Source organism: Diceros bicornis, chromosome X (assembly GCF_020826845.1).
Source record: "Diceros bicornis minor isolate mBicDic1 chromosome X, mDicBic1.mat.cur, whole genome shotgun sequence".
In the NCBI taxonomy this organism is placed as follows: Eukaryota; Metazoa; Chordata; class Mammalia; order Perissodactyla; family Rhinocerotidae; genus Diceros; species Diceros bicornis.
Genome location: NC_080781.1, coordinates 95,287,513 through 95,359,601, shown reverse-complemented (window position 1 = coordinate 95,359,601; position 72,089 = coordinate 95,287,513). Strand labels below are relative to the sequence as shown.

At 40.7% G+C, this 72,089-nt stretch overlaps 2 protein-coding genes across 2 annotated transcripts; both read right to left on the bottom strand.

Moving 5' to 3' along the window:
* Positions 1–16,497: 16,497 nt before the first annotated feature.
* Positions 16,498–34,007, bottom strand: LOC131401257 (nuclear RNA export factor 2-like). The gene is made up of 20 exons (XM_058536391.1): positions 33,955–34,007; positions 33,575–33,728; positions 25,530–25,613; positions 25,316–25,420; positions 25,120–25,200; positions 24,930–24,999; positions 24,462–24,550; positions 24,235–24,342; positions 23,951–24,060; positions 22,081–22,117; positions 21,638–21,706; positions 21,497–21,552; positions 21,248–21,355; positions 21,069–21,127; positions 20,847–20,962; positions 20,710–20,752; positions 20,068–20,134; positions 19,349–19,531; positions 16,900–16,960; positions 16,498–16,763 (listed from the first exon to the last, which is right to left on the bottom strand). Exons 1-19 carry the CDS (start codon positions 33,993–33,995, stop codon positions 16,939–16,941), a joined length of 1,602 nt encoding a protein of 533 aa, XP_058392374.1. The 5' UTR covers positions 33,996–34,007; the 3' UTR covers positions 16,498–16,763; positions 16,900–16,938.
* Positions 34,008–61,273: 27,266 nt separating this feature from the next.
* LOC131400544 (melanoma antigen preferentially expressed in tumors-like) lies at positions 61,274–63,988 on the bottom strand. Its single transcript, XM_058535257.1, has 4 exons — positions 63,699–63,988; positions 62,637–63,239; positions 62,478–62,479; positions 61,274–61,785 (listed from the first exon to the last, which is right to left on the bottom strand). The coding sequence occupies exons 1-4, from the start codon at positions 63,986–63,988 to the stop codon at positions 61,274–61,276; spliced, it is 1,407 nt and encodes a 468-aa protein (XP_058391240.1).
* Positions 63,989–72,089: the final 8,101 nt, after the last annotated feature.

Below are 72,089 nucleotides of genomic sequence, written 5' to 3'. Positions count from 1 at the left end.
GAGAGGGAGAAAATAAAATAAGAAGTAACAGTAAGAAAATGGTATTGAGGCCTGGTCTGGTCATCTTGGGAAAGCTGTCTCCTTCAGATGCCGTCTGCTCCAAATCCTGGAAATCTTTAATTTCAGGTCACCAGAAAATGTGAAGGTCAAGTTGGAGTTAGGTGCCTTCTTTAGGTGTGACACATGAATCCAAGAGTCCACTCCCTGGAGCTTGGAGGCACAAAGGTTAGTCAACAGTACCTGATAGGGGCCCTTCCAGTGAAGCTGGAGAGAGTCCTTTTGGAGGTGTCTTTTCCAGTAGACAAAATCTCCAGGTTTCAGAGTATGGTCTTTGGGGGCTTTGTCTCCTGGGAGCATGCTGTGGAAAGATTGCTCTACTAAAGCACGGTTATTTTCAATAGAAGCAATTAGGCCTTTAAATATTGAAGTATGTCTCCCTTTATCAGCTGTGGATCAAAAGAAGCGGGAGCCAGGTGCATAGGATGTCCTGTAATTATCTCAAAAGGTGCGAGTTTATTAGTCCTGAAGGGGGTAGACTTAAGATTTAGAAGAACTAGTGGCAGTGCTTTTGGCCGGAGTATCTGGAGGGTTTCTACAAACTTTGCCAATTGAGTGTTAATAATGCCGTTAGTGCATTCGACCAGCCCAGAGGATTGAGAATGATAAGCACAATGAAAGTGCTGTAGAACAAGCCAAACAACACAGACCTGTTGCAACGCAGACTTGACAGATGAAATGAGTTCCCTAGTCACTATAAAGTTCAAGAGGGGTTCCCCAGCTAGGGATAATCTTTTCTAACAGAATTTTAGCCACAGAAGAAGCAGTGGGCTATTTACAAGGAAAACTTCAGTCCAGTGAAAAAACAGATCATGACCAAGACAAATTTATATCTATGAGATGAGGAAAGCTGTATGAAATCCATTTCCCAAATCTCAAATGGTTCATTGGACAATTTGAAGTGTCTGGGAGTGGTGTGAACAGGTTTTTCTGAAATGTATATTGGATAGGTGTGGCAAGCAAAATAGGCACTTTTGAGGCCTTATGAATATTTCCCCACCAGTATTGGTGCGTAAAGGTTACCATTGTATTGGAGGACTGATGATTCAAGGCATGTACGGTGGTTAGTAATGGGAACTGTAGAGTCTCTGGTAGAACTGGGTTGCTATTTGGCCCAAACCAGAGCTTTCTCTTTTTGTCAAACCAACAGTAGTTAAATTTCCAATCTTTTTTTGTGGTTTTACTTATTATTATTATTATTATTATTATTTTCATTATGTAAATTTCAGGTGTACATTATTATATTCCTATTTCTATGTAGACTACATCATGTTCACCACCCAAAGACTAATTACCATCTGTCATTGTACATATGTGCCCCTTTACTCCTTTCACCCTTCCCCTTCTCCCCTTCCCCTCTGGTAACCACAAATCTAATCTCTATATCTATGTGTTTGGTTGTTGTTGTTGTTTTCATCTTCCACATATGAGTGAAATCATATAGTATTTGACTCTCTCTCTCACTTATTTTGCTTAGCAAAATACCCCCAAGGTCCATCCATGTTTTCACAAATGGCAAGATTTCATCTTTTTGTGGCTGAGTAGTATTCCATTGTGCATATATACCACTTATTCTTTATCCATTAATCCACTGATGGATACTTAGGTTGTTTCCAAGTCTTTGCTATTGTGAATAATGCTGCAATGAATATAGGAGTGCAAATATACTTTTGATGTGAGTTTTCATGTTCTTTGGATAAATACCCAGAAGTGGAACAGCTGGATCATATGGTAGTTCTAGTCTTAATTTTTTGAGGACTCTCCATATTGTTTTCCATAGTGTCTTCACCAGTTTACATTTACACCAGCAGTGTAGGAGGGTTCCTTTTCTCCACATCCTCTCCACACTTGTTATTTCTTGTCTTGTTAATTATAGCCATTCTGACGGGTGTGAAGTGATATCTCATTGTAGTTTTGATTTGCATTTCCCTAATAATTAGTGATGCTGAACATCTTTCAATGTGCCTATTGGTCATCTGTATATATTCTTGGGAAAAATGTCTGTTTTAATCCTCTGCCCATATTTTGAATGGGTTGTTTGTTTTTTTTTGTTGTTGAATTGTATGAGTTTTATTTTGAATATCAACCCCTTATCAGATATATGATTTGCAAATATCTTCTCCCAATTGTTAGGTTGTCTTTTTGTTTTGTTGATGGTTTCCTTTGCTGTGCAGAAGCTTTTTAATTTGATTTAGTCCTATTTGTTTATTTTTTTCTTTTGTTTCCCTTGCTTGGTGAGACATGGTATTCAAAAAGATACTACTAAGACCAATGTCAAAGAGCATACTGCCTATGTTTTCTTTTAGGAGTTTCATGGATTCAGGTCTTATATTAAAGTCTATAATCCATTTCAAGTTAATTTCATGTATGGTATAAGATAATGGTCTCCTGTCATTCTTTTGTGTGTGGCTGATCCATTTTCCCAACACCATTTATTGAAGAGACTTTCTTTTCTCCATTTTATGTTCCTGGCTCCCTCGTCAAAAATTAGCTGTCCGTAGATGTGTGGGTTTATTTCTGTGTGTTCTGTTGATCTGTGTGTCTGTTTTTGTGCTGGTACTTTGCTGTTTTGATTACTATAGCTTTGTAGGGTATTTTGAAATCAGGGAGTGTGATACTTCTTTGTTCTTTTTTCTCAGGATTCCTTTGGGTACTGAGGGTCTTTTGTTTTTCCATATAGATTTTAGGATTCTTTGTTCTATTTTGCTGAAAAATGTCATTGGGGCTTTGATAGGGATTGCATTGAATTTGTAGACTGCTTTAGGAAGTATGGACATTTTAACTGTGTTAATTTTTCCAATCCATGAGCATGGAATACCTTTCAATTTCTTTGTGTCTTCAATTTCTTTCAAGAATGCTTTACAGTTTTCAGTGTACAGGTCTTTCAACCTCTTTGGTTAAGTTTATTCCTAGGTATTTTATTCTTTTTGTTGCAATTGCAAATGCGATTGTATTCTTAATTTCTTTTTCTGCTATTTCATTTGTTAGTGTATAGAAATATAACTGATTTTCGTATGTTGGTTTTGTACCCTGCAACTTTGCTATATTTGGTTATTATTTCTAATAGTTTTTTTTGGTGGATTCTTTAGGGTTTTCTATATGTAAAATCATGTTATCTGCAAATAGTGACAGTCTTACTTCTTCCTTTCCAATTTGGATCCCTTTTATTTCTTTTTCTTGCCTGATTGCTCTGGCTAGGACTTCCAATGCTATGTTAAATAAGAACTGCAAAAGTGGGCACCCTTGTCTTGTTCCTGTTCTTAAAGGGATAGCTTTCAGTATTTCACCATTGAGTATAATGTTGTCTGTGGGTTTCTCATATACGGACTTAATTATTTTGCGGTACTTTCCTTCTATACACATTTCATTCAGAATTATTATCATAAATGGATGCTGTACCTTGTTGAATGCTTTCTCTGCATCTATTGAAATGATCATGTGATTTTTATTCTTCATTTTGTTAATGTGATGTATCACGTTGATTGATTTGCAGATGTTGAACCATCCTTGCATCCCTGGAATGAATCCCACTTGGTCATGGTCTATGACCTTTTGAATGTATTGTTGTATTTGATTTGTTGGTATCTTGTTGAGAATTTTTGCATCTATGTTCATCAGTGATACAGTGATAATGGCCTGTAATTTTCTTTTTTTGTGTTCTCCTTGTCTGGTTTTGATATCAGGGTAATGTTGGCCCCATAGAATGAGTTAGGAAGCATCTTCTCCTCTTCAATTTTTTGAAAGAGTTTGAGAAGAATAGCCATTAACTGTTCTTTGAATGTTTGGTAGAATTCACCAGGGAGGCCTTCTGGTCCATGACTTTTGTTTTTTGGGAAATTTTTTATTACTGTTTTGATCTTCTCACTAGTGATTGGTCCATTCAGATTCTCTATTTCTTCTTGATTCAGTTTTGGGAGGTTGTATGATTCTAAGAATTTATCCATTTCTTCTAGGTAACCCAATTTTTTGGCATATAGCTTTTCATACTATTCTCTTATAATCCTTTGTATTTCTGTGGTGTCTGTGGTAATTTCTCCTCTTTTGTTTCTTATTTTATTTATTTGAGCCTTCTCTCGTTTCTTGGTGAGTCTAGCTAAAGGATTTTCAATTTTGTTTATCTTTTTAAAGAGCCAGCTCTTAGTTTCATTGATTTTTGTCGTTTTTTTCTTTTCTTTTTTTAGTGTCTATTTCATTTATTTCCACTCTGATTTTTATTATTTCCTTCCTTCTATTGATTTTGGGCTTCATCTGTTCTTCTTTTTCTAATTTATTTAGGTGTATTGTTAGGTTGTTTATATGCGATTTTTCTTGTTACTTGAGGTAGCCCTGTATTGCTATAAACTTTCCCCTTAGTACCACTTTTACTATATCCCATAAATTTTGATATGTTTTTTTTTCATTTTAATTTGTCTCCAGGTAGTTTTTGATATCTCCTTTGATTTCTTCTTTGACCCAAGAGTTGTTCAGTAGCATTTTGTTTAATCTCCACATGTTTGTGGCTTTTCCAGTTTTCTTCTTCTAATTGATTTCTAGTTTCATAATATTGTGGTCAGAAAAGATACTTGGTATTATTTCAATCTTCTTAAATTTATTGCCACTTGTTTTATGGCCTAATAGGTGATGTATGCTGGAGAATGTTCCATGTGCATTCAAAAAGAATGTGTATTCTGCAGGTTTTGGATGGAATGTTCTATATATATATCTACTAAGTCCATCTATTTTAATGTGTCACTTAAAGCCAATGTTCCCTTATTGATCTTCTGTTTGGATGATCTATCCATTAATGTAAGTGGAGTGTTCAAGTCCTCTGCTATTGTGTTACTGTCAATTTCTCCTTTTATGTCTGTTAATATTTGCTTTATGTATTTAGGTGCTCCTATGTTGGGCACGTAGATATTTACAAGTGTTATATCCTCTTGTTGGATTGTTCTCTTTATCATTATGTAACGCACTTCTTTGTCTCTTGTTACAGTTTTGGTTTAAAGCCTATTTTGTCTGATATAAGTATTGCTACCTCAGCATTCTTTTCATTTACATTTGTGTGGAATATCTTTTCTCATTCCTTTACTTTCAGTCTGTGAGTGTCTTTAAGTCTGAAGTGTGTCTCTTATATGCACCATATATATGGGTCTTGTTTTTTTTAATCCAATCAGCCACCCTATGTCTTTTGATTGGAGTATTTAGTCCATTTGCATTTAAAGTAGCTATTGATAAGTATGTACTTATTGCCATTTTGTTACTTTTTCTCTAGGTGTTTTTGTAGTTTTTCTCTTTTCCTTCTCTTGCTCTCTTGCCTTGTGATTTCATGGCTTTCTTTAGTATTATGTTTGGGTTCCTTTATCTTTATTTTTTGTGTGTTTATTATAAGTTTTTGGTTACCATGTGATTACCACGATTACCATGAGGTTCATATATAATAACCTATGTAAATAACAATCTATATTAAGTTGATAGTCTCTTAAGTTTGACCTCTTACAAAAAGCCCTACACTTTTATTCCACCCCACACACATTTTATGTTTTAGGTATCATATTTTACCTCTTTTTTTGGTATACCTTAACCTCTTATTGTGGAAATAGATATTTTTAGTACTTTTGTCTTTTGACCTTCACACTAGCTTTATAGGTAGTTGATACATTACTTTTACTGTATATTTACCTTTACTGTATATTTGCCTTTACCATTGATATTTTTTCTTTGATAATTTTCTTATTCCTATTTGTGGTCTTTTCTTTTCCACTTAAATAAGTACCTTTAACATTTCTTGTACGGCCAGTTTAGTGTTGACAAACTCCTGTAGTTTTTGCTTGTCTGGGAAACTCTTTTTCTATCCGTCCATCTGAATAATAACCTGGCTGGGTAGAGTATTCTTGCCTATAGGTTTTTTCCTTTCAGCACTTTGAATATATCATGCCACACCCTTCTAGCCTGTGAGGTTTCTGCTGAGAAGTCAGCTGATAGCCTTGTGGGGTTTCCTTTGTATGTAACTTGTTGCTTTTCTCTTGCAGGGTTTAGGATTCTCTATCTTTAATTCTGGACATTTTAATTATGATGTGTCTTGGTGTGGGCCTCTTTAGGTTTATTTCGTTTGGTGCTCTCTGTGCTTCCTGTACCCTGATGTCTGTTTCCTTCCTCAGGTTTGGGAATTTTTGAGCTATTATTTCTTCAAATAGATTCTACGCCCCTTTGTCTCTCTCTTCTCCTTCTGGGACACCTATAATACAGATGTTAGTGTGCTTCGTGTTGTCCCAGATGTCCCTTAGACTGTCCTTATTCTTTTTAACTCCTTTTTCTTGATTCTGTTCATCTTGGGTGATTTCCTCTACTCTTTCATCCAGATCACTGATTCATTCTTCTGCGTCATCTACTCTGCTATTGATTCCCTCTAGTGAATTTTTTATTTCCATCATTGTATTCCTCAGTTATGATTGTTTCTTTTTTATATTTTCTAGTTTTTTATTGAAGTTATCACTGTGTTCATCTATTCTTCTCCCAAGATCAGTGAGCATCCTTATGACTATTAGTTTGTACTCCTTATCAGGTAGATTATCTATCTCTGTTTTGTTTAGTTCTTTTTCTGAAGATCTTCTTTTTACTTTCCTAAGCCCAATTTTGGGGCTTCTCTAGCCAGTTTTTCTAAGCTATCATTTGGGGAAATATCTATTGGACCATGATAGAGATTTAGCTGCTGTTGATTCCTTTAAGAGCAGCATTCCTCGCAGCAGTGTCAGCAAGGTGATTTCTTTTAGCTTCCAGAGAGTCAAGCTTCGACTCTCCCAGGATCTTAATAGCTAAAGCAGTTGGTAAACATATAGCATCCAATAATTCTCAAACATAAGGGCCATTTTTACTTTTGTTTCTGCTGGAAGTAAGGAAACCACGTTGCTTCTTCAATATTCCAAAATCATGAGCTACTCTGAAAGTGTATCTACTATCAGTATAAATGCTGGCAATTTTGCCTTTGGCTAGGGTGCAGGCCCGTGTGAGTATGTATAATTCAGCTTGTTGGGCCATAGTAGCCAAAGGCAAAAGTACTGCTTCAATTACATCAAAAGATGTCAACAAAACATACCCAACTCAGTATTTGCCATTGTCACCTTTTAAATAAGAACCATCAGTGAACCATGGGAAGTCTGCGTTACTCAAAGGAGTTTCTTGCAAATCATCATGAAGGGTCAGGAGGTGATCTGTCAGTGGTAAGCAGTCAGGAGGGACCTCGTCAGTAATGGAAGGGAGAAGGGTAGCAGGGTTAGGGTTATTGCAGCAAGAAAGAGTTATATGAGGAGCAGTTAGTAAGAGGATCTCGTAAGAGATGAGACAGCTGTCTGAAAGATGTTGAGCATGGTGAGAATTTAGGAGGGCTTCCACTGCATTGGGTACAAGGATGGTTAAAGGGGATTCCACAACTATTTCCTCAGTGGCCTTAACCAAAAGGGCAGTGGCAAGGATGGCTCTAAGGCAAGGGGTGTATCCTCATGCCACGGGGTCCAGTTGCTGGCTATGATACACTATGGGTCGATGGTGGTCCTTGTGTTTTTGGGTGAGCACCCCAGGGGCCTTCCCTTCCTCTTTGTATACAAAAAGGAGAAAGGGAAGCTGATAATTGGGATGCCCAAGGGCAGAAGGGTTCACTAAACTCTCCTTTAAGGCTTTAAAGGCTGTGTCATCCTGTTCTTCTCATAAAATTGGATTGGCGTTGTTGTTCTCTAGTAAAACATGCAGAGAGTTGGCACAAAGGGAGAAATTTGGAAGCCAATTTCAACAATAACCAACTAGCCTGAGAAAACTTCACAGTTGGCATTTAGTTTTGGGTTCTGGGAAACTCAGGACACCATGAAGCCTGTGTGGATCTAGGTGTAGTCCTTGTTTTGATATCAAATGCCCTAAATACCAAACCTGGGTTTGGACAAACTGCAATTTTTCCTTGTTGACCTTGCATCCCTTTAAGGCTAAAAGCTTTACCAAGTGGATGCTGTCTTCCTGTGAAGAGGCTTGGAAGGGACAGCAAAGAAGCAAATTGTCTACATATTGCAACAAAGTAGAGCCTCTAGGAAACTTTATAATATCCAGATCAGCCTTCAGGATTTGTGAGAAATAAGGACTTTCAGTAAAGCCCTGAGGTATTACTGTCCAGGTGAATTGTTTTTCTTCCCAAGTGAAGGCAAAAAGGTATTGGCTCGGGGCCGACCTGGTGGCATAATGGTTAAGTTCATGCACCCTGCTTCGGTGGCCCTGGGTTCATGGGTTCGGATCCTGGGTGCGGACCTACACACTGCATATCAAGCCATGCCATGGAGGCTTCCCACATAAAAAATAGAGGGAGATTGACACAGATGTTAGCTCAGTGACAATCTTCCTCAAGTAAAAAGGGGAAGATTGGCAACAGATGTTAGCTCAGGGCCAATCTTCCTCACCAAAGAAAAGAAAAAAAAGGTATTGGCTAGCTTCATCAACTAGTATACTAAATAATGTTCTGCATAAATCAATTACAGTAAAGAATTTGACTTCAGTTAGGATGGACGTCAGCAGCATATTAGGGCTAGGAGCAAGTTGGTGCCAAGGGGTGACAATGTTATTTATTGCTCGGAGGTCCTGGGCAAACCTCCATCCTTGGCCATTAGGTTTTCTCACACGCTAAATAAGAATGTTACAGGGATTAGTGCAGGGGACAGTAAGGCCTTAGGCCTTATAGTCCTCTTTTTATCAGCTTAATGCCCTGGAGGACCTCTATTTATAGGTTATTGATTAATTCTGGGAAGAGGCTTTGAGGGATCTATCTGGATCTTAATAGGAGGTGCACTGTGGATTCTGCCAATATTGCTTGTGGATTGTGCCCATAAAGTAGGGGTGGTAGCTGATCTAATAGGGACAAATGACTAATGTCTTTGGAATTAGCTTTAATGTCATCAGAGATGGAGCAAGTAAAAGATGTTGAATGGCCATTTAATTCACCTAGTTGAATTTTGGTTGTTGCTGTCAAATTCTAGAATTATTTCCTCCTTTCAGGAGAAAGAAATTCCAGCATGGCATTCTTCTAAGAAATCTCAGCTCAGTAAATGAACAGGAGCAGAGGAACTAAGGAGAAAAAGGTGGGTATCTCCCTAAACACAAGGGAATGGGTTTAGAGACAGGGACCTTTTGAGGTTTGTTTGAGACTCCTACTATCTGAACTGTTTTACTACTCTGAGGCAGGGGCTGTTTAATAACAGTGGGGTTCAGTACCAAGAGTGTGGCTCAAGTGTCAATAAGTAGAGGGAAAAATTCATTCCCGATCTGGAGAGTGGTTTCCCCAAGTTGATTAAGGGGAAGGATTAGGAAAGGCCCTGTGTTTCTTCAGAGCCTCATCATTGGGGATCAAGAAGGCATTGGAAAGGGTGGTTAGAGGGCTGAAAAACCCTGGAGGGCTTATGCTTGAGGCAATCTCTCTTCAAATGCTCTGGCTTTTTACAATAATAGAAGAGACTGGAAAATTTCTGGTTCTGTCTAGGGGCCTCTATTTGTTGAAATTGAAAACTAAGGATTTTTGTGGTCTTCCTTTTAGATGAATCATCTAGGATGTGAGTGAGCTGATTTGCTGGATTGACCAAATCTGGAGTGGACATAGTCTCCCACTTCAGTCTAGTCCTTTTGAGAAGAAGGGAAACGTGCTGGTTCATCCCATTAATAAAGATAGAATTAAAGGCTACCAGAGTGGACTCAACATCCATGGGAAGGCCAGAATTTTTTTTTAAAGCAATCCGAAGCCAATTATAATAGTTATGAACAGGTTCATCAGGTTTTGTGTGCAAGTTTGCACTTTGTTTCAATCAACAGGCTTAGGAAAAGCTACTGTAATTGTTCAGTGAAGCTCTTCAGCGAGTGTTTGAGTATCTTCCTAAAAGTTAGGCGTCTGTTTTTCTAAATCCCTTTCAGGGTTTTTCTGTCGGGCAAATTTCATCCAATGTTGGGCCTGACCTTCACCAAGAGGCTTGTGGACTAATTGATATAAATCTGAGAAGCTGTGTTGATAAGTTTGAATGACTATGTTAAATTTTTCAGCAAACCTATGAGTGTCCTCAGTTACTTTGGGAAACTCTTTAACTATGGCTTGCAATTCAGCTTTAGTCCAGGGAACGTAAGAAATTTAGAGTTTATTTGGATCCTCAGAAGACTTAACTTTAAAGGGGCAGGTACTGATAGGTTCAGAGGAGGAGGGAGCAGGGAGAGGTTCAGAGAAGGGAAGTTTGGCAAGAGAATTAAAATGGGGAAGCAGAGGTGAGGGCGGTGCAGAAGGGAAAGATGACGAAGATGGCATCAGAGGTGGAGCCTGAAACAAAGAAGCCAGGGGAGGGGAACACAAGTCTTCAGAAGCCATTTTGTTCTCTTTTAGTTGTTGGTTGTCTCAGTTAATTTAGATCTGGTGTTTTGCAGAGAGGCGTTTTTAGAGTCCTGAATATGTTTGGAGGCCTCAAGGTACCAATTAAAATAGGCATCCTATTCAGTCTGTTGAATTTTAGCACCACAGCTTTCTAATTTAGTTCTCAGAAAAGCAAGTTTGTGGAGATCAAAAATCATCCAAAATGGCCACTGGTGTTCTAAATCATTTTTGGCTAAATTGGTCCATTTAGTTAAAAATGCTCATGAGGATGGACCATAGTTTTTAAACGTAAAACCACCAGGATCCCTGAAGGAGGACTGCCCTTATAGCATTTAGATGACTGGGATCCCATTTCTCAATTTTTTCCAAGAACAAGAAAATTCCTAGCTAGCTTGACTCCAAAAGGAAACTTACCAAAGTTTCAGTGCACTTCTGAAAGTAAAATAACTGAGTACTCACCAAGGATGAAGCTTTGATACCAAGAACAAAGCTTTGAACCAGAAAGGACAAAGCCTTTAATGATCCTGAAAAAAGTCAGAGAGGTCAAAACGCAAAGAGAGAAGAGCTCGGAATCTGAGAGGAGACTTAGCAAACCAAAAGTAGGCAGTGACTCATGGAAGTGATGAGCACAAGAGGCTCAATGTGGGTACCTCGCTTGATTCCAGGAGTCACCATCACTTGGGGGTCACTTTACTTGGATCTCACTTTCTGACACCATTTAATGTCAACCTTAAAATAAAATAGCCATTTACCTTACCAACAAAATAAGTGTATTTGGGAATATCCAGAGGAATGGCAATTCAGGAAATGCAAGTTATAGCAGACCATAGGCAAATCCAGAGAGCAAAAGAGGGGAGCTTGCTTTTATAGAAAAAAGGGAGAAGTTGGGAGGGGCTGTTCTAAATGAAAATTCATTGGAGGAAAGTAAGAGTTCAAGGTAGCAATGGCTTCTCATTGGCTGAACTGAGGTGCTTCTCATTGGCTGGGCTGTTGCTGGGCAAAGAGAAAACATTCCTTCCTCCTGCTGGAGTGCTAAAGTAGTTGCACTTCCTGCCCAAAATTGTAAAGTAAGCTTTGGTGGAAGGTGTGGGTGTGAGAGCTCCCCCTACAGGGTTTCCCAACTCCATTTTATTTTTTTTTAATTTTATTTTTGTGTGTGTGAGGAAAATCAGCCCTGAGCTAACATCTGATGCCAATCCTCCTCTTTTTGCTGAGGAAGATTGGCCCTGAGCTAATATCCGTGCCCACCTTCCTCTACGTTATATGGGATGCTGCCATAGCATGGCTTGACAAGCATTGTGTCGGTGCATGCCCAGGATCTGAACTGGTGAACCCCGGGCTGCTGCAGCAGAACGCGTGCACTTAACTGCTTGCACCACCAGGCCGGCCCCCTCCCAACTCCATTTTAAATGAGGTTTCCCTTTATTGATTTTCACACTATCCTTCAAAAATGAAGGAGAAATTAAGACATTCCCCAGATAAATAAAAGCTGATGGAGTTTGTTGTTTGTATCTCAGCCCTACAAATAACACTAAAGGGAGTCCTTCACACAGAAATGAAAGGACATTAGACAGTAACTTGAAGCCATGTGAAGAAACAAAGAACTTTAGTAAAAGCAACTACACAGGTAAATAGAAAATCAAGTATTATTGACTTTTGGCTTTGTAACCCCTGCTTTGTTTCCTATATGATTGGAAAGGAATTCCATAAATCAATAATTATAAATCTATGTTAAGGGTCACACACAAAGTATCAAGAAGTAATCTGTGGGAATAACAACATAAAGGGAGGGGCATGTGTCTATACAGAAACAGACTTTGGTATGCTGTTGAAGTTAAGTTGGTGTCAATTCAAAGGAGATTGTTTAAAATTTAGGAAGGTTAATATAATACCCATGGTAACCACTAAGTAAATTACACACACACATACGTGACAAGTCAATCAAAAAGACAGGCTACAAAAAATCAATCAACCACAAAATAAGCCACTTTAGTAGGAACTGAGGAACAAAAAAGATATAAGAAATATAAAAAACTGATAGCAAAAGGGCAGAATATTCCTTCATTATCACTAATCACTTTAAACATAGTGGCGTTAACCTACCAATTAAAAGACAGAAACTGGCACAATAGATTAAAAAAAATTATACTGCTACATGCTGTCTACAAGTGACTGTCTTTAGATCCCCCCCCCCCAAAAAAGAAATAGGTTGAAATTGAAAGAATGGAAAAAGGTATTCCATCCAAAGAGTAAGAACAAGAGAGCTGAGGTGGCTGTACCAAAATCAGACAAAATAGACTCTAGGTAAAAAATTGTTACTAGAGACAGAGAAGATCATTAGATATTGATAAAGGCATAAATTAATCAAGAAGATATAATAATTATAAACATATATGCATCAAACAACAGAGACCCAATATATATGGAGCACACATTGACAGAATTGAAGGGACAAATAGATGTTCCACAAGATAGTTGATGAATTCAATATCCCACTTTCAATAATGGATAAAACATCTAGACAGAAGATCAATAGGGAAATAGAGGATTTGAACAACACTATAAACCTACTGTAACTAATAGAGATGTATAGAACACTTCACCCAACAACACTGGAATACACATTTTTCTCAAGGGTACATGGAACATTCTCCATGAAAACCATACGTTAGGCCACAAAAGTCACTCTCAAATTTTAAAAGATTGAAATCATACAAAGTATCTTCTCTGACCACAATGAAATGAAGCTAGAAATTCATAACAGAAGGAAAACTAGAGAATGAACGAATACGTGAAAAGTGAACAGCACACAGTTAAACAACCTATTGGTCAAAGAATAAATCATGAGGGAAATTTAAAATACCTTTAGACAATTGAAAACAGAAACACAGCATACCAAAACTTGTGGGATGCAGCAAAAAGCAGTGCTTGGAGGAAAATTTATTAATTGTTAGGTAAATGCAAATCATAACCACAATGAGTTGCCACTTCACATCAACTACAATGGCTATAATTTTTTAAAAAGGAATGTAAGAAGTGTTGATGAGGATGTAGAGAAATTGGGACTCCTGTACATTGCTGGTGGGAATGTAAAATGGTTCTGCTGCTGTGGAGAATGGTTTGGTGGTTCCTCACAAAATTAAAGACAGAAGTACCATATGACCCAGCTACTACTAGGTGTATACTCAAAAGAATTGAAAAGAGGTGCTCAGATTCTTGTGCACAAATACTCACAGCAGTATTATTCACAATATTTAAAAGGTTGAAACAACTCGTAGGTCCATGAGTTGTCATCAAGGGATGAATGGATAAACAAATTGTGGTATATACATACATTGGAATATTATTCATCCAGAAAAGGGAATGAAGTACTGATATATGCTTCAGTGTGAATGAACTTCAAAAACATTATGCTAAGTGAAAGAAGCCAGACACAAAATCTCACATATTGTATGATTCCATTTATGTGAAATTTCCAGAAGAGACAAATACATAGACAGAGAAAGCGATTGTTTGCCAGGGGAGGCAGGAGAGGGGGAAATGGCAGTAACCACTTAAAGTATATGGGGTTTTATTTTGAGGTGATGAAAATGTTTTGGAGCTGGATAGAGGTGGTCATTCCACAACATTTTAAATGTACCAAACACCAATATATTGCTCACTTTAAAATGGTTAATTTGGGGGCCGTCCCGGTGGCATAGCAGTTAAGGTCACGTGCTCTGCTTTGGTGGCATGGGGTTCACAGGTTTGGATCCCGGGTGCAGACCAACGCACCCCTTACCAAGCCATGCTATGGCGGCGTCCCATAGAAAGTAGAGGAAGATTGGCATGGATGTTAGCCCAGGGCCAATCTTCCTCAGCAAAAAGAGGAGGATTGGCAACATATGTGAGCTCAGGGTTAATCTTCCTCACACACAAACACACACACACACCAAATGGTTAATTTTATGTTATGTGAATTTCACCTCACTTTTTAAAAACCCCACTATAAATCCCACAAAATCTATTTTTTTTAATTTTTTGTTTACTGCAGTAACATTGGTTTATAACATTGTAAAAATTTCAGGTGTACATCATTGTACTTCTATTTCTGCATAGATTACATCATGTTCACCACCAAAATACTAATTACAAAGGACAACAATAAGTGAGTATTATAAACAAATTCATGTCAATAAATTTGACAGCTTAAATGAAATGCATACAAAATGTATCTGCATTATAATTCTCTTTATATAAAAATGCGTGTACATATGTGTGTGTGTGCATTTATGACTAAATTGTTCCAAATCATACGAAAGAATGGCTATGCCAATTTACATGCTCAGATACAATGTATAAGAGTAACTGTTGCCCCCCAACTTCAGAAATAATCTTACAAAGCACACATTTTGCCTCAGCATTTATAGTTCCAAAAACATGTCCTGTGGGACAGTTTGCACAGAGACCTGTGTATGAGGAGGAAGACAGCAGGGTTAGCATTTGCCCAGGTCATGGGACCAAGGGAATTGAGGGAATGGCAGGACAATGAGTGACTGGAAGACCATGGCATCTGAGCTGGCTAGGGAAGGAGTCCAAGGATGTGGAAGCCTGATGACGTACAGAGAGGAAGTAGAGGGGCCATGTGATGGATTCCATGGTCCCTGCCAACGAGGGAACTCAGACAGCTCAGAGAGCCTGAGTTGAGCCAGACACTGCGACTGTTTGCTAATGTGTGAGACTGCCTTTATTCCTCACAGTGCAGCTGAGAGGTGTGCACTGTGCTCTCTGTTCTCTAGGTGAGAAGGCTGAGACTAGTCTTTGATCATTGAGGCACTACGTGGAATAACATGGGATTATTCCTTACATAATGGCAATTATCCCTTAGTTCATATTTTTAAGACATGCACACACCAATATATGGATCCCTCATGTAAATATACATAAAGAAAAGAAAAGTGGTGGGCCGGCCCCATGGCTTAGCGGTTGAGTGCATGCGCTCCACTCCTGGCGGCCTGGGTTCGGATCCCGGGTGCGCTGACGCACCGCTTCTCCAGCCATGCTGGGGCCGCGTCCCACATGCAGCAACTAGAAGGATGTGCAACTATGACATACAACTATCTACTGGGGCTTTGGGGGAAAAAAAATAAATAAATTGTTTGAAAAGAAAAGTGGCAAGTGGTAGAAAATAACATATACAAGACCCCAAAATAGAGGCATAATTTGTAAACAGGTGGTACCTCACCTATGTCATCATTTATAATATTGTAAGTTGAAATTTGGTACTACTATTGTTTTAATTTCAAAAATTATGCCTGCTTGTTATCGCAAGTGCAAACATCACAGAAGTGTGGAAAATAAATTGTGCAGGTGTCCGTTTCAACTCTTGCCTGCAATTCTGAACTACCAATTGCCAGTTAATGAGAAAGGTCCCACAGAACTGATCATCAGAATGTGAGATCAGGTGCTGCTGTGGTTTGTGTGGAAGTGAAAATAAGGGACTGCATCCCCTCCAGCACATGGACATGGAGCACCCTGTGTCAGCTCTCTGAGAAAGGCACTGGGCAGACAGGCTGGCTCGCCCTCCCTCTCAGGCACTAAAGCGAGATCCCTCCCACAAGGCACCTTAAGAAAGGAGGAGGAGGCAGCACAGTGGATGGATGAGAAGACAGATGGAAGCATGGTGAGAGCTGTGCAAATCATAAAATTGTTCACGGTGTGGTCTTTGAAAACATTCAAATGACTGGGAATAAGAAGTGAAATATGTGAGTCCTCACCTTCTTTCCTTCCACAGCCCTCACGAGCCAGTAGGCATCCCTTGCAAAGCCCCTTTGTGCCAGGTCACATGCCTGCTTCTGGGGGCCTCCAGGTAGAGCATCAGGCTGAGTCACACTGTCTCCAGAGGCCAATCGCTGGAAGCAGCACATGTCCCTTCTCATAGGATTTACTGACAAACTACCTATGGAGCCAAGCCTGATGTATCTGCTAGGGACTGTCAGGGTGAATGGAGGGCGAGAGGAGAGGCCAGGGCCTTTCAGTCCTGGACCCATTGGCTCATGGTTGGAGCAGGGGAGGAGTGATCCAGGACACACAACATACAACGTGCAACATCACTCTTTATTATGAAAATAAACAGCCATCATGAGTGGGGAAAATACACAGAACAACTGTCCCTTCAGGTTGTTATGTTACCTGGTCTAAAAGTTAACTTTGGGTTCTTGGTCAGCCAGGCCTCCAACCCCAGTCATGGGCATGGCCTTAGGCTGGAGAAAAGAGAAACAAGGATGATGTGGATGAAGACAAAGACAACATCCAACAGCTCCTTTTAGGGGATTTCTTTGAAGGCCTCCTCTGGGATCTTGCCCTCAGTCTGGAGGGAAGGAATCAGGATGTCAGAAGAGCCGGCTCCCTGAGTTTCATTCCCAGGCCACCTGCCTCCACCTTCCTGGCCTTCCTGAAAGGCCCAGAAATGTCCTTCTTTAACCCACTCGATTCTCAGAACTCACCTTGAGCATAGTTAAGACCTGACCAGCTCTGGTCTAGTTCTACTCATCATCCTGAAGGCGCCTGGAGTGGGAGAAGAACAGGTGATCTCCATTAGTACCGCAGTACAGACATGCTGACCATGCAATGCCACCATTAAATCTATGCCACATATTTGCTGGGACACATGTACCAGAATGATCACTATGTGTAATGACAAAGAAAGACCTAGTGAAAACCACAATGTCTATCACTAGCATTCATGCCCACCAGAATGCAAAACCGAAAAATAGAGCTGTTCAAAAGAATAAGGGAGCTTAATATATATTGATAAAGATGTTCAAGAAACTAACAAATGAAAATTTTAAAAATACAAGCTTCCAATCATTGTTTATTGAGATATAATGCACATACCATCTTAAAGTGTACAATTCAGTGCTTTTTTAGTATATTCACAAGATTGTGCAACCATCACAACTATCTAATTCCAAAATAATTTTATCACCTCAAAAAGAAACTCCTTAACCATTCGAGCTCATTCACTATCCTTCCCCTTACCCCAGAAACTGGTAACCACTCATCTGCTTTGTTCTCTGTGGATTTGCCTATTTTAGAAATTTCATATAAATGGAATCAAATAAATGGAACCACACAATATGCAAACTTTTGTGACTGGCTCCTTTCACTTAGCATGATTTCAAGGTTCATCCATGTCATGGTATATATGAGAACTGTATTCTTTTTTATGACTGAATAATATTTTACTATATGGTCATACAAGATTTATTTGTCTGTTCATCAGCTAAAGGACATTTGGGCTGTTTCCACTTTGTGGCCATTATGAATAATGCTGCTATGAACATTCCTGTACAAGTTTTAGAGTGAATATATGTGTTAATTTCTCCTGGTAGATACTTAGGAGTAGGATTACTGGGTCATATGGTAACTCCATGTTTAACCCTTTGACGAACTGCCAAAATGTTTCCGCAACCACTGCTCTATTTTATATTCCCACCAGTGATACATGAGAATTCCAATTTCTCCACATCCTCACCAATGCTTGTTCTCATTCATTTTATTTTTTAAAGCCATCCCAGTGGGTGTGAAGTGGTAAATCATTGTGGTTTTAATTTCTATTTCCTTAATGACTAATGATGTTAAGAAGTTTTTCATGTGCCCATTGGCCATTTGTATACCTTTTTGGAGAAAGGTCTATTCAGATCCTTTCTCCATTTTTTTAAATTGGGTTGTTTGTCTTTTTATTGTTGAGTTGCAAGCGTTCTTCATATATTTCCAGATATGTGATTTGCAAATATTTTCTGCCATTCTGTTCATGGGGTTTTCTTTTTTGATAGTGTCCATTGATGCATAAAAGCTTTTAATTTTGATGAAGTCCCATTTATCTTTTTTTCTTGGTTGCTTGTGCTTTTGGTGTCATACATAAGAAATGGTTGCCTAATTCATGAAGACTTACACCTATGTTTTCTTCCAATAATTTGATAGTTTTAGCTCTTACTTAAATCTTTGATCCATTTTCAGTCTATGTTTGCATAGGGTGTGAGTCAGGGGTCAAAATTAATTGTTTTGCATATAGATATCCAGTTGTCCCAGCACCATTTGTTGAAAAGGCTACTTTTTTCTCCATCGGAGTTTTTCAGCATTCTGGTTGATAATCAATCGACCATAAATGTGAGGGTTTATTTGTAAACTCTCAATTCCGTTCTGTTGATGTATATACTGTCCGGATGTCAGTACCACACAGTCTTGATTATGGTAGCTTTGTAGCAAGTTATGAAATTGGGAAGTGTGAGTCCCCTAACTTTGTTCTTCTCTCCCAAGATCATTTTGGTGAACTTCCATATGACATTCAGGATAGGCTTGTCAATGTGTGCATGGACAGATTTTTGATAAGGATTGCATGATTCTGTAGATTGCTTTGGGTAGTACTGACATCTTAAAAATATTAAGCCTTCCAACCCATGAAAATGGAGTGTCTTTCCATTTATTTATGACATTTAATTTTTTCCAACAGTTTTACAGATTTCAGAGTATAAGATTTGCACTTCTTTTGTTGCATTTGTTTCTATGTACTTTGTTATTTTGATGCTATTGTAAATTGGCTTGTTTTCTTAATTTAACTTTTGGATCGTTCATTGCAAGTACATAGAAATACAAATGAGTTTTGTTATGTTGATCTTGTTTGTATCCTGTAACCTTGCTGAACTTGCTTATTAGTTCTAGTAGTTTTTTGGTGGATTCTTTCAGATTTTGCATATACAAGATGTCACTGAGCATTGTACTATTTTTAGAATCCTTTACATATATAATAGTATGATACCTTTTTCACGGGCCCAATTTTTTTTTGGAAGCAAAATATCCAAAAAGTTATTTTTCCAAATTGCCTGTGAGTTACACTGATTCACTCCCCAGCTGTCCCAAATCGCCCTATCCCCATGCACACCCAGTACTCACTTCTGAGACCACTGTAGGTTCATCCCAGACTGGGTGGAGAAAGCTTGCACTATTTCTTGCTGCTCCTGGGAAAGGGTGGGCATGGAGCTGGAGGTGGGTGTGGGAACTGGGATGAAGAATGTACTCTGAGTTTCGTTGTGGGTGGTGTCCCTCACAAACAGCTGGTCATTCACGATGCATAGACTGGAGGAAAAATGGGCCCCCAGACAACTGATGGATGGACTACCCCACACCCCCAACAACGATCCTCCTCCCACCACCACTAAGCAACCAGATTCCTTCCATATTCTACTGTGCCTGCCCCCCAGATTCCGTGGCTGGTACCTCTTCCCCTCTCACAGAGCCCATCTTTGGAGAGACTGTCTACCAGCTTCACTGGATTTGTACTTTACCTGCAATTCAGGGACAATTTTACACACGTATTTACCCTGTACAACAGCCCAAGGAATGGACAGTCTAATCTCCATGTTCAGAGGAAGACACTGAGTCACAGAGAGGTCATGTGACTTGACCAAGGTCACACAGCTAGTGAGTGCTGGGGCCAGGAAGAGAACCCAGTGTTGTGACTCCAGAGCCCATGCTCTTACACACCAGGCTAAACCACACCTTGGATCTACCTGTTGGCTTTCCACAGTTTTGAGAAAACCCTGCACCACCACATTCCCACACCCCTGAGTCCAGGCTGGGTTGGGTGTTCCCACTCATAACACAGTACTCACCTGGAATTGCTGGCAGGGATAGTGATGAAGGTCCGTGTGAAGGCATGGACAGAACTCTGAGACTCTCCTACCACATCAAAACCAAACAACAAACAACAATACCTCCTTAGAGTCGCACGTGCTTTACACGCTCACACAGTGTTGCCCAGTCAGGGTCTGATTTGACACTCATGCTGAAGGGGATAGTTGTTCACTGGGAGTCAGGGTGTTGGGAATGGGGAGGGCAACAATAGGAACGATCTGCTCTCAGTGACAAGGGCCCTACTATGCGGCGGGTTCTGTGACAAGCACTTTACACTATCATTCGATTCATTTTTCACAGCTACCCAAGAGGTGGGCATTATTAGCCCCATTTTGCAAATGAGAGGTTAAGTAACTAGCCCAAGTTCACAGAGTACAGATCCGGGATGACAGCCATCAAACTCCACAGCCTGTCTCCCTAATGCCTGAGCTGTGAGGGGTAGACAGGCATGGAGGCAGGTCAGACCACGATGGTTTGGAGGCAGAGTGGGGACTGAAGAACACAGAGGGAATAGGAAGAGAGGGGAAGAGATCAGGGAAGCTGGGAGAGTTCTGAGAGGGAGCCCAGACGGGGGGAGGGAGAAGTGGGGCATCTGGGGTGGGGACTCCACACACACTCACCTTCCTTGAACACCCCATTGACAGAGAAGCAGAGCATCCTTTCCTGAAAGGAAAGAGCCCAGGTGCTCAGTCACCACCTAAACCCCTTCCCACCTGTGGCTTTCCGGGCCTGCCTGAGGGAGGAAGCAGGTGCTCACCGTCTGGAACCAAGTTTCCACCGAGAAGGAGCTAAAGTCATGCTGAGTTTTGGGCAACACACAGAGGGAGCGCACGACGTCAACTTTTGTGTGTTTCAGCAGCTGAACCCGCAGGTCTGTGGGGGGAGGAGAGCGAAGGTCAGGGGCTACCACACCCTGTGTCCTATGATTGACCCCTCCACGCCCCCTTTCCCTGCCCAATCGTCCCCATCACACACGCACAGGGGTCCTTGAGCTTCTTTATATTCCTGTTATCCTTGAAGTACTTGCACAAGCTGCTTCTAGGAGAGAAAGAGGAACAGGAGGTGGTGGTCTGTCCAGTGTGGGTATTTCCAGGAGCTGGCCTGTGTCTGCTGGGGAGCCACAGAGCCCAGGAGCAGAGTCTGAGCTGTGATACTCACGGGGCTGCATCCTCGGGGTTGAAGGGAATGGTCAGGGAGAAGCAGGCCTCGTCGTGGTAAGCACCGACAAGACCCTGTCTGTCTCCAGAGTCATAGATCAAATAATACCTGTGGGGGAGCAATGAAGACAGTCTATCTCTGTGGTCTGGACCTCAAATGAGACTTGAAAATTTCCACAAGAAGACCTGTGCACGGGTGGCCCAGCCTGTCCCAGTCTTCCCCATTCCTTGTGGTCCCAGGAGTACTTACTCCTGCAAGAATTGCAGGACTAGATTCTTCAGGGTCTCACATCGTTTATAGCTTTCCTAGAATCAAAAGACATTTGAGACCATGTGGCTGATAAAGCCTCCCTTGTAATACCTCACATGTTGTTTGATCCTTCTTCCTCACCTTGCAGGGCTTTATTAAGTAGGGGGTGTCAATGTCAACCATAATTGGTTGGAGTAACTCCTGGCCATCCTGGAGAAGGGAAGAGGAAGTCAGCAGTGCAGACCAGCGAGGTGGCCCTGGATGATCAGGCAAAAGCATGGGCCCAGGAGAGGGTGAGGGTCAGAGGTCATGTGTGAAAGGGCCCTGGAAATTCCATGGGCAAGATTACAGTGGGCGTCTTCATCATGAGGTCCTGGAAGTCTCTACTATTATATGCAACGTGTGTCTGTTTGTATGGACATTTTTCCAGAGAGTATATTCACATCTTTTTCAGGAGTCCATGTCCCCTAAAGTGGAAAAGGGTCTGATGCAAACATATAATCTAGGCGAGACCTAAAGGGCTTGAGGGCAGGTGTGGAGGTCATCAATGTGAGTAAGAGACGATGATGAACATAGGCACTTACCAGGCGTAACAAGTCGGGGAAATATTCCCTGATGGCACTGTCCAAAACCAAAAATAGAAAGAAGTGGTTGATAGTTTGGGGCTGCAACGCTCCCTTTGATTTAAAACACTGGCACCATAAACAGAGCCCAGTGTCTTCTGCCCATGCAGAAGCCCCCTTTGTCCCCCTCAGCCTCTGATTTCAAGGGTCCACTTCCCTGCTGAGAACTGAGCATCTGCCATATGGTCTGTCTGAAAGGTATAGTCTCTTTATCTCTCTCCAAAGCTTCACATTCTTAATCCCTTCCTCCCTCCCCTTTGTCCCTCCCTCCCTGCCTCCCTCTCCTTTCTCCTTGGTAGCTCTCACCTAGAATGCTCTGACTCCTTTCCAATGCACAACATAGAATTTGGAGCTCAGGCTCCAGGGCTTCCTTCTCCTCCTTGCCTCCCTTCTTTCCTCCAAGTCCCGACTGAAAGCTCCAGAGAGAAGAGGGAATGGGGTGGGAGCCCAGGGCTCTGCTACCTCAGTGGGGGTCCAGCATTATGCCAGGACCAATACAGCCCCAATAAATGGCCCAGCATGTTTGGGCAGGGAGTTGAGTGAGGCTGGGCACAGGAGACAGGGAAGGAAAAGGAGGGGATATGGACAGAGAAGGAATGAAGGTAGGAGGAGAGAGATGAGAAAGACACAGGGGAGTAGAGATAGGGAGAGAGAAAAAGTAAAGGAGAGAGAAAGAAGCTCTGCCATGGTGGTGGAAGTCAGGGAAGAAGAGAGAAGAAAGGGGTAATGACTTCCCTGCTGCAGCCCTTTCCTTCATCTGCCCTGGCTGGCCCTGGACTCAAGACAGAAATGGAAAACACGCACTTGTTAGGCTGGGGGCCTATTGGATATTGGTTGACACTTTTTCACCTGTGTGAACTCAGTCTGAGCTGGGAATGGAAAATGGAGCAGCCCTGGGGGCAGGAGACCTTCCCCAGAAGGAGTCAGGGTCAGGCCCCAGCTCAGCATGGGGCTGCCGGTGGGTGGCCCCTCTTATGATCACTGCCTTCTATCCAGATGGCCCCTGTGCACCTGTGCCTGTCTTAGTTGATTCCTTGTCTGAAAAATCACACCCATCTTGGGTGACCCAGGGCTCCTGTGAAGGACCAGGCAGGATGACATGATGTGTGGATGGAGGGAGGGGCAGTGCCCCTGAGAGGCATATTCTTCTGTCTCCTCAACCACTTCTGCTCTATGGCCCTCCAATCCTGCCTCAGGAAGCCCTCTCACTGGCAGTGGCCCACTTCTGGCCCCTTGACTCAGGAAACCCGGGTTTCTACCAAGGAGTACGCAGCTCCTGGCCTTGTGCCAGAGGAACGGATGTCATGACAGAAGCCAGCTGGGAACTCGGACCTCAGCATGGTGCAGGGAAAACCCCATGGCAGCCTGGGATTGGAGGACAGACCCTTTTGGAATAAGGGAAAGAGGACCCCTCTCAGGGCAGGGGAGGCAAAATCCATATTGGCTCAGAAGCAGGAAGGCATGTGTCAGCACGAGACCTTGGTCTGGAGGACCTTCTCAGTCCAGGGCACCAGCATCTGGCTCAAGGCTGGTCACTGCTGGTCCTGGTGAGTAGAGGGAGCCACGCTTCCTGGAGCATGCTCTTGGGAGAGCATGCTAGAGAAAGCTAGGTGCAGAGTCGGGAAACAGTCCCCAGAGCACCTGAAGAGGTGAGCTGGTCAGAAGAAGGAAAGTAGCCCTCTAAGCACAGATGAGGGACACAGAAAAGAGAAGGCCTGTGGTCCTCCCAGAGGACCAAGGCTGCCTCCTCCTATGGAGGGACGTTATCAGGGGTTGTTCAGGCTCCTATGGGTGACAGTCCCCAGGAAGTGTGACAGGGGTTCACACTGACCTTATGTAGGTGGACTGGTCTTGAAAGGTGTAACACAAGGGGTTCCCTTCCAGCCACAGCTCTTCAAGTCTCAGTCCTCTCATCTTGTCCAACTCCCTGGCTGACTTCAGCTGAGAAATATGGGGAGGAAATGAGAAAATGTGTCCCAGGGAAAGAGAGATACCTGGGCCCCTGTACCCCCAGCCCTGACTCTCCCCACAGGTAACTTCACCTGCCTCCTGTCATCACTCTGATGAGCACCACCACCCACTCTCAACCAACTTTGATTGGCTCCCTCTTCCCACCTCATTTTTGGAGAGGTTCAGGATCTTGACTGTGGGCGCCTTCTGCGTAATATCAGACAGGCCATCCAGCCGGTACACTTTGTTGTCGCACAAGTTTAAAGACAATAGCTTGTGGGGATGAAGAGTTAGAGTGATGGTTACTATCTAGGGCCTGGGAGACAAATCTGCCCTGCATCCCATCTGTTCCATCCCCTACCATAATATCAGCACTAGGCCTAAGGCCTCACCTTGGGGAAATTCTTCTCGATGATCTGCAGGGTGGCAGCCATGCAGTTTCTTCGATTCAGGATTATATCAATATCATGGTCCACTAAGTCTTCAGAAAGACAAGAAGAGAGAATCAGAAGGCTGAGAGCGGGGGCCGGCCCCGTGGCTTTGTGGTTGGGTGCGCGCGCTCCTCTGCTGGCGGCCTGGGTTCGGATCCCGGGCGTGCACTGGACCCACTGCTTCTCCGGCCATGCTGAGGCCGCATCCCACATACAGCAACTAGAGGATGTGCAACTATGACATACAGCTATCTACTGGGGCTTTGAAGGGAAAAATAAATAAATAAAATCTTTAAAAAAAACAAAAATGAAGGCTGAGAGGGGTCCAGGGCCAGCACCAACCCCTCCCCACTTTACCAGCCCTAAATCTCCCTCCCAGGCAGATCTCTCTGCCCTCACCTACCCTAGAATTACTGCTGTCAGCAATACCTGGGTCAAAGCGAATCCTCTGGAGGTCAAGAGCTTGCTGGGAGACATCATATCGTTTGTTCATGGTCAGCTGCAGAGAGAGATGGAGAGAGCCGCTCTGAGACTGTGGTGGTGATAGGGAAATCAGGGGCTGGGGGAAGAAGAAGTGGGTCTGGTTGTGAGCTCAGAGTGTACCTTGAGTCTACATTACCTTTAGCTGCTCCATTTCTTTGGGCTCCAACTTATACTGCACAGAGTACGGCTCAGCAGAGGGACTGACCAAGATAGATATCTGCAGGAAGGAGAGGTGGAGTAAGCACCAGGAACTCTAATTCCAAAGACGACAATGGGCCCCTGGCTGTCCTCCTCCCTTGAGACTGGGTACAGGTAATTCCCTCAACAGACACCTTTCGGTTCTCATGGTCACAAATCTTGTAGCTGACTTCCATTAATGCAGAGGCAACGCCAGCATCTTGGACAAAGAACCGAGCCCAGTTTTTCACGTAGTGGAACTAAGGGGATTAAAGGCAACAGCAACAGTCAGAGGCCAATGGCCCCTGCTGAGCCAGGTCTCTCCCCCTTCCCTGTGCCCACTCATCTGCCTTCACCATCTTCTCTTACATCCACTGGAGTGAAGGGGACACTGCAATGGCTCTGGACTGAATCCATTAGCCACGTCTTGTCATACTTTCGCCCATAGGGAATCTAAGGGTGAAAAGGAGGGACGGGAGAGAAGAGAGACAACATGGAATTAAGCCTGGAGAACAGATCCAACGGTATTCTTTTACAACCTTCTATTGAGCTTTAAAGGATTTGAAAAGAAGGGACTACTGACATGATTTTTTATGTTTGTGCCAAATATGGGTTTCCTAAATTCCTTTTCTCTCCATCCAAATATCTCCTCCAAATAATCAACTTAAGGTGTTAGGCATGATCTTCCTTTTATAAAGTTCCAGGTGATTCTACCTAGTGCAGACCCTGCTTGCACCTCAGACTGGGTCTCCAGAGACTCAACACCCCATCCTCCACACTCAGCTTGAGCCAAACTGAGACATCCCTTGTGGAGCTGCTCCATCTTCTTGGCCGTAGTTTCCATCTTTGCCTGTAAGCAGTCTCCTCTGTTCTCCCTACAGTCAGCCTGTTTCCTTTATATGGCTTCTCTGAATTTGCCCTTAGATGAACAAGAATGTTAACTCCTTGTAATAAAAAGGACAGTTGACAGGGGAGTGACAACAGCATCATGGCGGATTGAGCTTCCCCCATTCAACTTTCCCCCTCTAAGACACAACAAAAAGTACATTCATATTCTAACAGAAATTATTCACACAACACAGGGGATGTCTGAGGCACCCAGGGAGCCATACACCCAAGGGCTGAGGTGCTGGAATCCCCAGAGGAAGTGGAAGGAGTTAAGAGGAGCTCCCTTCCTTCTCCAAGGTCTACGACGCTGAGACTGAGACCACACGGCTCTCGGGGGGGGGGGGGGCAGCCCTCCATGGGAAAACTGGTGCTCTCCAAGACCCCTCACAGCCAGTGTGGAATCCCCCTCTCGAGGGAGCAGAACTGTTGTGAGGGTACTTTCAACAAGCTAGCCCTTCAGGAGAGCACAGAGAGACAGGGAAGCGAGAAACCTCTGGGATCAGGGAGATGAAAGTAAGTGCCCCTGCCCCCACTTTTCCACCTGGAGCTTCAGCACAGTGGCCCTACAGCATTAGCTCAGCGGCACTGCAGCCCGGCCCCAGACCCAGAGCCAGCGGTGGAAATGCACCCATGCCCTGCCCCCAGCAGCAGTTTCCCAGAGCCCTGGCACCAGCGGCAGTCCCCCCAGCACCCCAGCCCCACCAGCGGCGGTGGCACGCCTGTGCCCCGATACCAGGCAGCAGCTCCCCAGAGACCCACCCCCAGCAGCAGCAGCCCCCTGGAGCCCTGGCACCAGCTGTAGCAGCGCGCCCACACCCCAGCACCAGCGGCAGTGGTGCACTTCCACTCTGGCCCCAGAGGTGGCAACCCCTGGCACCCAGGGAAACAGCGGCAGCAGCGCACCCACACCCAGGCCCCAGTGGCAGTGACCCCTAGAGCCCTGGTCCCACCAGAGGCAGTGGCCCCCCTGAAGGCCTCGCACCAGTGGCAGTGGCACACCTGCACCCCGGCACTAGTGGCTCAGTTCCAACTGCACCCAAGCCCCAGCTGCTCCCTGCTTGACCGCGCCACAGCCCCAGCTGCATTGGCTCAACCGTGCCACGGCCCACAGCTGCATTGGCTTGACTGTGGCCCACCCCTAGCTCCATCAGCTCAACCGCCCCATGGCTCCAGTTGCTTGGGCTCAGCTGCGCTCAGGCTCCAGCTGACTTGGCACAAGCTACTTCAGCCCAGCCATGCTGCAGTTCCTGCTTCTTTGGTCCAGTGGCACTCCAGCTCCAGCTCCTGCTTCTTCAGCCCACCCACACTTCAGCTACAGTTGCTTCAACCCAACCACACTCCAGCTCCAGCTGTGTCCACCCAGCTGTGCCCCAGCCCCAGCTGTTCCCATGCTCCAGCTCCAGCTGCTTCTGCTCAGCTGCACTGAAGCTCAGCCATGCTTCAGCTCTGGCTTCCTTGGCCCACCCACACCCAGGCCCCAGCTTCTTTGGCCTAGCTGCGTTCCAGTCCCAGCTGTTCCCACACTCCAGCTCCAGCTGTTCCCGTGCTCCACTCCCAGCAGCCTCCACTCAGCCGCACTTCACTTCAGGTGGGCTTCAGCTCAGCCACGCCTCAGCTCAGCTGCAGGCTGACCAGAGCACCCGCTGATTGGGGCGGGCACAGAATACACAGCTCTTGACGCCCACCCAGTGGCAGCAAGAGGGACTTCGACTAGATATTTTCACTATGAGGAAAAATAAGCCAACACTGACAGGCACTTGTAAAGATACATTAAATCTCCAGACCAAAAGGAAAATGACAAGCACCCAGAAATCAACCCTGAAAGCACAGAAATGTATAACGTTAATGACAGAGAATTCAAAAGAGCTATCATAAAAAAGCTCAATGAAATACAAGGAAACACAGATAGACAATTCAATGAAATCAGGAATTTCTTCACAAAAGAGATTGAAACTATAAAGAAAAACCAATTATAAATCTTAGAGATGAAAAACAAAATAGAAGAGATAAAGACAAATCTGGAAACCTTAAGCATCAGAATTGACAATATGGAGGAAAGAATTAGCAATATTGAGGACAGTAATGCAGATATGCTCAAGATGAAAGAAGAAGGAGAACTAAGACTAAAAAGAAATGAAGAAACTCTCTGAGAAATATCCAACTCAATTAGGATATCCAACATAAGGATTATAGGTATGCCAGAGCGAGAAGAGAGGGAAAAAGGAGCAGAGAATTTGTTCAATGAAATAATAGCTGAGAACTTCCCAAACCTGGGGAAGGAGCTGGAAATACGAGCGAATGAAATCAATAGATCTACTAAATATATCAACACAAAAAGACCCACTCAAAGGCATATAGTAGTAAAGCTTGCAAAAGTTAATGACAAAGAAACAACACTAAGGGCAGCTAGACAAAAAAAAAAAACAACGTACAAAGGAATTCCTATCAGGCTCTCAGCCGATTTCTCGGCAGAAACTTTACAGGCTAAGAGAGAGTGGAATGACAGATTCAAAATTCTGAAATACAAAAACTTCGCCAAGAATACTCTATCCAGCAAAAATATCCTTCAAATATGACGGAGAAATAATAACTATCCCAGATAAACAAATACTAAGGGAGTTCATTGCTACAAGACACCCAATATAAGAAGTGCTCAAGCAGGCCCTCATGCCTGAGAAAAAAAAGAGAAAGGGGGTACAGAGTTTTGAACAAGGAAGAAAATAGGTTGACAAAACCAGAAAAATTGCAGCTCTCTATCAGAATAGATTAGCAAACACTTAATTATAAAACCAAAGATCAAGGGAAGGAAAACACCAAAAATAAATATAATCTCATCACTTTAAACACAAACTCACAATATAAGATGGAATAAGTTGTGACAACAATAACTTAGAAGGGGAACAGGAAAGGGATCAAACTGACTTAGTCTAAAGGAATAAGAGGCAGACAAAAAATGGACTATCACATCTGTGATATTTTTATAAATACCTGATGGTAACCACTAACCAAATAACCCAAACAGAGTCACACACGATAAATAAAAAAATAAAACTAAGAGAACCTCCATATAGAACTACAAAACTGAATTGGTAGTCCAAAACACATGGGATGAGAAACAAAAGAAATACAAAACAACTGGAAAATGAGAGATAAAATAGCAACAATAAGCCCTCATATATCAATAATTACCCTAAATGTAAATGGATTGAACTCTCCAATCAAAAGACACAGAGTGGTGGTATGAATTAAAAAACAAGACCCAACAGGGGCTGGCCCAGTGGCACAAGCAGTTAAGCACATACGCTCCACTGCGGTGCCCCACGGTTCGCCGGTTCAGATCCCAGGTGCAGCACTGACACACCACTTGTCGGGCGATGCTGTGGTGGCGTCCCACATAAAGTGGAGGAAGATGGGCATGGATGTTAGCCCAGGGCCAGTCTTCCTCAGAAAAAAGAGGAAGATTGGCAGATGTTAGCTCAGGGTTGATCTTCCTCACAAAAAAAAAAAAAAAAAAACAAGACCCAACAGTATGCTGCCTCTAGGAAACATCTCAGCTCGAAAGACAAACACAGGCTCAGAGTGAAAGGATAGAAGACAATAATCCAAGCTAATGGCAAACAAAAGAAAGCAGGTGTTACCATACTTGTATCACACAAAGTTGACTTCAAGATAAAACAGGCAATGAGAGACAAAGAGGGGCAAAATATAACGATAAAAGGGACACTCCACCAAGAAAACATATCACTTATAAATATATATGCACCCAACACAGGAGCACCCAAGTACATAAAGCAACTATTAACAAACCTAAAAGGAGATATTAACAACAACACAATAATAGTAGGGGATCTTAACACCCCACTTACATCAATGGATAGATCATCCAGACAGAAAGTCAATAAGGAAATAACAGACTTAAATGAAAAACTTGACGAGATGGACTTAATAGATATATATAGAGCTCTCCATCAAAACACAGCAGATTACACCTTTTTCTCAAGCATGCATGGAACATTCTCAAGAATAGACCATAAGTTGGGAAACAAAGCATGCCTCTATAAATTTAAGAAGATTGAAATCATAACAAGCATCTTTTCCAACCATAACGCCATGAAGCTAGAAATCAACTACAAGAAAAAGCTAGAAAAGTGACAAAGACGTGGACACCAAACAACATGCTATTGAACAACCAATGGATCATTGACGAAATTAAAGGAGAAATCAAAACATATCTGGAGACAAATGAAAACGAAAATATACCATACCAACTCGTAGGGGACACAGCAAAAGCGTTCCTGAGAGGGAAACTCATAGCAATAAAGGCCCACCTTAACAAACAAGAAAAGCCCAAATAAGCAACCTCAAACTATGCCGAACAGATTTAGAAAAAGCAGAACAAACAAAGCCTAAAGTCAGCAGAAGGAGGGAAATAATAAAACTCAGAGCAGAAATAAATGAAATCAAAGCAAAAAACAAAACAAAACAGTAGAAAGGATCAATGAAACAAAGAGCTGGTTCTTTGAGCAGATAAACAAAATTGACAAACCCTTAGCCAGACTGACCAAGAAAAAAAGAGAGAAGGCTCAGATAAATAAAGTCAGAAAGGAAAAAGGAGAAATTACAAGGGCTATCACAGAAATACAAAAGATTATAAGAGAATACGATGAAAAACTATATGCCAACAAATTGGACAATGTAGAAGCAATAAATAAATTCTTAGACTCATACAACCTCCCAAAACTGAATCAAGAAGAAATGGAGAACCTGAATAGCCCAATCACAAGCAAAGAGATTGAAACAGTAATCAAAAACCTCCCAAAAAACAAAAGTCCAGGACCAGATGGCTTCTCCAGAGAATTTTACCAAACATTCAAATAAGATATAACATCTATCCTTCTCAAAATATCCCAAAAAGTAGAGGAAGATGGAACACTTCCCAACACATACTATGAGGCCAACATCACCCTTATACCAAAGCCAGACAAAGACAATACTAAGAAGGAAAACTACAGACCAATATCGCTGATGAACATAGATGCAAAAATCCTCAACAAAATATTGGCAAAACCAGTACAGCAATACGTTAAAAAAATAATACACCATGATCAAGTGGGATTTATTCCAGGGACACAGGGATGGTTCAACATCCACAAATCAATGTGATACACCACATTAACAGAACAAGGAATAAAAACCACATGATCACCTCAATAGCCGCAGAGAAGGCATTTGACAAGATACAACATCCATTTATGATAAAAACTCTCAAAAATGGGTATAGAAAGAAAGAACCTCAACATGGTAAAGGCCATATGTGACAAACCCACAGCCAACATCATCTTCAATGGGGAAAAACTGAAAGCCATTCCTCTGAAAACAGGAACAAGACAAGGGTCGCCACTCTTATTCAACATAGTACTGGAGGTTCTGGCCAGAGCAATTAGGCAAGAAAGAGGAATAAAAGGAATACAAATAGGCAACGAAGAAGTGAAACTCCCGCTGTTTGCAGATGACATGATCTTATATATAGAAAACTATAAGGAATCCATTGGAAAAATATTAGAAATAATCAACAACCACAGCAAAGTTGCAGGATTCCACATCGATTTACAGAAATCAGTTGCATTTCTATACGTCAACAATGAACTGACAGAAAGAGAACTCAAGAAAATCCCATTTACAATTGCAACAAAAAGAATAAAATATATAGGAATAAATTTAACCAATGAAGTGAAAGACCTATACAATGAAAACTATAAGACATTATTGAGTGAAATCAATGATGACATAATGAAATGGAAAAATATTCCATGCACATAGATTGGAAGAATAAACATAGTTAAAATGTCCATACTACCTAAAGCAATCTACAGATTCAATGCAATCCCAATCAGAATCCTAAGGACATTCTTCACGGAAATATAACAAAGAATACTAAAATTCATATGGGGCAACAAAAGACCCCGAACAGCTAAAGCGATCCTGAGAAAAAAGAACAAAGCAGGAGGCATCACAATCCCTGACTTCAAAATACACTACAAAGCGATAATAATCAAAACAGCATGGTACTGGTACAAAAACAGACACACAGATCAATGGAACAGAACTGAAAGTCCAGAAATAAAACCTCACATCTATGGGCGGCTAATCTTCGATAAAGGAGCAAAGATCATACAATGGAGAAAGGAAAGTCTCTTCAATAAATGGTGCCAGGAAAACTTGGCAGCCACTTGCAAAAGAATGAATGTAGACCACCTGCTTTCACCATACAGAAAAATTAACTCAAAATGCATCAAAGACCTGAAGGTGAGACTTGAAACTACAAAACTCCTGGAAGAAAATATAGGCAGCACACTATTCGTCATTGGTCATAAAGGGATCTTCTCGAATTCCATGTCTACTCGGAAAAGGGAAACAAAAGAAAAAATAAACAAGTGGGACTTCATCAGATTAAAGAGCTTCTACAAGGCAAACGAAACAGGATCAATATGAATAGGCAACCCACCAGCTGGGAAAAAATATCTGCAAACCATATATCTGACAAGGGTTTAATCTCCATAATATATAAAGAACTCACACACCTGAATAACAAAAAAAAAAAAAACCCATCAAAAAATGGGCAGAGGAAATGAACAGACACTTCTCCAAAGAAGATATACAGATGGCCCACAGGCACATGAAAAGATGTTCAACATCACTAATCATCAGGGAAATGCAAATCAAAACTACACTAAGATATCATCTTACACCCATTAGAATGGCTATAATCACTGAGACAAAAAACAACAAATGTTGGAGAGACTGTGGAGAAACAGGAACCCTAATTCACTGCTGGTGGGAATGCAAACTGCCACAGCCTCTATAGAAAACAGTATGGATATTTCTCAAAAAATTAAAAAACAGAAATACCTTATGATCCAGCTATCCTACTACTGGGTATCTACCCAACGAACCTGAAATCAGCAATCCAAAGAGGCTTATGCACCCCTATGTTCATTGCAGCATTATTCATTATAGCCAAGACATGGACGCAACTCAAGCATCCCTCGACTGATGAGTGGATAAAGAACATGTAGTACATATACAGAATGGAATACTACTCAGCCATAAAAATGACAAAATCACCCCATTTGCAACAACGTGGATAGACCTGGATGGTATTATGTTAAGCGAAACAAGACAGAAATAGAAAGACAAACCCCACACTATTTCACTCATAAGTGGAAGATAAACCAACACATAGACAGAGAAAACTGTCTGGGGTTACCAGGGGCAAGAGGGATGAGGGGCGGGTACAAGGAAGGGAAGGGATACATTTATATGGTGACTGACAAAAAATAATGTACAACAAAAATTTCACAATAAAGAAAAAATAAATAAATAAAACGATAAAACAACAACAACAACAACAAAAGAACAGATTACAAACTGTCCCCAGTAAAGTACCTGGCATCTCTACATGAGACCAACACACTCCCCTGACCTTTCTCTCCTGCACATTCCATACATTTTTTTAGGACACTCACTGTGATCTTGAACCAGCTCCCTGGGGTTCCATCTCTTGTGTTCCCTCCCACTTCTCTCTCCAGAGGTTTTCTGTTTCTCCACACAGCCATATGGATATGGTCTTCATTACGCCATATCACTCTTCTGTTTTTGCGTCGAATGGTATAGGGAGTGCTGAAGGGGGGAAGTGGAAAGAAAGTGGGTGGCCATAAATGCTAAGAAAGTCTTCTATACACCTTTGCCTCTTTGACAGCAGGACTACAATTAGGATTGCTCAACCATTATTCCACTTCCAGTACTCTTCAGTTTTCCAGTGACAGAAGAAAAAGACCATGGAGAGTGAAAGAGCTGCATAGTCCCAGGGGCTGCTACATGCAAACCAGGATGCCTGGTCACTTACTGTCTTACTTGGGGGTCCTCCTGGACATCCCTCATCACCATGTTTCCATCATCCTCCCGGCGATGTGAAGGCCAAGGCTCATATCCACCATGTTCATAACGAGGGTTCCTTTTGCCAAAATTACCTCGGAAAGAACTCCAATTTTGATTTCTTCCTTGAGGTGAGCTACCACCATCATTGTATTCTGAGAAGGGGAACAAAAACACACGTTTGAAGACACATCAGTGGTCCACTTACCATGTACTACGTCTTAGGCTAACACCATGGGAGGGCAAACAAAGTGCCAATCTTCCCTAAGGGACCAATCCCGCAAACCCCAGAAAGGAAACTCCTCTGCCTGTCCAGATAGGACAGCATTATCTGACAGATGGCACTCGCAGGGAAGGAATCTTAGAGGAGGAGGAGGAGGGGGAGAGAGAAACTGTGTTGAAAAAATGGAGCAAGATTTATAAAGAACAGAGGTGCGTGCGTCCCTGGGTTAGACTGGACACCAGCCATACACTGAGAAAGCATGTGAATCTTGCCTTCTCTCAGGCCAATAACAACCACACCAGTACCTGGGAGGGAACCCAGCTTCCCAGATCCAATCAGCCACCAAACTGATTCCACTAACAATCAGCAAGCTGTTCTTCCTTTGCCGGCGTAGGACAAGCTTTAACGTCAGGTGGGACTGATGTAACAGCCTCCAGCGTTGCTCTCAACAATATTCTGTTTGAAATATCCAGAGTGAGCTTTCCTTTGCCCAGCCTGACATGCCTTTCAGATCAGGAGACAACTCTTTTTAACTTCAGCTCTTCTAGAAGGGTCTGAATGACCAACTGGAATGATGTATCAACTACCTTATCCAATTGTTCAGGGATTCTTCTTTTTTCTTTCTATTATTGGTTTCTAATTTGATTCCATTATGGTCAGAAAACATACTCTGTGTGCTTTCAATTCTTTTTAAATTTGTTGAGATTTGTTTGATGGCCCAGGAGAGGGTCTATCTTGGTAAATGTTACATAGACACTTGAAAAAAAAATTGTACTCTGCTGTCGTTGGGTGGAGTGTTCTATTTACATCATGTAGATCCTCAGTTTATTGTGTTCTTCAGACCTTTTATATCCTTGCTGGTTTTGTCTCTAGTAATTCCATCAATTTCTCAGAGGCGGGCTGTTGAAGCCCCCAACTGTAAGTATGGACATGGCTATTTCTCCTTTCAGCTCCATCAGATTTTGCTTTGTGTACTTTGAGGCTCTGTTTTCTGGTGCATACACATTTAGGACCGTTATGTCTCCCTGGTGGATTGATCCTTTTATCATTATGTAATGCCTCTCTTTGTCTCTTATTAATTGTCTTTGCTCTGATGTCTACTTTATTGGATACTGTAGCCACAGGTATGTTTGTAGAGTGTCTTGGTTGTATTTCACCCTGTATTCACTCCTAGGATTTGTGTTGCTGTTCACTGCACCCCCCCACAACACTCCCCACCAACATTTGTAACTCACCATATGGAGAGATTTGGAAGTTTTTTTGGCGTCTACAGAAATAAGATAGTCTCAGTTCTGTCTCCCATGGGTGGATTCACTAAGGGTGTTTTATTTTTACCACATTCAAGTGAAACAGTGTACTAGTAGATAATAATCCTAGTGGTCTGGGGGAAGGAAGGATTACTCAGGTAATAAGGCTGTTAGAAACCAGCTTCCTTTTGGGTTCTAATATTTAAGGTTCTCTAGGTTTGTGTGTTGTGCATTTTGTACATTAATTACTCCATGTTGTCTGAGGATACACTTATGAGCAAAAGTCCGTTCACGGCTGATCACTCCATGATGTAGTCATTATGACCAGACCTCAGATGAACTCCTCTGAGAAGTCATTGCTTTCACTGTGTGGCCCGCTGTCAGGGCAATCCTGCTGCTCACAACATTTGGGACCTTCCTTGTGTGGCACTGGAAGTGAAATTAGACACGGATCGAGCATTTGACCCAGGAATGCCACTTGCTCAGTCCCCAGAACTTGGAGGCAGCCTGGAGTGTTCTCTTTCTCTCACACTCCGCATCCAATTGATCAGGAAATGCTCTGGGCCCCTTTCTCAAAGGATATCCAGAATCTAGCTGCTTCTCACCACCTCCATTACTACCGCCCTAGCCAAGATATCTATGTCCTGGATTAGACCACCTTCCAACTGGTCCCTCTGCTTTCATCCTTGCTCCCTCACCATCTGTTTTCAACCTGGCAGCAGACCATGAGTCAAATCATTTCACTCCTCTGCTCAAAACCATATAACAATGGTTTGAAGCCCATCACCATGTTAAAAAGCCATGACTTCATAAAGACACTAAACAGCAAAGAGGACCCTTATTGCTGACCACTGGAGAATGCCAGGCAACCAACTCATTTTCCTGACAATCCATCAATGAAAGTAAAGAATCAAATATTAAAGGGAGGAGTAAGGTCACGCGGTCAACACACGGCATATAGGAAGAGTCAGAGTCATTTTCCAGAACTAACATTACTTCAGAAATACCGTCGCTGAGGGGAAGTGTCCAAGTGAGCCAGCTGATGGCTACAGCAATCCCCAGACTGACCGAGTAAGTTGGGTGCCTGAACAGGTCCAGAGCCCTCCCTCATCAAGGTGATTCAGACACGAGCCATCTCAGGCATGGCCTTGTTTTGGGAATCTCACAGGAGAGTGGGCATGTGATAAAAAGCCACAGGGGCACCAGAGACCCCACATCCACGCACAGACATATATCCACTTACTGTGCGTTTGCATCTCCGCACAATCTCTGTCTCACATTTCTTCTTCCAGAATCAAAGGTGATAACAGGAGTATTATAAAGCAGCTAGTGCCTATCATCCAGGCTGCCTGGGTTCCCCCTCAGGTTCCACCATACACTAGCTGATGCTCCCACAAAGAATTAGTCATGAGTATCCTTTATGATATCACGTGTGTTCATATGGCTACTTCCTGTGTCATTCTGGAATTCTACCTACATCATTGCTATGCCACTGAGTACATGGCAACAGCATCCCTGCTATGGTAGGAAAAGAATGGGGTGACAAGTAAACAAGCACTTGCTCAGCGGCAACCAACAGTTGCTCAGTGTTGGGCAGACTCACTAGATTTCTTATATGGAAATTCTTATTTCATACTTTCAGCATGGCTACATATTTATTGTTATTGGAATATTATATGCATTTATATTAGAATATTATTATTCTAAAACCAGAATTGTAAGATTTTAAAATTAAATATTGTAAATACTTGCACTCTCATCATTTAAATTGTTCAGGTAGTTCAACCTTGTTTACACACTAGACCACTTGTGGAGATTGAGGAAATCACTAGCACCAGTCTACATCCAGAACAATTAGAGCAGAATTGGAGGCAGACCCAGGCAACCACATTTTTAAACTCTTCATGTGATTGCAGTGTGCAAGCACGTTTGAAAACCACTCTGTTAAAAAGCATCAGCTTTTGGTTTCTGCTTACCAGAAGACCCTAGGAATGGCTGCCACCTCATTTTGCTGACTTGCCACTCTGTGCTGTTTTGGGCACCTCATGATTCTGTTAGCTTAGAGCAGGGACTGAGAAACTGTGGCCCATGGGCCAAACTTGGCCTGCAGCCTGTTTTTGGATGTCCTGCAAGCTAAGAACGGTTTTTACATATTTGAATGCTTGAAAAAAATCAAAACAAGAATATTATTTCTGACACCTTAAAATTATTTGAAATTCACATGTCCGTGTCCATACATCAAGTGTTATTGAAACATAGCCATGCTGCGTCTATGGCAGCTTTTGCTCTACAACAGCAGATTTGAATAGCTCCATCAGAGACCAAAAGGCCTGCAAAGCCTCAAATATTTATGATCTGGCCCTTTCCAAGAAGTTTGTTGAGCTCTGGCTTAGACCAAGTGTCCTAAACCAAGTACACAGTATCTGTGGTAAATGGCTGGAGATCCCATTGGCTAAGCCCAGGAAGAAGATTTACTGCAGTTACTTGTGACTTGATTGTAGGGTCTTTCTTCAGTAGTCCATTCGTTCACCGTGTTGTGGGTCAGGTGTGGGAATTGAGTAAGGGACCAACATTTGCCATCAAGATGGCTCAAGTTGCCAGATCTAGTTTTATTTATTTATATTTTGTGTTCTTATAATTTATTATAAATAAATATTCATTTATATTTTATTTATTTTTACACTGATTAAATGCAACTTTAGAGAATGTTCAGGTATTTCAAGATCCAAGGGATGTGTTGATCAGTTAGCCACCTTCAAATGTTACTGGAGGTCAAACCAATGTGACTGCCCTCCCATCATTGCTGCCTATTAAGGTAAACAGCACTCACCCTGACCCGGGAGGTTAAGTGCTTCTACTTGGCCTGTGACTCCAGGATCCCAACATCCCCACTGAAATGAGGGAGACCATGTCAATGGCAGGATCTCCCATCTCATCTGTGGCCTGCACAAGTCAGCCACATCAGAACACTTCAGAGGTGAAGATGCTCTCCTCACCAATACGTGTCTCAACACCGTGGGAGAGGAGTGTCCTCTGAGTCCCTAACAGCAGCTGCTTGGTCCACTGACACATTGACTTCAAAAGCATTTCAATTCAAGTGACCACAGGTGATAAATTTTGCAACTCTTTCACCATTGTGTGCCACGGAATACCAATATTTCATCCTCTCATGTCAACTGGATCCTTAGTATCTTCAGATCCACATAGATCACACAACCTATCCCAGATCCCCATTTCCTTCAGGGCCCTATGCTTGCAATCAATTTTGGTGTCAAGCACTCTATTAATCAAGGTTTCCACTTGCCTGTGACAGAATTCATTCTTTCTTTTTTAGAAAAATAAGATATTTTAATAAAATATATTACATAGCTTAAAAAACTCTGTGAGGGCCAGAAAAGCAGGCTTGTATGTTGCACAGCCAGGGGAAGCTCACTCTCACTGTGGGACTGTTACAGCTGAAACACCACTGCTGTCTGCCCGCTACTTGACATGAACGACAGAGACTGAATCCCAGGTGTCCTCTATGGCTGCCCCACAAAACCCAGAGACCTCTCCCATCACACATCACTGACCATGTCATGGAGCCATATGTGCCTCCCATGTCATGCAGTTACACCTCCAAGTCTCAGGTTGGTGCCTATGCTTGATACAACCGAGATCCCATTTGGGACCCTAGCTGCAAGGGGCTCTGGTTAATGTGTGTATCACACAAACACACACGCGCACACACATGCACACACCCTAGTTTCCTTTCATGTTTTAAGCTTTCTAGTCTCTATAGAACAGGAAAGCATATAAGAGTGTTTACGAACGTTGGAATAGTTGTTAAGGGAGCCGATTCACAGTTTATTTCACAGAATGTTATCATTTCTGGTTTTGTAAATGATATGTTCAGAATGAAAATGGTACTTTCTAGTTGTTACAATTGTTTTGTGTGTATTGGTCTTACACCCAACAAACTTATTATTCTCTATTTTTAATTTAAATTTTCTGTAGCTTCTCTTGAATTTATATGAAGATAACCATATCGTATTGACAGCTTTGTTTATTGTAACTTGTATACACTTATTTCTTGATGTAGTATATATGCATGTATGTATTTTGGCTTACTGTACTGCTTAGGAGACGCAGTATGATGCTGAAGGGAAGTGGTCGTATATGAGTCATCTTTGTCTCTTTTCTGATTTTAAAGGGAATGCTTTTAATGTTTCATTATTAAGTGTGATGTTTGATGTAGTTTGTTCTTTTTTAACACTTGTTTTCAGTTTAAAGAAATATCTTTCATTCATTAATTGCTGAGAGCTATTATTGTTGTTGCTTAATCCTGATTGGTTGTTTGATTTTTTGTATATCATTTTTTACTGGATATTATGTGATAATCGTCCTTTCCTTCTTCCTTTATTCCACTATGTGTTAAATTGTGTTATGGATCTCCTAATGTTAAACCAACATTGCATGCTTGGGATTAAACACAACTTTGTCATGCTGTATTACCTGTTTTAGCCATTGCTGGATTTAGTTTGCTATTCATTTATTTATACTGTTTTGTGTTTATGTAACTAACTGAGATTGGCTAATAATTTTGCCTTCTGGTGCATTCCTTGTCAAGAATACTTTTAACAATATTAAGATTTTCTATTTTTTCAGTATGGAAAGTTATATTTTTTCTGGGATTTATCTATTTAACCTAAATTTTAAATTTACCAGCATGTCTTTTTCATATTATCTTACTTCTTAAATCTCTGTTGTAACTGTAAGCATGTAAGTGTAAGCTTTTTCTTTCCCAAAGTGGCTTATCTGCACCTTATCTCTAATTTTCTTGACCCATGTTGCCAGAGGTTTCTTTACTATCCTATTGCTTTAAAGTGCTAACATCTAGCATTTTTGTTGAACTCTGTCATATCTGTTATCAGTTTCATTCTGCTCTTATTTTTATTATATTTCCCTGACAATAGTGGAAAGAAATGAGATTATTTTTTATTAAGTAAATATCAATGAACAGTCCTTTCATCTACCATCAGGTTTTATTTTCTAATTTTTATTCTTGAATATAACGGATACTCAAAAGTCCACTGCATTCATTTGTTTGGAAGACACTTGCAGCTTAGCAATGATGTTGCTTTTAGCCAATGCCTTCAGGTCTATTCAGTTCCACTGTTGTAACATCAGATGATTAAGGAAGAGGGAATTAGAGCATTGAAGTAATGGAATCTCTATTATAAATATATATGAATGTCAGTTAAAAGAATAGCATACAATGTCAAAAGGAGTACAGAGAGAATGCCGACTTTCAAAACATACTTGTCTGGATTCAAATCCCGGCTCTGTCACTTACTGCCTATGTGATTTTAGGCAAGTACTCAATCTCTCTGAGTATCAGTTCCATCATGCAGTGGTCGGTGGTGCCGTTTGCCAAGTGTTTCCGTTTCTCCCCTGTTCCAGGCACCTGGCAGAACTGCACTTCTTGCATGACCCCCTTTGTTTGAGCAGGGCCGCGTATGTGACTAGAGCTAGCTAATGGGTTGGTGGGGACATGCATCATTTCTGGGCCAGCACCTATGGATGCTGATTTGAGACGCCCCAGGGCCCTCTTCTCCTCAGGCGTAGTGACTGACAGTTTTCTAGATGGTGGCTCCTTTTCAGTTTGAGTCTCTGAGTCATTCCAATAAGAATTGCTCAGACCTCCAACATCCACCATCCTGTGATGGATGTGCACCTGTCATGGACTTGAAGTAGGCGTGAGGAATAAGCCACTGAGACTTGGGGATTGTCTATTACCACGGCATAACCCAGCCTCTCCTGACTCATACATCTCATTTGTAAATTAAAATAAACCCTCTCTCTCTCTCCAGCCAGCCCCATGGCTTAGCGGTTAAGTGCTTGCGCTCCACTACTGGCTGCCCGGGTTCAGATCCCAGGCGCGCACCAATGCACCGCATGTCCGGCCATGCTGAGGTGGCGTCCCACATACAGCAACTAGAAAGATGTGCAACTATGACATACAACTATCTACTGGGGCTTTGGGGAGAATAAAGGGAAAAAAAAAAGACAAGAATTGGAAATAGAAGGTAGCTCAGGGCCGATCTTCCTCAGCAAAAAGAGGAGGATTGGCATGGATGTTAGCTCAGGGCTGATCTTCCTCACAAAATAAATAAATAAATAAATAAATAAATAAATAAATAAATAAATAAATAAATAAAAATAAACCCTCTAAGGATTTTTCTGAAGATTAACTGAGTTAACTTATATGACAACGTTATCACAGTGCTTGAAATACAATAGAGACTCAAAACACGGCAGCTATAATTTTTCAATAAGAATAACAAAACTGTTTTAAAAAAAGTGTGGAATATTTGTATAAAATGAGAGGCATTGTGTCTGCTGATCCTGATAGATAAGTTGTATCTTGCTTTCTAGACGGTGGCAATATATTTACTGCCACAGGTAAGAATTCCTAATGATTTGCACTTATGCACTTATTTTTGCCACCACGCTATCAGAAACACGCTTAGAAATTGGGGTTTTCTCTGAAGAATGAAAAGCTGAAAAGATTTAAGCAGGAGACAGACTGGCCAATGAGACAAGATAAAATGAATGAAAGAGCAATAAGTAATTTCTTAATGAAAAGAAGAGTAGGTTATAAATATTATAAACACACATTCCAATGCTCTTAGTAAACAAAGGCACAAGGTTTTAAAGTGGTAGAGGATTTAGTTTAGACAGGGTTTCTCAGAATATTTTATGAAGGATTCTTGATGCTCTGTGGAAAAATGTTCCATTCCCATATAAGTTGGGGAAAGTATCCCTTCCTTTGAGATTCATATTACTTATTAGCATATTCTCTAAAAAATTCCTACTGTATGGAAATTCATTTACCTTCAGTCCTGTTTGTCCCATGCTTCTTTAAAGTAGAGTACATTTTTGCTGTTGCTGTTTCTTGGCCTTAGTGTTCTGCAGAACAAACTTGGAAATGCTGAAATGAGAGAAAAATAAAGTGAATTATTTAAGCCTCATGTAATATAAATATCAAAAGTGACAATATTCTTGAACCATGTGTCAAGAAGTACTTAAATCCCCCATCAATGTAAGCACAATCTTGCTATTTGCTCACTTTTATTCATGCAATACCACTTTCAAGATGTACCAAATGTGAGTATCACCTACGATTTGACCTAATATTTTCTTAAATCAACTCACTATTATTTTCCACGTGAGGGAAAGGAGGGAGTTTTCAAGGAGTCTAAGAAGCAATGGTTAGGAAATCAGGGGGGAAACCAGAAACGGATAGTGTCTGATTGAACTACTTTAAGCCATTCAGAGATCCTAAGCACAAAAGAGATTGTTGCCCAGCTCCCAGATGTACTTTGTAAAACTACTGAACTTCAAATTAAGTATAAGAAAGTAAGTCTGAATCTTCACAGCATGGCTACTTTGACACTTTTACTGAAATATCAAATTCTCGAAAATAAATTCTCTCTCTCTCCTATCCTCCCTCCTTCCCTCCGTCTCCCCTTCCTCCTGCCCCCTTTCTATCTCCCTCTGGCTCTACTTTGCTTCCTTCTTTGTTTTTTTGCAGGGGAAGATTTGCCCTGTGGTAACATCCATTGCCAATCTTCCTTTATTTATTTTTCCTCCCCAAAGCCCCAGTGCACAACTGTTTATCCTAGTTGTAAGTCCTTCTGGTTCTTCTCTGCCAGCCGGTGCCACAGCATGGCAAGTGACAGGCGGTGGTGCCGTTCTACTACCGGGAAACGAAGCGCGCCCCCCATGTGATGAGTACTAAACTAGAATCACTAGGCCACGGGGGCTGGCCCTGCTTTGCTTCTTGCTTGAGCACATGTTTAGAAGGTTTGTGAGAGAAAAATACATCAAGGGAATAAAGACAATCTTTACAAAATCGAATACGTGGCAGAAATTAGGATCAGGTTTGGAATCCTCTATACAAATTGGCATCTAGGAGGTCTCTGGTGTCCTTAATCAGAACATGGTCAGAGGAGGCCATCACACCACACGGACAGTGAACATGGCGGGGTGATAAGCAACGGTAAGGCTTTGGTGTGGGGGCAGGGAAGGGGGTCCCATCGGGCTTCCAGAGCCCAGCTGCTGAGAGATTCCATACAAGCCCACGAACCCCGGCCGCCCCCTCCACCGCCGCCCCACCCTCCGAGGCAGGATGTTCTCCTCCTCCACTTCCCTCTGTACGGACAACAGCTCCCGTGAGTCCAGGATCAGGTCGCACACACCCACAGGCTTTCTCTGCCAGACGTACGAAAGTGAGGCCACATTCAGAAGTTCTCCCCCTTCCTCCACCCAACCCCCTCTCGGGCCCTCTGCCCTTTGCCCAGGCCTTGGCCCGAGGCCACTTGGCCGCCCACAAAAGCCCAATTCTCTGACTAAACTTCTAGTCCCGGCTGCAGGCCCCGCTACCCGACTACTCCTCACTGCGGCAGGATATAAAAGTTGGTGGAAAGGTGGGAATGTGAGCCACAGTCTCACCAAATTTCTACCTGAGCGAGGGGGCGCACCGCAGTTCTAAAGTCTTCCACTCCTAATGGCCGCCACGCCTCAGAAGGCCACGCGGAACTACACGACCACAAGGGGTCGCATGACCTCGGGATCCCGGTGACTCTCAGGGCTCAGGAGCCCTCAGACTTAACGTGACTCAGACGGCTGACTCTCGCGTGATCGTATTCTGGCATGTGACCACAGGATCCACGTGACCACTAGCGGTAGCTGCAGTGCTCTCCTGACTGCAAGGGCTTTGTCTGCCACGTATAGCCACATTGTTACCTATACGTGGATCTGCAGAGTTTAGTAGCCCACGATCTTCACGTGGCAGAGACGGTTGAGTTTCACATGTACCATGGAGGGGTGTACATAGCCATAGCATCCACATGACCCTAAGCAGTAGGTCATCTGTATGACATCAACGGTTTAGGCTTCCACATGTTCGTGCCCAGTAAGGATCACATGAGAGAAGGAGCCATGTGACAGGCAGGGTTTAGGAGTCCAGGATGCTCTCGTGACTTGAAGAGCTGGATCTACCACATGACCATAGTGGCAACAAGGCCAAAGAGACTGCATGACCTTTGGGTTTAAGAGCCCATGGCGCTGACATGACAGGTAGGGCAGGGACTGCCACATAACTATTGTCCACATGATGGCAGCATCCACATGACCCATAGCCTTAGGAACCCACAATGCTCATGTGCTTGGGAGGGCTGAGGCAGCTTCCTGATAGTAGGGTCCAAGACAGTAGGATTCTCCTGATCTGCATGTTTCAGGAAAATATCTTCAGGAGAACAGATCTGAGATTGCCCACATGCCTGGTCTCCTCTGTGAGGTTGGTGCCCCCAGGTGACCCTCCACAGCATGCAAGCTTGGGCTTTACCTAATCTCATCCCTGTTTAATGTGCTAATTTTATGTGATTTTTCCCTAATGACACATGAAATTTAATACATAACAATGAAATATATCCTCCCGAAAACCATAATCGTGGGCATTCTGTAGACACTACTTTAAGCGCCTAAGCAGTGGGCACAGGTAAGCATGATTGACTTAAATTCCATGCAAGCCTAAAGGAAATTAAAGCAAATCTAATGAATTTTAGTTGTTAATTTGAAAAAAAAAAAAAGTACAGTGATTACTGTGGGCCAAGCACTTTAAAAGGATGACTCATTTAAGAGAGGTAACTCTATAGAGTGAGTAATGTTACATAAACTTACAAATGAGGACATAGAAGTGCAGAGGTATAAAATCACTTGCCTAAGAGCTCACAGATATTGCAGGTGGCAAACCAAGTGTTGCCTGTAGGCAGTCTGGCTCCAACTCTGTGGAGCCAAACTCTGTGTCTGGTCACCCGCCAGGTTCCTTGACAGAGAGTAGTATTAGTTCAGCCTTACCAATTCAGAAAACCTGGAAAACCAGCCCCAGTTACTGAAAAGTTGAGATCATGGGAGATCTCTGAAAAGTCACTTAAGTAAATTCAAGTACTATCAGTAATTAGACCCAGTAAAAGTTGAGTCTACTTAACGACCTCTAACTAAGGTTTTATGTATAGATATAAACGTATCACTAATATATGGAATATGTGTATATAAGAGTGGTGTATAAAATGCTTGATGTTAGTTGAAAACATTTCCTTTTAAGTAAACACTGAAAAGGGAACTATCATAAAGTTTATACATCACACCTGTTCCCTTGCCCGAACTATGACAATTACAAATGAGTGGAATCTGAATTCATTAGATTTTGCTGTATTTATATTCTGTCTGTGCCTCCCCAGAAAAGGACAGATAAAGGAGAAGGAAAATAAAAAAATTGCAATTCCACAAGCATGTCTTTTGCTGATTAGTGTGGGAAACTGCCATTTCATCTATATGTCCAAAAAAATTTTCATCTGCTGTTTCTGGTTTGCTGGCTTAGGCAAACAATGCTATACATGTGTTGGGATTATTTTGCTAGATCTCTGCAATGTGCCGTGGCTACATAAATAAGCTGAAGAAAATGCAATAGACCAAATTTTCCACTGCGGTTAAAGGTGAGGAATTTAGTCAAGACAAGAGACTGTGTTTGTGCTTCTAGGCCTACTGAAGGAAGTCAAAATGTTTGGAGTGAAGAATAGTAAGAGAAGACACTATTTGTGCAAGTCAGTGTGTCTCCTGTAATTGTGGAGAATTATTTGTGGGACACACATAAATTCAAGATACAAAAATGGAGGCACATGTTTAGTTACCATAGAGCCTATTAAGAAACTTTAAGTTGGATTTCGCAAGCATCTATATGGAAACCTGGTTCTTATAATTACAAACAAATGAACAGATTGACAGTGTAAGATGCAGAAGAATTTTGTCTAGTCCACCTATGCTCAACTGACGGTGATAGGGGTCAACTTTTTTCCCCAAAAGACAAATCCTGGGGTTCTAATTATAATTCTTCTTTAAGTCAGATTTTGATCCTGTCAGACTCAGTACTCTAATCAATCATTCTTTCTCTGAAATGATTATCAAGAGTTTCTTAGGATCTTTCAGAAAACATTTGGTTCCATCAATGGGGCTCTATAAGCACTCTCCACATTGAGGAGGGGCAGGGAAAAAACTCCATGATTAAAGATCTGTGTGTCTGGGGTCCAATTTAGGCATTGCATTTATCAGGCACTCTGCTTATTTAGGTAAGGCAGGATGATAAGCCATTTCTCTTGCCTGTGATTTGGCAGGATTTAATGGGAACAACTTTTCCTTCTTTTATCTTTTTTGTTTTGTGGTGGACATTTTGAAGGTCAGAGCTAGTGGCTTTAGGAGGAGTGGCTTTATCCAAGACACAGAAGTGGGAAAGGGGAGCAACAGAATAGTTGCGATGCTGTTAACTTAAATACAAATACTCAAATGCTTTTGGTTCTAACACAAATATGTACAATTGAACTAGTTGTCCTGTGTGAATTTACTTTCAGAAAGCAAAATTGACTTACCTAGCAACTGTATACAGGAGATGTCATCAGATAGGGCTGTATCATTATGGAAATTGCATTCAAAACATGTTTTTCTTTGTTCCTTTGTGGAATTGATTACCTTGTCCAGAAGTAACTTTATTGTCAGTGGTATGCAGTGGGAAAAAAGAGGAACAGTTGCAGGTAGTGTTCCCTGACAAAGTGTTGAATATGCCCACCCATCCCCCATCACAATGTAAAATTCAGCAGCTCTAAGTAATAGGTTCATTCTTTGGGGACTACAATGGCATGGAAATAGAAGGTTACATCCACAATGTAAACTCCTTCCAGGCAGAGGACGGAGAGATGTGAGAGGGTAGGGATTCCACACAGGGTGTTTATTCATGAGCTGTGTCATTTGTTATGATATGACTCTCCAGTACATTTTGATGACCCCCTCCATGTGCAGAACATTAAAAGGAAACAATTGTGATTCACACATTCGTATATGATCAGTAGAGAATCAACTTTTTCCTGCGCTGCCTCTTGTTATTCACTAAAACTACTTTTTGCAATTCAAAAAATAGTTCTAGAGTGTAACATCAGGAAGTTGGCAGAATAGGAGTTTTCAGCCCTCATACACCTGAACAAACACTTACTTTGCCAATCAATCATGGATGAGAGTACATTTGTGGGAGCTCCAGTGGAGAAGTCCCAGCACCCTGTTGGAGGAAAAAAATCTAAGATCAGACACATTCAGGAGGGTAAGAACAGCTTCACTTGACAAACGTCAATCCTCTTCCAAGGCTGCACAGCTCAGTGCTGAGAGAGACCCCCTCGGCCTGCAATGTCTCCATGGGGAAAAGTGAGAGTGTAGTGAGTGCTTGGCTTCCCCAGCTGTGCTAGACACAGCCCAAGAGGTCCACTTCTTTCTTGCCCCACCCAGAACATAAAGAGCATGAGCACGGCTGAATAGTCTGTGGAGAGCAAGGAGCAGGGAAAAGGGGCAAGGGCTCACAGCAAACGGCACCAAATGTGACAAAGGGCTGTTGTTTCTACTAACCCCCTCACAGACTCTTCCAAGAGGCCCACTCACAAACCTCATAGGACACATCACCTAAAGAACCCCCAACTAGCCCACAAGCATCCCCAGCACTCCATGTGCCGCTTTCCCCCAGGGCCAGAGCCCCACTGCACCCCTGCAAATGGTGCACTCAAACCTCTGCAGATCATGTACAAGAACACAAAGTGAACTGGTTGGACTCTGCTGGATTGGGAGAAGACACATAACCTTGAACACATCAGGGCACTGCCCTAATGAAAATCAACAGGAGGCTCTCAGCAAGTGGCTGGGCTTTGCATAATTGAGAGAAGCATACAATTTTAAGATCTCTCCCACAAAGAGTGAACAAGACATGTGGAGTGGGTGCATCTGGCGAAAGGGCCTCAGAGACCCCCAGAATTCCTATCCTGGGTGACTGGTGAAGGTCTTTCTCTCCTGGAGAAAGTCAGTAAATACTGGATGAGGCAATTGCTTCCTCATATGTGAAGATTGCAACACAAGACTTCAAGAAACATGAAAAGTCTAGGAAAGATGACACCACAGAAGAAATGAGCTAATTTTCCAGTAACCAACCCCATAGAAATGGAGTCCATGAATTACCTGACAAAGAATTCAAAATAATTATTTAAGGACATTCAGCCAGCTGCTAGTTAATATAGATAGACAACTCAGTGAAATCAGGAAAACAATACTTGAAGAAAATGGAAAGTTCAACAAAGAAATAAAAATCATAAAAAAGACCAAAACAGAAATTTGGAGCTGAAGAATACAATGAATGAAATGAAAAATACAATTGAGAGCTTCAAGAGCAGACTCTATCAGGCAGAGAAAAAAATTTATGAACTCAAAGACAGGTCACTTGAAATTATCAAGTCAGAGGAGAAACAAGAAAAAGAGAATGAGAAAGAGTAAAGAAAGCCTATGCCATTTTTGAGATACCATCAAATGAACCAATATATGCATTATGGGTGTCCCAGAAGGAGAAAAGAGAGAGAGAAAGGGGAAGAAGCTTATTTGTAGAAGTAGTGGCTGAAAACTTCCCAAATGATTGGGGAGATATGGACATTCAAGTTCACAAAGCTCAAAGGTTCCTAAACAAAATCATCCCATGCAAGATTGCACCAGGACACATTATAATCAAAATATGAAGTCAAAGACAAAGAGAGAAGTTTGAAAGCAGCAGGAGAAAAGTCACTTGTTGCATACAAGGGAATAGCATAAAGCTATCAGGAGATTTCTCAGAAGAAATTTTGCAGGCCAGGAGAGATTGGGTGAAACATTCAAAGTGCTGAAAGAAAAAAATTGACAACTCTGTTCATAAAAGCCATTCTTCAGAAATGAAAGATAAGTAAAGACATTCCCAGACAAACAAAAGCTGAGGGAGATATTCACCACTGGACCTGCCTTATGAGAAATGCTAAAGGGAGTCCTTTAAGTTATAACAGAAAGACACTAATTAACAACATGAAAACATATGGAAGTATAAAACGCATTGGTAAAGGTAAGCACATAGTCAAATTCAGAACACTCTAACACTGTAATGGCTGTATATAAATCACTTTTAACTTTAGTACAAAAGTTAAAAGGCAAAAGTATTAAATATAAGTATAGCTACAATAATTTTTTAATGGACCTGTAATATAAAAAGATGTAAACTGTGACATCAGTAACGCAAAAGAGGGTGGGGGGAAGTAAAATTGTAGAGTTTTGTAAATGATCAAAGTTGTTATCAGCTTAAAATAGACTTTTAATTATAAGATGTTTTACATAAGCATTATGGTAAGAACAAAGCAAAAATCTATAGTAGATACAAAAAAGATAAAGATAAAGGAATCAAAGCATAGCACTACAAAGAAAATCATCAAATCACGAGGGAAGACAGCAAGAGAGGAAGAAAGGAAGAAAGGAACTACAAAAAAGTCAGAAAACAATTAACAAAATGGCAATAGGAAGTCTTTATCGATGAATAATTCTTTTAAATATAAATGGACTAGATCTGCACCAAAAGATGTAAAGTGGCTAATGGATAAAATAAACAAGATCAAAATGTATGCTGCCTACAAACAACTCACTTTAGCTTAGAGGACACATAGGCTGAAAGTGATGGGATGGCAAAAGATATTTTATTCGAATACTAACCAAAAGAAAGCAGGAGTGGCTGTACTTATATCAGACAAAATAGACTTTCAGTCAAAAACCTGTCACAAGAGTCAAAGAAGTCATTACATAATGATAAACAGGTCAATTCACCAAGAGTATATAACAGTTATTATGTTTTCATATATGTAAATGTTGTGAAATGTTTAATGATTACTACACTCAAGCTAATTAACATTTCCATCACCTCACATGGTTACCTTTCTTTTTGTGGTAGGACACTTAAGATCTACTCTCTTAGCAAATTTCAAAGAACAGTAGGGTATTATTAACTATAGTCACCATGCTGTACATTAGATCTCTAGAACTTATTCATCCTGTGTAACTGAAACTTTATGTCCTTTGAACAACATTTCCTAATTTTTCTGACCCCCCAGCCCCTGGTAAACACCATTCTAATCCCTGCTTCTATGAGTTCACCTTTATTTGACTTTTTTTAGATTCCACTTATAGGTAAGTGATATTGTGCAGTATTTGTCTTTCTGCGTCCGGCTTATTTCACTTAGTGTAATGTCCTATAGCTTCATCCATGCTGTCTCAAATGACAGCATTTCCTTCTTTTTAAGGCTGAATAATATTCCATTGCGTGTTTGTGTGTGTGTGTGTGTGTGTGTGTGTGTTTGTGTTTGTATACACTCTGGAACTCTAATGCACTGTTGATGGGAATGTAAATTGATATAGCCATTATGGAAAGTGGTATGGAGGTTCCCCTAAGACTAAATAAATAGAACTACTGTATGATCCAACCATCCCATCTGGGTATTTATCCAAATGTTCTGAAATCAGGATGTCAAAGAGACACCTGCACTGCTATGTTCATTGCAGTATTCTCAATAGCTGAGATATGGAAACAACCTAATTGTCTGTCAAGATGAATTGATAAAGAAAGTGTGGTATAGGGGCCGGCCCCATAGCCTAGTGGTTAAGTTCATTGTGCTCCACTTCAGCCACCTGGGTTTGGTTCCTTGGCATGGACCTACACCACTTGTTGGCAGCCATGCTGTGGCGGTGACCCACATACAAAATAGAGGAAGATTGGCCCAGATGTTAGCTCAAGGAGAATCTTCCTCAGGCAAAAAGAGGAAGATTGGCAACAGATGTTAGTTCAGGGTGAATCTTCCTCATCCAAAAAAAAAGTGTGTTTTTTATATATATAACAATACTGTACTGTACAGTTGAAATTTCATAAGAGAATGGAGCTTAAGTTTTCTCACCAGAAAAAAAAGAGGTAAGTATGTGACATGAGGGATATGTTAATTAACTTGATTGTGGTGATTAGTTCACAATGTATAAGTATATCCAATCATCCAGTCGTGCACTTTAAATATATTCAAGAAAAATAATGAAATAAAGAAAAAATTTAAAAGAATAATATCAGAAACTTTAGCAGAACAATTAGACAAGAAAAAGAAGTAAAAGGCATACAGATGGAAGGAAAGGAAGAAGTTATATATGTCTCTTCGCAGATGAGATGATCTTATATGTAGAAAACTTTAAAGATTCTAAAGAACAATTGGAACAAATATACAAATGCAGAAAAGAAGCAGGATGCAAAATCAACATGCAAAAATCAGTTGTGTTTCTATACACTGACAATGAACAATCCAAAAAGAACATTAAGAAAATAATTCCATTGGCAATAGCATCAATATGATAAAATACTTAAGAAAAAATTAACCAAAGAAGTAAAAGACTGTTACACTGAAAATTTCAAAACATTTCTGAAAGAAATTAAAGAAGACATAAATAAATGCAAAGGCATCCCATATTCATGAATTGGAAAACTTAACACTTATAAGATGTTGATACTACTCAAAGGAATCTACAGATTTGACGCACTTCTTATCAAAATACCCACAACTTTTTTTGCAGAAAAAAAAATCCCATCCTAAAATTCAGGAAGGTCAAGGGACCCAAGTAGCCAAAACAATCTTGAAAAAGAACAAAAAAGTTGAGGGACTCACAAATACTGATTTTAAATCTTTCTACAAAGCAACAGTAATTAAAACAGTGTGGTACTGATATAAGGACAGACAAATAGACCAATAGAACAGAATATAGAGCCCAGAAAGAAATCTTTGCATATGTGATCAAATGATTTTTGACAAGAGTGCCAATAGTAGGGATAGATTAATCTTTTCGACTAAATGGTGCTGAGAAGACTGAATATCCACAGGCAAAAAATGAAGATGGACTTTTACCATACACCACATACAAAAAGTAATTCCAGATGGAACAAAGACCTAAATGTAAGAGCTAAAATTATAAAACTCTTAGAGTTTTATAAACATAGAGGGAAAGTTTCATGACATTATATTTGGCAATGTTTTCTTGAGCATGTCACCAAAATCACAGACAACAAAAGAAACAATATATAAATTGGACTTCATTATATAATTAAAAACTTTTGTGCATCAAAAGACACTATCAACAAAGTGAAAAGGCAACCCTCAGAATGGGATAAAATATTTGCAAATCATATATGTGACAAGGGATCAATATTCTGACTATTTAAAGTGCTCCTACAACTCAACCACAAAAAAACCCCCAAGAACCCAATTTAAAAATGGGCAAAGGAGTTGAGTAGACATTGCTTCAAAGAAGATATATAGATGTCCGATAAGCACATGAAAAGAGGCTCAACATCAGTAAATCAGTTAGGGAAAGGCAAATCAAATCCACAATGATGAACCACTTCAGAGTCATTGGGATGACTATTATTCCCCTGAAATAACAATAACAGAAAATAAGTGTTGATAAGGATGTGGAAAAATTGATACCCTTGAGCATTGCTGGTGGGAATTTAAAATGGTGCATCTACTACAGTACAAAGTATGGCAATTCAGACATTGCACAAGATGATCCAGTAATTCCACTTTTAGGTATATATTCAAAAGTATTAAAATCAGAAACTCGAACAGATATTTGCACACAAATCTTCATAGCAGCATTATTCGCGATAGCTAAAAAGTGAAAATAACAAAATTTCCATCTATGGATGAATGGATAAACAAAATGCAGCATATACATACAGTGGAATAATATTCTGCATTAAAAAGGAATGGAATTCTGATACATGTTACAACATGAATGAACCTTGAAAATGTTATGCTAAGGAAAATAAGCCAGACACAAAAGGACAAATAATGTACAATTCCACTTACGTAAGATAGCTAGAATAGTAAAATTAATAGATAAAGTAAAATAGTGGTTCCCAGGGGCTGGAGGGAGGTGTGATTGGGGAGTTACTGTTTAACGTATACAGAGTTTCAGTTTGAGATGATGAAAAAGTTCTGGAAATGGATAGTGGTGATGGTTTCACAACAATGTGAACGTTTTTAATGCCACTGAATTACGCACTGAAAAATGGTTAAAATTGCAAGTTTTACGATATGTATATTTTACCATGTTAAAACAAAGTTTGAGTCCCTTCCCTCCCCAAAAGTTTCTCAGTACAAGCAGACTTTTCATAAAGTCACTGATATTAGGGTAGATGGAGAGGGACGAACATGTGACATGGAAGAGTGAGGAGCATCCCACCAGTAAGAAACGCTTTGCATTTATTTTTATTTTCAGCTGTCCTGTGGTGGGCCAAGCTCAGCTAAATGAAATTATCCTTTTGTTCCACCCAAAGTTCTTATATCTTAGTATTGACACTATCTAATTTATCTTTGGGGCCCCTTGATTCAGCAGTGACAGCCATGTTGCCTTTTGAATGGGGCTTCGGGGCTTGCTGCCCTGTTATCGTGACAACATCCTTTCCTCCTCTCCCATGGGGGAGAGTGAGCATCAAGCAAAGAACCACTCATTGCAGCTTGTTTCAACCCTACCTCTTGCCACTCCATCTCTATACATTCATTAACAGGTAGGACAGTTGGGAACCTTTAATCACTCTCATGTACCACTCAGGATGAGAACATTCAGTACCAGATCCTGGGGAGCCTTCTCATATCCTCTAACCCAGGACAAAAGCCCTTGCCCATTCTTCTTTCAGAAAACCACGTCTTTGTCAACATCCTATGGTTGTCATCAAAACTTTCAAGAACTATGAAGAGTGTGTGATTTTGCTCTACTTGCAAGTTAGAAGTTAGCCTGCCATAGTTTCATAGATGCTGGAGAAGACACGAGACTTCAGGGTCCGAGAAGAAGGAATTTATTCCTGACAGAACAGCAGGCAGCATGAGCTTTATGTTTGTGCTGTTTCCCCTTGAATTTTCCTCCCCCACTTCCCACATGGGTGACGCTGAGTAGCCCAGGTGAAAACTGTGCACACAGTGGGTTTGCATCACAGATGAGGAATCCTGAGATTAAGAAACTCCAATCTTTTTTAATGGGTCTACTAGAAACCATACCTAACCTTTGCCCCAGAGGGAGACATGGTCTTCATTATCCTGGACAGAAAAAAATCTGTCCTCTGCCTTGGAGGGAAACTATCTGTCCTTTCTAAGACATTTCACTAAAAATAAACGTCCTGGAAAATATAGCCCAGTACAGAAAAGACGTTAGAGAAACTCGTGGAGAATTACCTCCTAACACCATTCTTGTTTGTTTATATTCTATTTTAGAGTCAAATCTAATCAGTAATTGAGCTGAGTTTTGCTTTTGTTGTCGACGTGATTACCTTTGGTGCACCACAGGCTTCAAATTCCTCTAGTGTTACTTTGTTCTTGCAGTGCTTGGTTGGGTAACACAGGTTGGTTTGTTGTTGTTGTTGTTTTTTCAGTGTTCCCCCTCCATCTTCCGCTTTCAGCCATCCCTGTATGCCTGCACCAGAGACAGGGTCTGTTTCCTCACTGTCACACCTCCCCTGGTAGTAAACTTGTGTTGCTTTTCCTGTGGTGTCTGCTAGCCTGACGGTAGTGGGCAAAGTTTTCCTCCATTCTCTTGGTCCAGGCTCAGATGTTTTTCCAGCTTTAGTGAGGTATGATGGACAAATAAAAATTCTATATATTTAAGGTGTACAACACAATGTTTTGATATATGTATACATTGTGAAATGATTACCACAATCAAGCTAATTTACATATCAATCAGCTCACACTTACCTTTTTTGTGGTGAGAAACCTAGAGATTTACTCTCAGCAAACTACAGTATATAATACATTATTTATAACTATAGTCACCATGCTGTACATTAGGTCTCCAGAACTTATTCATCTTATAACTGAAAGTTTGTACCCTTTGGTTGATATCTCCCCTCTTCCCCCAAACCCCGAGCCTGTGGTAACCACCATTTTACTCTGTGGTACCAGGTAGAATGACGTCAATTATTTTTTTAGATTCCACTTTCAGATTTTACCAAAAATGAGTTCAATTTTTTTTAGATTCCACATATAAGTGAGATCATACAGTATTTGTCTTTTTGAATAATGTCTTCCAAGTTCATCCATGTTGTCACAAATGACAGCATTTGCTTCTTTTTTAAGGCTTTATAATATTCACATATCTATCACATTTTCTTTATCCATTCATCTGTCAGTAGACTCTTAGGTTGTTTCCAGTTAGGCTGCTGTGGATAATGTGAATAATGCTGCAACAAACATGGGAGTTCAGATATTCAAGGTACTGATTTCATTTCTTGTGGATATATGTCCAGAAGTGGATTTGCTGGATCTTATGGTAGTTCTATTTTTAATTTTTTGGGAAACTTCCATACTGTTTTCCACAATGGCTGTACCAGTTTATGTTCTCACCAACATTGAATAAAGGTTTCCTTTCCTCCATATCCTCACCAAAACTTGTCTCTAGTAATTTTGATAAATGTCATTCTAACAGGTATGAGGTGATATCTCATTGTGGTTTTGATTTGCATTTCCCTGATGAGGTGAGCACCTTTTCATGTACTTGTGGGTCATTTATATGTCTTCTTTAAAAAAAAAGTCTGTTCTGGTCCTTTGTCCATTTTTTAATTAGGTTATTTGCGGCTTTTTGCTGTTGAGTTGTGAATTCTTTATATATTTTGAACGTTAACCTCTTATCAGATAAATGGCTTGCAAACATTTTCTCCCATTCTGCAGGTTGCCTTTCTGTTTTGTTGACTGTTTCCTTTGCACTGCAGAAACTTTTTAGTTTGATATAGTCCCACTTGTTTATTTTTGCTTTTGTTGCCTGTGCTTTTGCTGTGAAGTGCAAAAAATCATTGCCAAGGCCACTGTCAAGGAGCTTTTCCCATATATTTTCTTCTAAGAATTTTATAGTTTGAGGGCTTATGTTTAAGTCTTTAATCCATTTTGAGTTGATTTTTGTGTATGGTGCCCAAGATAAGGGTCCAATTTCATTCTTTTGCATGTGGATATCTACTTTTCACATCACTATATATTGAAGAGACTATCCTTTCCCCATTGTGTATTCTTGGCACCTTTGTTGAAAATTAATTGCCCTTATATGTATGCATGTGTTTATTTCTGGACTCTCAATTCTGTTGCATTGGTCTATATGTCTGTTTTTATGCCAGTGCCATACTGTTTTGATTACTATAGCTTTGTAATATAATTTGTAATCTGGAAGTTTGATGCCTCCAGTTTTGTTCTTCTTGCTCAAGATTGGTTTAGCTATTTGGAATCTTGTGCTTCCATACATATTTTAGCATTGCTTTGTATTTCTGTGAAAAATGCCATTGGAATTTCGATAGGGATTGCATTAAATGTGTAGATTGCTTTGGGTAGGACGGACATTTAAACAACATTATTCTTTCAACCTATGAGCATAGGATGTATTTCCATCTATTTGTGTCTTCCTCAATTTCTTTCATCAATGTTTTATAGTTTTCAGTGTACAGATCTTTCACCTCCTTGGTTCATTTTATTCCTAAGTGTTTTGTTCTTTTTGGTGCTATTGTAAATGGGATTGTTTTCTATTACAGATAGATTGTTGCTAGTGTATAGAAAGTGCGACTGATTTTTGAATGTTAGCAACAGGTAACACTTCATGGTCCTCAGTGGTGGAAGCTATGGAGGGTCTCTGGGGGCCTGTTGAGGTCCTCGGTGGAGAAGGCCGCTGGGGACCATGGTTGCTCCTGCCGCGTGGCTGATACTAATAGCCTCTGCCCTTCTTTGTTCCTAGATGTCTCCAGATGTCTTATTCTGCCAGTCTTCCCAGCGATCTGGGTGGGGTGAAACTGAATCAGGTCCTTCAAGTCTTTTAGGACTGGGGGAGCTGGTCACTCAACCTGCTCTTCTTTTCCCTGCGAGGGGAACTCTCTGGCTGGGGAGTTGCCTCTTGACCCTGAGCAGTACTGGTCTGGGGGATAGGATGATGCAGGCAAAAATGAAACTGTTCTTCCTACCCTTTCTGTGTGGTTATTCTCCGGTTTTTTGCTCCCCCATGTTGCTGCAGCTCCTTAAGTGGACTCCTGAGTTCTCCCAGAGCTATTTTGGTTCACTGATAGCTGTCTAATTGTTGCTTTTGTGGGGGAATGGAGTCTGGGGTTTCCTACTCTGCCATCTTGATGACATCACTCCCAAGCTCAGTCTTAAGCAGGCCCTATGTGCCTAGGCTTCTGGGGTTGGGTCTTCTCAGCATTCCTGTTTCTCCTCCATGTAGCAGCCAAACTCTGCCTGTATTTGTGATTGATTGTGTGCAGGAGAGTGTTTCCTTCTTCCACCTCCTCAGTGGTAGGAGATTTCTAATGTTATTGGCAAAGGGTAATGATCCCTGGGCTTTTTCCTGCATCTCATCTAACAGTAGAGGGTTCTTTCCTTTTGCCTTTCCCATGACAACAACGTGTGACCTATTGGTGATAAAGTTTTCTTAATGTTTTTGATTCATATGAGAGAATGGTATGGGCAGGGGTTGAAGATTCATGATTTTTCTGCAGCAATGACTTATCCTCTCCAGCAAGCTTACACCACTCAGGGGGGTTCTCTCTGATCTCCTATCCTGCTCCCAACCTTTCCTGTGGGCACCTAGTAGAGGTCCGTGGATAAGAGCTTGCAAATGACTGTGAACTCCCTTTGTGTCTGGCACTCTCAGGGGTTTTATGCTGTCAAACTAGCCCACACTTGAGGTTTAGCAGTTCATTAAAAATGTTAGGTAACTTCTTTTAACCCACTTACACAGCTGGCTAGTGCTCCTTCTTCCTGTATTGTGTCAAAAGTCCATGCCTCCAGTCTTTCCCTGGAGAGGCTTGACCCTCCTTGGAATTCAGTCTACTTGGTTGCCCTACAATGACTTCAGCTCTCTGACGGGCCCCAGTAAGATAATGATTGTGTAGTTTATTTGGCTTTTTCTTCTTGATAGGGTGGGAATGACGCTCTTTCCAGCTTTCTGCAGCTTACAGCAAAGTGGAACTCCTCACCCTGAAGCTTCCTTCTTTGAGACTCTATTGCTTTAGTGGGAAGTAATGTAGCAGTTCTAGTTTCCTAATGAAGTAGCTTTCAGAATGAGTCCTAAGTAATCAGGCCTCCTGTAGGAAACAAAATGAATTCCTGGGCTTATGTCAGTCAGTGTTTGTGACCCTAACAAATAGTAATAGAAAACATTTGTGTAGAAATAGCAGTCTGTTCCTTGAATGTCTTATGACATCCTCCAAAATTATTTTTAATGATCCTCTATCTGACAAGTCATTTAGATCATTCTTCTAATCTGCCAGAAGCAAAGAATTGGGAACCACCAATCTTGCAAAAGAAATGTCTAAACATGTCATTCACATTGTCAACACCACACCAACAATGTTCCTTATTATCCCTTTGATTAGCACTGTAGAAGTTTTCACCTTTATTGTGGTTTCCAAGGGAAAGGCAAGGCAAGGCAGGTTTGATAGGGTGAGGATTAGCTAGTTTGTGCATTTTCAGTGGGCACTGGGACATAGGGCTTCTCCCAGTGGTTTGGTACCTGTCCTTGGGGTGATTAGGGCAGGGGAATAGTAGCTCACAGTGTAAAAACCCTGTGAGAGCCCATAAAGAAAGTGATTGGGGGCTAGGGTTCTATACTGGCTGGTTTGCATAAGAAAGGCATGCTCACAGGCCAGTAGGTTGTGATCTCTAGGAATTAGCTAGCCTGGGGAGGGGCAGTCTCTCCCTTATCAACAAGGCTCCCGACGTCAAAACATCACAAAACACAGAAAATAGAAAGGCGTGATTAATACATAAACTAAACAGAAACAGCCTCTGCCTGCATGGAGCTTGTGGTCTAGTGCCATATTGTCCAATGGAAATATAAAAGGAGCCACATCAAAAAAAAGTAAAAACCAAAAAAAAAAAAAGGTAAAAGGAACAGGTGAATTTAATTGTAATACTTATTTTATTTAACACAAAAGTAAAAAAAATTATAACTTTAACATGGAAACAATATAAATAAGTAGTTAATTTTATACTTTTTAGTAACTCTTTGAAATACAGTGCATTATTTCAACATGTAAGCAACATGAACAAATTATTAATTTTGCATTCTTTTTTCTTACAAAGTCTTTGAAATGGCATGTGTTATCATTTCGACAAAGAAACAATACACATAATTCATTTATTAGTTATTTTAACACATTCGTCTTTCTAAGTCAGAAATGCAGTGTGTTATCGCAAAATGGAAATAATAATAACAAATTATTAACTACATTAATGATTGATTTTTACATTCTTTTCTCTAAGTCTTTGAAATGCAGTTTGTTATCATTTCAAGGTGTAAGCAATAAGAAAAAAATAATTTTAAATTATTTGTTTCCTGAGTCTTTGAATTGAGTTGTTATCATTTCAACATGGAAACAATATAAACATATCATTAATTACTTTTACATTCTCTCTTACTAAGTCTTTAAAATGCAGTCTGTTTTCATTTAAACAAGGAAACACTGTATACAAACTATTAACTATTTTCCATTCTTTTTTGGTTACTAAGTCATTGAAATTCAGTATAACAGTTCAACATATAAGCAATAGGTAAAAACTATTAATTTTACATTCTTTTTTCTCAATAGGTCTTTGAAATGCAATATTTTATCATTTTGACATGTAAACATGTAAACTGATCAGTAATTAGTTATTTTAACGTTTTTTCTTAGAAGTCTTTGAAATGCAGTGCTATCGTTTCAACAGGTAAACAATATAAACAAGTTACTTTACATTCTTTCTTCTTTACTGTCTTTGACATGCAGTATGTTATCATATCAACACGTAAACAATGTAAGTAAATTACCAGTGATTCTATACCCTTTCTTTCTTACTAAGTCTGGGACATACAGTGTGCATTTAATACTTAGAGTACATCACATCTCAGAGCAGCCAAACTTCTACTGCTCAGTAGCCACGTATGGCTAGTGTGTACCACACTGAACAGTGCAACTCTAGTGGAAGAGCAGAGGGAGCAAATACATAAGGAATAGTGTGTACCATGAGGGAAACGTACATGGTCCATTAAGAGAGCAACAGCAGAATAAAGCTACTTAAACAGGGAAGTAAGAGAAAACCCATCTGAGGAGCTAACATTTAAGCCATGACCTGAGGGTCGAGCAGCTATCCAACATCAAAAAGAGGCCAACATGGATTGAGCAGAGTATGTAAGGGAAAAAGCGAAAAAAATCTGGTGTTTCGGGGAATAAATAATTTTCCTAAATGCCCTAAGAAAGAGTAGAGAAACTGACAAATCACAGGAACATGTGTACTCTGGGTGGTTTGAGATCAGGGACTTTATTTTTCTTAGCACCTGAAACAGTATCTAAATCACAACAGATACTTGGTGAATGTGTGTGAAATAAGGAAAAACTGAGCCAGGGGTCTCAGACCCGAGAAAGCAGGTAGCAACATGTTGATGCAGACACCGGTAGGTAGCGGGCATGGTTTGTTTCCTTTTACTTGCATTTGGTTTCTCATAAGCAACCTAAGGCAATCATAATACAAGACGTTTGCAGAACCCTAGAGGGCAAAATTATTGGCTTCAACAACTACCACATCCAGGAAGAGTTTCAATTGATCTGACTTGTGTCAAGTGCCCATAAGTGGGTAAATGGATCAGTCAGTGTGGACAGGGAAGTGATGTACCACAGGACCTTTCAAATTCCTCTATTTTTTTTTCACAGTTTCCTCTTTCATAGGTGTCAGTTACATACTCAATCTTCATAACCCCAGTTTCCTGGAATGGTAGAATTTTACATATGTGTCTCCACAAACTTGAGCTTCAGGCGAAACACTGAGTGCTTTAACGACCACACATCAGTGTTGAAACAACTCCTCATACAGTGGAAATCAATCAGGACAAGTGGTCCAGTTCATGTCATCCCGCTGTACCGCCTGCAGCATCGCCTTCAATTGGGCCTGCACTTCAGCAAGTTTCTGTGGGTCCAAACTGCCAAGAAAATTCCATTGTTCATAGTAATGGACAGGGACAGGATAAACCACATGCTTCAGCTCCGTCAAGGATGTTAAGTGCTGCAGAAGGCTCGTGAGCACAGGCATTGTAATGGGGTTGAAGGCAAAGCTAAGGACACGGAGATGGGAACAGTGGCTCAGGGCTGGGAAGACAGCAGAGAGAGTAGAATCAGTCATCAGGCAATTATCTATCTCCAGATGCTGCAGGGTGCCTGAGATCTTCTCCAGTAGAGTCTGGAAGGGCTCATAATCTTCCGAGAATATCTGGTTGTTACTGAGATTCAACGACCTTAGGTGACTGGCCTGAGAGCTCTGGGACAGGACAGTGGCATCTCTGTTAGAAAGGCCACAGAAAGATAGACACAATGTATGCAACTGAGGTGGCAGAACTCAATAGAGAGAGAGAAAAAAAAAAGGTTATTTCAGAAGAATGAGGATTGCACCAGGGCAACAAGCCCCTAATTATAGGTACCTAAAGCTCTAGAATAAACTACTTTCTACATATTTTTCAACAGTGGTTAATCATGTGGGCTTTGAAATCAGACTTAAGAGATGTGTGATGCTGAGGAAGTTACTTTTCCACTCTGAGATACAGGTTTTTAATCATTAAACTGTGTACAAAAGTAATTATTATACAGGGTTGTGGAAAAGATTAAGTGAAAACAATTGTATACACTTAGGATATACAACATAATCAATGGTGAGTCTTGTTCACTTATTTAGTGAGGATGGGTCTGGGAAAGCAGCCAACTGAGGGTTCCCTTTGACTAGTTCCCAGATGACAAGTTCTCTATTTAGGGTCTAAGCCTTGGGGAAAATACAGGAGCAAAACGATAGGGCAGTGTTAACTACTGTGGCCAGTCCATGGGGATGTACATCAGTGCTACAGCATAAAACGTTTCTCCATCTGAATGCCTCCCCTTCCTCTCTAGAGAGCTATAAACGCCAACAGGAGGCTTGAGTCTTTTTCACCAGTATATTTACAGACCTATGTTAGTGTCCGCACATGGTCAACTGACTGACTGAAAGAATGAGCAGAGCTTCCTTTTCTAATATTGTCTTTCTCCTCACCATGAGGCACCTCTCTCTAGCCTGGCCAGTTTCAAACTCCCAGCAGTGCCCATGCTGAGGTGGAAGGAGAAATAGGTTACAAGGAGCTCAGGAATATCCAAGCATGGACTCTTCTCCTGTCTGAACAATGGGGTGTTCAGGGAACCCAGGTTCCTTCCCGCCCCCTCACTTGAGCAGTTTGTGCAGTTGATCGGTAAGGTGGAAGAAAACCAAGCTGAGCTCCTGGAGGTTGTCCAGCCGCCCAAGCCAGATGAGAAAAGTCCTGAAGTTTCCACCCTTACAAGATTTAGAGGGGATGTTAGACAGACTAAGGCTGTTCAGGTGGATGGTCTGAGCCAAAAGGGTGGTGACTCTACTCAGATAAGTCCCATCCACTTCCAAGTGATCAGTGCATCCCAGAGCCAGAAACTGCAGAAGACTTTTGTGGGCAGACAGTTTATCGATTTGCAAATGTCTGCAGCAGAGGTGCAGGGACCCAAAGCTCTGCTCACCCTTACTCTGAAGGAAAGAAAGAAATTGCTTTGTTCTCAAGGTATCATTGAGGGAAAGGTCCGCTAATAATTCCATTGGTTCCCGGGCTGACTGAAGCTCAGACTCTGAATTAACAATTCCAAGGCACTTGACACTGTGCTGGGTTTCTTCTCTTTTAAGGATAGAGTGCTGAGAATAAACACAAGACTGAAAACAGAAAGGGAATGTGGTCTTGATCTCCAAGCATGTTGTCCCACAGTCCGCATCCTGCCTTAAATCTAGGATGCTCAATTTTGGCCCCCTGTAAGGAGAGGAGGAGACAGAACACATGAGAGAGAGACGATTTGAATATAATACAGCAAGATCAATGATGGGAAGCAGGAGAGAGTTCTTTATCCCTAGTTTTCACTCCATATACCATTCACCAAGAAGTCCTTTCCACACAAATTTAACATCTTTTATTCTTTTCCCCATACTTTGTCACCTCTGGTCCTCCCTATGCTCAGTACCCATGTCCTTCTATGTAATCACACTCAGAAGATAAATCCAACCATGGTATCCTCCATCACCTCTATTCTATAATCAACTCTGTAAGACATTGGAGTCCCTCAGGTGACTCCAATTGTTGGACCAATAGGCCCACAGAGCTCCTCAGCATTCACCATTGTCTACTTTTGGAAGACTGTTAGGTATTCCCCTGCCCCAGGCCCCAGCATACCCTCCTGCTGACTCACAGTGTCTCTATCGGACATACTCTTACCAAGAGGAAGAGTTCTGGACAGGGAACATCTGCAGATGATCAATCATGGCTTCCAAGTTTTCATAGTATGACTCTCGTACGCTCAATGTCCCAAGATGGAGACAGTGAAAGGGCCAAACCATCACCATTGCCTTTAGTATCTTCTTATGCACACCCAAGAAGGCAGCAATGAACAATGGAACAAAGAGGTCTCTTGGGACTTCTTCCAGGGCGAGGATAGCCACAGGCTCATTACTCAGCAGATTCTTTGCAGCAAGCTCTAGCAGTGTGGCTGTGGCCTTTTGGTGCATCTTCGTAAACCTGCTTCAGGGTGAGGAATATTTAGAAATCCTGAGAAGACATCTACAATCTCTTGTTTGCCTGTGAGGTTAGCTATGGAGAAAATATTTATTGAATGAATATATGGTGGATTAGACGGTCACCTCAGATGACTTCTACTATAGGAATAGAATAAAAATAGACTTGTGTGTGTGTCTAAGTATATATGTGCATACACACACATATATATATTTACATAAGATAAAATGCCATGTAAAATCAGGGGTAAGTTAACAGAAGACAATGTTGACCACTTAGCTGTCTTCCTCCCAATATTTCCCCCCAAATGACTACAAATCAATAAGAAGGAAAATGTAAATCTACACAAAATCCACACCCTCATCTTTGCTTTAAAATGGAGAATGCCAAAACTTCAAAATAATTGTGAGTAAAAAAAGAACATTCATGCATTCCTGACATACAGTCTGTCACACCCCCATCACAAGGCTCTGTGGCAAAGCAAAGACAAACCGAGAAAAGCCACAATAGATACAGAGTAAGGAATATGGTGAGGAGCTTAAAGCTGATCTCAAACTACAGCAGAATGACAGAGCACAGAATAAGTATGAAAATATTAAAAAGGTGTCCTGGAAGGTGAGAGCAGGGACTACAGGGAAGGGACTCCAAAATATGAACCCTGAAAGGGGTAGGGATGATTTGAATGTGCAGTCTTTGAAAGACATCACTTCTAGGGAAGAACAAAGGCAAAGAGGAAGGGAGAAGTATCCTTTGGCATTTGGGTAATGATGGGGAAATGAAACAAAAGGGGAAATGTAAGGATCTTGCAGGACTAAGAGAACCACAAAATCAGAGCACTCACAACTTCTCCCTCCATCACCAAAACAAATAAACAAAATGAACAAATGATGTGGACTTTGCTATACTGGCAGAAAATGACATCATTAAACTAGGAATCTTGTGAAACAACCCAATTTCATACAAATGAACAAAATGAAGGGGAATTGCATAGAAAAACACTGCAAAAAAAGATGAGGAAACAAAATTTCACACATATTTAACAACCACAAAGCAGAAGGAGACTGTAAGTCAACACTCCAAACAGAATTAATTATACTCAAGCAAGCATTTGAGGATATGAAACATACTTTGAATCATAATATTTTTAAAAATCTAAAAACAGAAATGGACTAGAAAGAAAGTCTGAAGTAAATATTTTATATCCAGCTGGGGTGTCCTTCAAATATCACAGCCTATAGAAAAACAGTTTTTCAACATAGAGGAACTTAGGAAATTCTGTACCCCTCAGCCCTCCCTGAGGAATCTACTAGAGCAGTGGTCTGCAAACTGTGGCCCATTGTGCCAAATATAGTCCACTGCTTGATTTTGTAAATAAAGTTTTATTGGAACAAAGCCATGACCAATCATTTACGTATTGCCCATGGATGCTTTTGCACTGCAATGGTAAAGTTGAGTAGTTGTGACAGAGGCACTGTGGCCCACAAACTTAAAATATTTACTATATGTCTCTTTACAAAATGTTTGCTAGGTAATCTTCTAAAAGATGAACTGGGATTGTGATCTCCCATGCCATAACATAAAAACCTTCACCAAAATATCTGATGGTGAGCATTTTACATCTAATACTAAAATCAAGGTGGAGGAAAGGGGGGAAGACTAATGTACAAATGCTTTATGTTGTGGAAAAAAACCAGAAATTGTGGAACTAAAAATGAGAGAAGGCAGAGGAATAGAAGAAAACAGAAAACCTTTTTGTCATAACACAGTAGGTGAGTGTTAAATGATACTGGGTGGGGGGGGGGGACCGAATGGACCAGATAGGAAAGTGTTAAGAAATACAGGTGGATAAGTATGATTTTTTAAAAAGCATTAAACATGAGAAAGAACATGTCTTAATGATAAAAGCCAAGATTCAACATGAGGATATAACACCTAGGAATACGTACGCACCAAATAACACAGCAATCACCTTGATAAAGGAAAAAGGCAGGGAGATTTAGATAAAAACACAGTAACAGTAGGAGTACACCAAGCTCAGTACAAGACATATCAAGTGGTATAAAAGAAGAGCAGGGATACAGAAAACCTAAACAACTTAATCAATAGGCTAAACTGTATATATACATACATATATACATATAAATATATTTTGAGACTAGAGAATATATTTTTGTGTCAAAAGTTGATCATAATTATCTCACAGAAATGACCTCATTAATTTCCATAAAGTAGAAATATTAAAAACAATCCTCTCTAATCACAATGCAACAAAAGTTAAAATTAAAAGAAACTGAAAACAGAAAGGCCTTTCTACCTGGAAATTTTTTAAAAGCCTCTCCTAAAAAATGTGGAGTTAAAGAGGAGATACAAACTGTAGTTACAGAAATTTTTTTAAAAAATGACAACGAAAAACTACACATCAGAATCTATGGGATACATTTAAAGCAGTGATCAGAGGCAAATTCAGAGCACTAAATACTTTTATGACTAAAATGGAAGACTGAAAATAAATGAATTAAAGTATGACTGCAAAAAACTAAAAAAAAAAAAAAAAGAACAACTAAGTAAAGCACAGGAAAGCACAGAGAAAGAAATAATAAATATAAAAGCAGAAATGAATGAGATACAGAATAGAAAAACAAATGAAAATCCTGTTTTTTAAAATAGACAAACCACAAGGTAGCTTGATAAAGGAAGAAAGGAAGAGACCACAAATATACAAAATAATGAATGACAAAAGATAAATAACCATTCAAACAGAAAAAAGAAAATAAAAGAAATTACTTTGCAAACCTCTATGCAAATAAATTTGAAAATCTACATGAAATACATAATTTCCTAGAGAAATACAGATTACCAAAATTCTAATTTTCATGGTAGAAAGCTTAAATTAGCCAATTTTCATAGAAAAAAATAAAGTTATCAAGGAATTACCCCCAAGACGCATCTCATTCAGATGGTTTTACAAGTGAATGCTAGTAAACCATCAAAGATCAGATACTATCAGTGCTCTATAAATTATTCAAGAGCATTAAAAAGGAAGGAAAATTTCCTAACTCCTTGTATGAAGCACGTATGACACTGATAGGTAAAATGTAGATATAAAAATACTAAATAAAATACTAGCAAACATACAACAATACATTTAGAAATTAATATACTGTGACCAAGTTGGATTTATCCCATTAATACAAGGTTGGTTCTATATTAGGAATTCCATTGATATTGTTCACCAGAGTAATATAGTTAAGGACAAATATATGATTATCAGCATAGATGCTGAACAACCCTTTGGAAAAATTCAATATCCACTCATGTTAAAAAAAAAAACTCAAGAAAATAGGAATCAGAGGATGCTTTCTTAACATGATAAAAGATATATAATTAATTCTTAATGCTAATATTTTATTTAATGGGGGACCACGAGCAGTTTTCCACTAAGGCCAGGAACAAGGAAAATATGCCCACTACTTCATTCCTATTCAGTCTTGTACTGTAAGTATTAGTTGGTTGACTAGAGAAATAATTAGATTTATAAGAATGGATAAAAAAAAGTAATGCCATCTCTCCATGCAGATATTACAGTATATCTGAAAAGCCCTATAGAAACAATGACAAATTAACTGAAACAATCAAATAAATCAGTAAGGTAGCAGAATATAAAGTTAACATACAAAAATCAATAGTCTTTGTATACACACACAAAAACACCATTTGGAATACACATTGGTAGAGAAAATCCCATACACAATAGCAACAAAGAAGATTAAATGCACAGGGATAAAATTCATCAGAACATCTATATGAGGAAGAGTTTAAAACACTACTGAATGACAACAGAAGAAACTTGAATAAATGGAAAGATATTCACTGTCCTTGGATAGAATAACTCAGCATTAAAAAAAGTTAATTCTCCCTAAGTTAATGTATAAATTTAATACACTCTCAAAAATATCAGCAAACATTTTTATGGAGTTAGATAAGTTGATAACCAAGTTCATATTTTTAAAAAAACATGCAAGAACAGCCAGAATATAGGCGAAAAAGAAAACCTATGAGAGGGGAGTAATGATATCAGACATTAAAGCATACTATAAAGCCTGTGTAATTACAACATTGTGGTTCTGGTACATGAATAGACAAGTAGCCCAGTGGAATAGAATAGAAAACCCAGAAATACACTCAAGTACATATGGAAATTTTAGTACATGATAAAAAGGGCATGTAAAATCACTGGGGCAAAGATGGACATTAAATAAATGGTGCTGGATCAATCGCGACATTTGGGAAAAAGTTAAAGCAGACCCATTTCACACACTATACACAAAAACAAACTACAAATGAGTTAAGATCTAAACATAAAAAATGAAACCATAACAAGCTCTCAAAGAAAACATGCCAGAACTCTTCTTTAACCTCAGTGTAGGGAAAGGCTTTCTAACTGTGACTCAAATTCCAGAGGCAATGAAAGAAAAGAATGATCAACTCAACTAACACGAAAATTTATTGTGTATGGCAAACACATAATATACATCATAAATAAATCTAAAGGCAACTGACAAACTGAGATAAAGTATTTACAGCATACACGAGAGACAAATGGATAATATCCCAAATATCTATAGAACCCTTAAATATCGAAGAACAAAGGGCTAAAAATTCTATATAAAAAAGATATGAACAGATAATTCGCAAAAAATATATAAAACGATCCTCAAACATATGATGAGTCAAAACTTACAATTAGACAAATGCATATGAAAACAATGCTGAGATACCATTTCTCACCTACCACATCAACAAAAGTTAAAAAAGTAGGGGAACATGTTAGTGAGACTGGAGGGAAAGTCACTCATATGTTGCTAGTGGGAATAAAAACCAGTACAAACCCTTTGGAGAGAAATTTGGAAATACCTAACAAAACTACATATGCACTTATCTTTTGGCCCAATAATCCCACTACTGGGAATAAAACTTGCAGATGTATTCCACCAATACAAAAACAGTTATGTCCAAGGTTACTCATCACAGCATTGCTTGTAATTGCAAAATGTTGAAAACAACTTAAATGCCCATACATAGGTGAGTGGTTGAATGTGAGTGATCCAGCCACACAATGGAGTCCAGTGCAGTTGTAAAAAAGGATGAAGTACTCTATGGAGTGATAAGGAGAGATTTTCTGGAATGCTGTTAAGTGAAAAAGAAAAAGTGCGAAGGAATATGTATGGAATGCTATCCTTCACTTAACAAGAACATCTTATAATAAGGAAGGAAACATACAAAAAAGGATAGGGTCATGTCAAAAGAACACAGAACCAACCAAAAGGAGATCCCAATGACCAAAGCTGGAACAATTCAAGGAACAAAATCAATAATGATATAATTTGATTATAACTCATAGTAAAACATAGTTCGTGAGTCGATACTGATACAAATAATTTGAAATATTTTTTATAAATAACTTGAAAATGTATAAATAAATGAATGAGGGAGAAAGGACAGCTTTTCAGGAGAATTCCAATGCATAAATGTAGTAGGAATGAAGAAAATAGAAAGTCACCATTAGTCACCACAATAATTGTTGTAGGTAAGCTTCCCAGACGGATTATAAAAGTAGTGAATAAAAAGTCTGAGAAGAAATAGGATATTTTCATAGTCAAAGTATTTCCTAGATGATATTTATTACTTACAAATGGGAAAATAGTACCATTACAATGGAGCAACATAATTGCCACCATCTTAATCAAGTGATCAAGATGAATATTATCAGTAATACAACATAAGGACATCATGTGCCCCTGACATGAGGCACAGAGAAGGGAACAAAATCACTTTTGCAGTATTGTGGTATAAGACCTAAAATAAGGCCCAGTAATATGTATGCCTTAACATCTAGGGAAAATCCAGAGGGCCCTGAACGGCCTAACTACAGCTTCTCCTCCTTACTGTGCTCCCACGAATAAGGTCCCTTAGCCAAAGAACCTTCCTTATCACAGGAACTGGACACTGTGCTTGCTTATCCCTGAGTAGCAGGTTTCAGTTCCCCACCAGCCCACAGAATTACTCAAACAAGCCAATTACATTCTCCTAGGTGAACCAAGGGTCACTTCATCCTCTTGTTACTACAAAGACTGCCCCCCCACAGCCCCTGCTTCTTCACTCTCTTCCAGAGCGTGGCACCGTGAGGCTCTACCTGGTGTGTAGTGTCCTCCTCTCCCAGGCTATGAGTAAATGTTACTAATAAACTGCTATGGATCTCATCTGTCCAGTGTCGGGTATGATGTGTTTAGCCACACCCATAACACTAGGATGGAAGTCCCTCCATCACCAGTGGAGTGAAGGGGAGGAGAATAAAACAGGTATTTTTCCCAAAAATGTATGACTTCGATGTAATCATAAGAAAACATCAGTCAAAGCCAAGTTGACAGTCTATGAAGTACCTGACCAGTATCTTCAAAAGTGTCAGGGTGCAAGACCCAGGAAGACTGAGGAAGTGTCAGCCTGGAGGAGACTAAGGAGAAACGACTGCCAAATGCAATTCGATATCCTGAACGAGATCCTGGAATAGAAATAGGACATTAGTGGGACAACTGGTGAAATTCAAATAAAGTATCTAGATTAGTTAATAGTACTGCATCAATGTTAACTTCCTAGTTTTGCTGATTTTTCTATGGTTATACAAGATGTTAACATCACGGAAATCTGGGTGAAGACTTTCTGTACTATTTTTTGCAATCTTTCTGTAAGTCTAAAATTATTTCAAAATAAAGAATTAAAAAAGCCAAAATCAGTAAAGAAATGGTTATCCTATAAATGACACTGTTTAATAACAGTTTAACCAACTGAAATATAGTTAGGAGGATGGATAGAAAGATGGATAAATGCTCCTATCACAATCATCCATTAAAAAAGGAATTCAAATTTCTTTAGAGAGCCTATTATAAGAAATGAAACTAGTCATGTCCAAGATGTGGATGAATGTATTTTCCTCTTAGTATGAGAAAAGCATTTTTACATATAAAAGAAATGAAATGCAATAGAAAGAGAAATATATATATAATTCAACATTTACAATTTAAAGTCTGGGATATCAAAACTAAGCACAAACAAAACTAAGATGCAAAGGAGAAACGTAATGTTTTTTTTTGAAGAGAAAGGCTGAGGGATTTTAAAGAAAGAGCATGAAATGATTAGCCATACAATTGAAGCGAATTACACGTGAGGATAGAGGGATGCATAGACGGTAGAGAGGAGAATGGATTACTAAGCAGTCCAGCTGGATTGCCTTTTTTACTAATCCCTAAACCTTGACCCTGGGTAATTTACGCTAATATAGGTGTAAGTTACAGAAAGGATACTGTTGTAATTTACGTAATTGGAAAAAGAGTTGGGGAAAACTTGGAAGCCATTCAAGACCTCAGCAGTGGGAGCCCCTCACCTTCTCCTGTGAGCTTCCCACAAACAAGACCCAATCTTTTTTTTTAAATAATTATTTATTTATTTATTTCCCCCAAAGCCCCAGTAGATAGCTGTATGTCATAGCTGCACATCCTTCTAGCTGCTGCATGTGGGACACGGCCCCAGCATGGCCGGAGAAGCGGTGTGTCGGTGCGCGCCCAAGATCCGAACCCGGGCCGCCAGCAGCGGAGCGCGCGCACTTAACCGCCAAGCCACAGGGCCGGCCCAAGACCCAATCTTGATAGCGCTTGGCGTCTTAACGATTCCTTCTCAAAGTTAAACTAGCCAGAAGAGGACTTCAGTTTGCGCAGCATAGGTCAGAAGATCCCCTTTCAATCAATCAGCTCTGTCCTGGGAGCCGGGCCAGACTCGTGACCCGACCTGAGGAATAGAGTTCCATCGAGCTCCGTAGGGGTGAAAGGATTGTCATTACGCACACGCCCCCCACCAGCTTAGATCTCCTTGGTTGGAAAGCGAGGCAGAGTGTCTCCGCTTGTGGCCTGGGCACTGCCCTACCAGGGTTTCTGCCAGGCTGGGTCTCAAAACCAGAAAACTAATGTTCAAATTTATTGGCTATGCTCCACAGGGTGTTAAACATGAGTGGCCGCTTGATGACAAAAAATTGTCCGATGTTAG

Bases quoted from the DNA above. Each gene is read 5' to 3' on its own strand.
- LOC131401257 (XM_058536391.1), bottom strand. From the start codon at position 33,995: ATGGTGATGAGGGATGTCCAGGAGGACCCCCAAGTAAGACA. The intron at 25,201-25,315 runs GTGTCTGTTGAG...TCCTTCCTGCAG, and splicing joins GTGACCATGAGAACCGAAAG to ATATCTATCTTGGTCAGTCC. The intron at 20,135-20,709 runs GTGAGTGTGTGT...TTGATGTGGTAG, and splicing joins CAATGGGGTGTTCAAGGAAG to GAGAGTCTCAGAGTTCTGTC.
- LOC131400544 (XM_058535257.1), bottom strand. From the start codon at position 63,988: ATGCACCAAAAGGCCACAGCCACACTGCTAGAGCTTGCTGCAAAGAAT. The intron at 63,240-63,698 runs GTAAGAGTATGT...CTCTCCTTACAG, and splicing joins GTCCAGAACTCTTCCTCTTG to GGGGCCAAAATTGAGCATCC.